General features: G+C 34.9%; 4 protein-coding genes across 5 annotated transcripts in view; 3 read left to right on the top strand and 1 right to left on the bottom strand.

The window, feature by feature from the left end:
• LOC140768285 (zinc finger CCCH domain-containing protein ZFN-like) overlaps positions 1–1,625 on the top strand; it is a 15,459-nt gene extending 13,834 nt beyond the window's left edge. The window contains exons 6-7 of the mRNA XM_073108517.1: positions 32–358; positions 1,146–1,625. Coding sequence (XP_072964618.1) covers positions 32–358; positions 1,146–1,430 — 612 coding nt within the window. The 3' untranslated portion in view covers positions 1,431–1,625. The remainder of the gene's footprint in view (positions 1–31; positions 359–1,145) is intronic.
• A 5,290-nt stretch (positions 1,626–6,915) lies between these two features.
• On the top strand, positions 6,916–7,354 carry LOC140768375 (uncharacterized). Its single transcript, XM_073108630.1, has 2 exons — positions 6,916–6,993; positions 7,100–7,354. The coding sequence occupies exons 1-2, from the start codon at positions 6,916–6,918 to the stop codon at positions 7,352–7,354; spliced, it is 333 nt and encodes a 110-aa protein (XP_072964731.1).
• Positions 7,355–18,034: 10,680 nt separating this feature from the next.
• LOC140768879 (probable V-type proton ATPase subunit H) lies at positions 18,035–32,026 on the bottom strand. 2 transcript variants are annotated; one of them, XM_073109327.1, is made up of 12 exons: positions 31,659–32,026; positions 26,146–26,221; positions 24,855–24,980; positions 24,175–24,277; positions 24,035–24,104; positions 23,534–23,599; positions 23,333–23,450; positions 22,856–23,017; positions 21,048–21,173; positions 20,833–20,958; positions 18,916–19,095; positions 18,035–18,544 (listed from the first exon to the last, which is right to left on the bottom strand). In XM_073109327.1, the coding sequence occupies exons 2-12, from the start codon at positions 26,173–26,175 to the stop codon at positions 18,296–18,298; spliced, it is 1,356 nt and encodes a 451-aa protein (XP_072965428.1). In that variant the 5' UTR covers positions 26,176–26,221; positions 31,659–32,026; the 3' UTR covers positions 18,035–18,295. The 2 variants fall into 2 exon arrangements, with proteins under 2 accessions (XP_072965428.1, XP_072965430.1); XM_073109329.1 differs by lacking the exon at positions 26,146–26,221.
• Positions 32,027–47,850: 15,824 nt separating this feature from the next.
• LOC140768376 (nuclear transport factor 2-like) lies at positions 47,851–52,784 on the top strand. The gene is made up of 9 exons (XM_073108631.1): positions 47,851–48,063; positions 48,155–48,292; positions 48,391–48,682; positions 48,755–48,996; positions 49,147–49,321; positions 49,415–49,536; positions 49,647–49,712; positions 51,844–51,961; positions 52,182–52,784. Exons 1-9 carry the CDS (start codon positions 48,016–48,018, stop codon positions 52,478–52,480), a joined length of 1,500 nt encoding a protein of 499 aa, XP_072964732.1. The 5' UTR covers positions 47,851–48,015; the 3' UTR covers positions 52,481–52,784.
• The last annotated feature ends 19,305 nt before the right edge of the window (positions 52,785–72,089 follow it).

Here is a 72,089-nt window from a genome sequence, read left to right on the forward strand (position 1 = left end):
GCATAATACTTATTATTTGTATTACCTCAAGGGGCAATTTGGTTCTGTTTCATCTTCTGAGAACCGGCAACAAACAGCAGGGGCTGTTCAACTATATGGAACTTCTCACCAGAGTGAAGCCAGTGCAGGAGTTCAAGGGACAATATCTTCCTATGGTTCCAGTTCAGTTTCTATGGCTCAGTATGCATTGCAGAGAGAGAATATCTTTCCTGAGAGACCTGATCAACCAGAATGTCAGTTTTATATGAAAACTGGAGATTGCAAGTTCGGCGCAGTCTGCAAGTTTCATCATCCCAAGGAGAGACTGGTTCCTGCTCCAAACTGCATACTGAGTCCATTAGGACTACCACTACGCCCAGTACGTTGTGTCAACCTTCGTTTCCATCTAGCACTTCATTTTATCACTCGTCATTTCTTTTTTATTTTATCTTTTTATGGATCACTTTGGGGAGATGCTTTTAGAGTTAGTTTGTATAGTTCAAAATCCTGACTTACCTTTACAAAATACTAGAAGTAGTATGCCCTTCACTAAAGTGAGCAAAATAAAGTTGGCAATTATTTAAAGATCAGAAGGAAGAAAAAGTGAACATGTTCTTGTTGGATGCAAAAAAGGTTTTAGAAATGTTAAGAATAAACAAATAAGTTTAGCAAGTGAGCAACTTTTTATGTGCTTGTCAAATGTCATCAACTAACTAATTTCATATCTTGTAAAGCAATTAGCAACTGCAGATTCTGGATTAGTTTATAGCTCTATATTATTTGATCATTACTAGAGTCTGCTCTTAATAGGAATTATTGGCATATAATGATTTTCAAATATGTTCCAAATTTTTTTGGACTAGGGTACATGCTTATGTTATGAATCATACATCTAAGTTTATTTTGTCTTCTATGTTTCTCTATTGCTTTTATTCTGTAAATGCAGGTGATATTTGACTCTTTATAGTTTGTGCATCATTATTTCTTTTTCTTCTTTTTTTTGTAATAATCTGTATGATAGAATTATCTTAATCTTCAATTTTGTTATCCTCTTGTACAGTCTTTGTAGAAATTCTACTAGATAGTCCAACTACTTTGTGGAACTCCATTGGTATATTAGTGCTCATTTCTTTTTTTTCTTATCCTTTTGGTTGGTTTTATTGCAGGGGGAAGTGTTGTGCAAATTCTATTCTCGTTATGGTATCTGCAAATTTGGCCCAAATTGCAAATTTGACCATCCAATGGCAACACCTATGGGAATCTATGCATACAGTGTTTTGACACCCACATCACCTGGTGTACCAGTAGTTCGGCGTCTGCTGGAATCTTCATCTGGACCTCCTTCATTAACACTATCAGAATCTCGGCAAGTGGCTTCTGATGATGAAAATATTGTGGCCGATGGATCACATGCCACATCGAGTATTGGGCAATTTTCTTCTTTCTCCTAACTCCATGACACCAATCTATGTAAATTGAGTTCTGTGCTGGAGATGTACAGTTCTTCATGAAGATTTGGAACTGTTCATCTGAATCATGGTTTCATTTGACAGCAGTCGTGTTCTTAGAACTGCATTTCCACGTGTTTTCATTTTTGGGATGAGAAAGATCCAAAATAAAAAGAACAAAAAAGTTGTTTGTTACAAGCTCAAAATCTTTATTTCTCGGCAAAATATTTTGGGGTCTTTTGAAAACGAAATACTAGTTGCTAACCATGGTTCCAATTTCCAGAGCCTAAATTCGTGCAGACAATGCTCTGATGTTCTCACTTGATTTCTTAAATTCTCACTGCTATACTCTTTTTCCAATACTTACATTTTGGATGACGAAGTAATTTTTCCTTATATTAATGCAGTTATCTCTGATTCCATGTAAAATTGGATAAATACTGCTGTAAGTAATTTCTGCTTCTTGATGCTCGAGTTCACAAGCTTCTGATGCTGATAGAGACTGGCTTATTGCAGCAGGTTTGAAATGTTGATAGAAGAAGAACCAGCTGCAAATAATCAGTGTATGCATCATATGTTTCTTACAAACTACAATGGCAGGTACCACAAGAAGAATATAACTCCAGTTGCTTGAGGATTATAGTTTATTTTCGCTTGTGGTTTGCCTCGATGAGATCGGTGGATTGGCTAAACTTGCATGTCAATTGGAAACTTAGTTTAGACTGAAGCAACTCTACGAGTAATTGCAAACTTATCTCCAGTTCTTTCAAGTAGCTCTTCAAGTTTTAAATGTGCAAGTTTGCTTTAAAGATCTGAGGGCTTGGTTTCAAATTTGAAGTGATTCGTGTGGTGAAATCAGCAGATGTTCTGTAGATGAAAATGTTCTCTTCAGAATGGTCAGGAGTAAAAGGTACAAATTTAGTACCTCAGTGGTTGAGACATTTTGTCCCCACTGAGGGGTTTCGACTATTATTTATAATTAAATCGGGACACTATAAAATTGCCAATCTCTCTCTCAACTTAAAAAAGCATGGTAATGCTCTTCTATGTTGCATGTTTACAAAAGATAAAGGCAAAATATACCTATATGTTAAACTCCTGTCATTAATCTATATTTCCCTTTATCGATCACACCGGATAAGAATTATATAATATATAATTCCATATAAATCTGATAGCTTTGAACAGGTTTCACTTTAATATAATTAAATTAGATTATAAATAAGTTGACTCGTATAATCTAATCATTAAATGAATCGTATTTATGTTTACTACTTGAACGAACTTAACCAACTTATGACTCGATCTACCAACCTGTTTACGACATGATTACTTTTTATATTATGATAACCTAAATTATAATTTGAATAATTTATTTATAATATGAAAAAACTTTTTTATAATAAGAAAGAAATCTAAATTTCTTTATAATCTGAATAGCTATTTTTATATAAATATAATGTGAATAACTTGTATGATGCATATTATGGTAGGTAAATTTGCACAAGAAACACACAGTAAGTTTTTGTTTTTGTTACTCTGGCTCGATTTTTGTTTTCTTGATGCATTTTTCCTCCTTTCTTTCAAATTTGCCCTGCTCATTAAATTAAATGTTGATTGGATAATTTAAGAATAGAGAGAAATATTTGTTTTTTTTTTTTGGGGTGGTGCTGCTTCTTTATCTCTTAGTCCTTTTTTTAATTAAAGTTTCTTTAATCACTCTTTAATTAATAAAATAAAAGACTAATTGAATATATTTGTGAGATAATTAGAATTAATGAAATAACCAAAAGATTTATAATCAATGTTAAAAAAAAAATTGCTTAATTCAAATTATTTGGTTTCCTCTAAAAAGAATTTAATTTGTGTTGCGAATAACTTACGGTATCTAATTATGGATACTGCAAAATTAGCAAGGTTTTAGTATTATAAATGTCTCTAAAAGTTTCAAATAAGATATTATCTATCTCACTCTCATTGTCTTTTTTTTTCTAATCGTATTCATAATTAATTTATAAATTTTGTAAAAAGATTGAGATATTGGCCAAATAGTGGCCAAATGTCAGATAAACCCTAGTCTGATAGCCCTTCAATGGCTCAATAAGTGCTAGATTAATTCGTTGGTGTGAAGGGAGAGAAGTTGTTGTAGAAGAGGGGAATTAGGAGTTAAGAAGCCAACCAAAGACTTGGGCAGTAGATGGAAGGAGCTGGGAAAGGGTGCCAATGGCTAGAGCAAGTAAAGAATGAGATAAAGACACAATGTCGTTTTCAATTGTCAGATTAACTCCAATTAGGGTTTCCTTCATATATTTATAGAGGCTCACCCTAGTGGTCTATCAACTAAGTTAGAAAACCCTAACAAACCAATAATTTTCGCTGCGATGCGTTCGAACGCACCCGATCACGTTCGAATACGGAATTACAGTTCTCTGTCATTGCGAACGTGTGCAGGCGTTCAAACGATCGCATTCGAACGGCTCGATTCTATTCGAACGTATAAGTTGCGTTCTCTATTTTTCTGGATGCTTGCAGGCATTCGTATAAACCCGTTCGAACGCCCCTCGGCAAAAATTCTTTTATTTTTTCAAACAAAAATCAACTAGATAAATATGCTCATCCCAATGAACCTAATATTGTGAGTAGAGCCAATATAGACCGAGTCATATCAAAATGTTGATTATAATATTTGATTCTTCTAACTTTTTTAATTGGAAAAAAAAAACTCATGTACACTTAAAAAATTGTGTTAGATAAATGAAAGTACTTATGTACACATAATGAAATGTCTCCGAAAATTTAAATATAGTAGCATCTCTCTTACTTCTCCTCATCCACCTTTTTATGATTACAGAATTCATAGTTAACTTACTTACTCTGCTCTTTTTCTACTTATTATTTTTTATCTCACTCCACTACCTTATTTTCCTTATACAAGAGGCTTGTATGGAATTGGTTCGAGTGACAACGTAAATAACAATAATTCTGTTAGCTCTTTCAATTGGAAACCAATATAAAAGAAGGTTGGTGCTAGGAGTAGTTAAAACAAAAAAAATTGAAAGAGCTAAAAGAATCAGTTGTTATAATCCATCTTTGGTGCTATGAGTAGGTTAAAGAAAGGGACAAATATTTATTTTATTATATGATTTCATATTAGGTACATAGAAAATTTAAGAATTTTGCAGTTATGTTACAAATTTTATAGTTATATTTACTAATATTCTTTGTTTTTTTATTACTAAAAATAATTTTATATAAGCTTCTCATACAAGAAAAATAAGGTGATAAAAAGTGAGATATATAAGTTAAAGAAGTGTAGAGTGAAATTTTTTGTAATTTAACTAAAAAATTTGTAAATAAACTATAGGATAAGGAAAACTAAGAGAAATACTACTTTAAAAAAAAACCATGAAGACATTTCATAATTACCAATGCCTTTCTAATTCTATATAAGCCTCTACAAGCTTGTCTTATATAGTATAATTCACAATTGTCATATAAAGTGTTTACAATTTACAAGCTAAAAGAAGTGTGTATATCCATAGGTAGGTTACTGATGGTAAATGAAACATTGAAGTTGCTTATGTCAATGAATGTAAATGAGCTGCAACATTTTTTTTGTATATTTATTTAGCTTAGTAGTTAATTTACTTCCATCTTATCATCTATTTGAAAAAAGATATGTAATTATAGACATGTGGTGTAAGTATCTTTGGAATTGTTCTAGCCAAATTACAAGCATAGAATAAAGATCTTATGCATCAAATATGTGAAAATAATATTCTCTATCTAAATATATGCACTTTCTATATTAACTGGTAGCATTACTCTCATGTCCAGGTTTGCAACAAAACTTGGTATCTTCTACAAACTATATATTCTTCTATATCTTATTTATCCACCACCTTATTTCTATTGTATGAGGGGTTATATATAATTATATTCAGTGAAAAAAGAAGATGAAAACAAAGAAGATTAGTAAATATAACTATAAAATTGATAAATTAACTATGAAATTCGTAAATTAACTACAAAATTCTGACTGTAATTCATAGTTTTTTTTTACAAAATTCCTAATTAATTTATAAAATTTATAAATTAACTATAAAATACAGTCAGAAAAAGAAGGAGAATAAGAATGGTGAGAAATATACTACGACATTCAAACTTTTAAAGATATTTATAATACTAATATTATGCTCATTTGCAATATCTATAACTAGATACTCTAGCTTATTTGCAACATAGATTAAGTTTTTTTTAGAGGAAACAAACAATTTAAATTAAGCAATTCTCTTTTTGAAAGATTAATTATAGATTTTTGAGTTATTTAACTAATCTTAATTATCTCAAAATTTCTAGCAATTCGGATCCGGAAAGCCTTGCACGCTTAAAGTGTGACGAAGTTCTTGCTTTGTTTAACTTCCAAAACTGGAATGGGAAAAGTTCTCTTCTCGACCACCTGTTTGTCTTTTTATTTTTGATGGTGAGAATTGATATCGGTGCTACGATCCTTTTGCTTAGTATCTTCAAGTCTCCCACTATGTCATCTTTTGAGAGAGAATTCTTTTTTACGACTTCTTACCACTATTTCCGTTTAGTCTCTTACTTTATTAATTAAAGAACGATTAGAGAGACTTGTGTAAGTAAGAAAGAGGAGAATTAAGAGATAGAAGAAAGAACAACAGCAAAAGAAGAACAAGAAAAAGAAGAGGAAAAAGAAGAAGTAATAGCAGAAAAGAAGAAAACGAAGAGGAAAAAAAAGTAACAGCAAAAAAGAAGCAGCAACAGCAGCGATAGAAAAGAAGAAGAAGAAAAAAAGAATACGTGTCACTTCCTTCTATATTAGAGTGCCCCATCGGTATTTAATGAGGCTTTAAATGAGAGAATAACAAACTTGAAAAAAGAATTAGGAAATACCTCATTTGCAAAGGAAACAAAAAATAGGCTTAAGTGATAAAATAAAAAACTAACTATGTTTTGTGCAAATTTCCTATATAATAAAGTGGCTACATTCAACTACCGTTAAGATTCAATTTGTCTCTATTCAACACTACTTTAGACAGGCTAATCGGGCTGTCGACTGGTTAGCCAACTTAGACGGAGAACAAGATTTTTCGACTTTTGGGGTTAACTGTATCCTGAGTTCTTTAAATAGAATTTATATTGGGATATTGAGGGTGTAATACCTAAAGTTGTTTTGCACCTGCCCCCTCTATCAGAAAATAATATTACCTTTCTAAACAAAAAAAAAGAAAAAAAGAAAAAGAAAGAAAAACCCTAAAAAACACCCACTCAGTCCTTAGGTATACTCTTTCTCCGACACCTCCTCCAACTCACCTCTTCCATCTGAATCCTACCTCTGCCTTCGATCCCTCGGTCCCTCCCTCCTCCTCTCTGCTCCCCCTCCCCCTCCCTCCCCCGAAACCCACAACCTTTTCCCATATAAACCCTCTCTATGTGAAGGCTTTCCCTTCATAAAAGGAGAGTCATGGCCTCTAAACCTCACTCTCTCCTCCTCCTCTTCCTCTTTGCCGCTCCCATCTTCACTACGGTCATCTCATTCCAAGTGGGTCTCTCCATTTCCATCCCACTCATTGCAATTTGCCCCAATTGAGCTATCCCGTGAGATCAATCTTGCTCAAATTTTAACGGGTTTGTTGCATTTTGTCCAGGGATCAAGTGGGTTGGCAGCAATGGTGATGAAGCCAGCCGGGGCGCCGTTTCCCGGGATAATGGTGTTCAATGAGACGAGGAGGAAGCTTGGGAGCTTCCGGATTTGTGCTCCTTGTACTTGCTGTGGAGGCCCCAAAGGCCTTTGCCTCCTCTCCCCTTGCTGCTATGCCATCAATTGCAACATACCCAATAGACCCTTTGGCTTCTGCTCCTTTACTCCCAAGGCCTGCGACTGCCTCGGGTGCAATCTGTGATCCCTCTTCCTCTTTAATGATTTCTACTTGCTTAATCCTTTGGTCATTGTGAATTTGAAAGTAGTATTTGTTCTTGCTAGTGTTAATTGTTTTAATTTTGGAAATTGCTAATATAGCTTCTGTTCTGGTTTGCTCATTATATGTACCAAACCCCAAGATTGGGGCTTTGCAATCGCTCTCGATCAATGGGTCATAACTTTTGAATGCAGTAGAAGCTTATTAATCTTCCAAACCTTGCATGTATAAATTGTCTAGACTTGTTCCAGATTTGACTTAGACGAATTTGTTTGCAGTTTGGTGGTTGTAAGCTTGTAGGCATATAGACTTTGTTGCATGAGTGGTGGTCAATCTATCTTTTTCTCCCATATTAATGCACATTATGATTGGAATAATGTGAATTCATGAAATTTTCGTCTGTGAGAGAGCCATAAGCAGCACTTGTCGGGTTGACAAAGTTGAGCCATCACTAGTCTCTAGATTTTTCTTCCAGACTTACCTCAAGAAAAAGAATTAGTTAAAAGTTGAATAGTTGTAAACCTGTAGAAAGTTGATTTGATGAGTGTTTATAATCTTTTTTCTGCCATTCTTGTGCAATTAATGATTGGAATAATGTGAATGCATGAGTTTATCATGTGTGAGGTCAAGCCATAAAAAGTGTTTGTCGAGAGTTGTCATGGTAAAAAAGAGTTATAAATGAAAGCTAATAGATTGTGTTTGATTGACGGTATATTTGGTTGCTAAAAAATGGAGTTCAATAAACGCCTCATTTTAGTGAAGTGATTTTTTTCTCTTAAGAAAGGAAGTTAAGAAGAGAAAGTGAAACTATTTCTGGTAGGTAAGAAAGTCACTTTTTTATATTTATTTCTGCAACCAAATGTTTGAAGTAAAGAAAATTTTAAAAGTGAGTACTTTTTTTTTTCCTATATTTTAAAAAGTGGTGGAAGTTTTTAGTGAAGTTAGCAAGTAGTTATGAGTTATTAGTGATAATTAATAATGATATGCAATATATAAAAAAGTTGGAAAGTATCACTATCTCTCTTCTACAGTGAATGTGCTAAAATTAGAGATGGATGATTTTAGAAAAGTGGAAATTCACTTTCTACTTTACTTCATCTAAATATGATAAAGTGGTTTACTTTATTGGACTTTTAAATAGTTTCAGTTTTATTTCCTAATTAATTTATTTCTCAACTCAGAGAAGAAGCACACACACGTGGGATGTAAAATGAGGCAGAATATCTTTGTGGTCACAGATAAAGATACTTTGTTTGGCATAATGATGGGCTATTTGCATAAAAAAGTCATAGTTTTTGAATTGGCAGAAAGAGGCTGCTTTATTTTTGAATTGAATTTTAAATTTTACTGATTTAGTCTTAACAAATCTTAAAAAGACTATCGTGTTCTAAAATAGTAGAACTAGTACCTGCTAAATTATATTATTTATTTTATTTACTAATTTAGCTGTAATAAACTGAAAAAGACTGACATGTCCTAGTAATAATTGCCAAATAACCTATTTTCTTCTTCTTAACATGATTTTTTAAATACCTACTTCCTTCCATCTTCTTTCTCTAATTCTTCGGCCATCTTCTTCCTCTCATATTTTTTTGTCATCTTATTCTATTGTTCGTTAATAACAATTCAAATGCTCTTTTCTCTTCTAAAAATGGTCTTATTTATATTAGAAGATAGTTTCTTGATTCAACATTTCTCCCGTCTTTGTTCACTGTTCATTTTCCCCATCTTGATTTTCTTTGATTGAAGTATTCTGAAAGACAATCTATAGGTGATACGGGTCATACGCAATGTAAGCACACAGATTTTGGGCTACACTTTGTGTTTTTACATTAAAAGATTCATATAGTGAATCTAGAAAATATGTACTTTAATGTTGCAAAGGTTATTATGCACAAAGGTTATATAAAATGTGTGTTTTTATTGAGAATAGTAAAAAAGTTACATATATAAATTATACTTAAATACTATACAAAATATGCGTTTTCATATTAGCTAAGATACGCATTAAAAGTAATTGTGTGCACCTATGTAAATTATGTGTAGAGATTATATAAAATATGTGCTTTATTTTTTAACAAGCTGTTACACATTGAAATCTAATAAAAAGATGATTTGTATTAACTATGTAAATTATATGCAAAGATTATGTAAAATGTATGCTTTAGTTTTTGATAAGGTATACATCAAGACTTAGTAAGAAACGACAAGAATTACCTATATAAATTATATGAAAAAATTATGCAAAATGTATACTTTAATATTTGACAATGTACACATCAAGACCTAGTAATAAACGACATGTATTACCTACGTTAATTATATGCAAATATTATGTAAAATATATACATTAGTTTTTATTAATATAACTTCCCTATGTAAATTCAATGCAAGGGTTATGCACAAAAGTTTTTAATAGTTTAAACTAAATGATATGCCAATATTCATTTACAGATATCATCTTCAATTCATATCCATATTTGCATAGACTATTCAGATACTAATACAAATTCATATATCAAGAAAAAACTCTATACAAATTATGAATCATTCCTAACCAACCATGTGGCTCCCAACATAAGATTGCCCTCACATGAGGTAGGTTGGTGTGGGGTTACAGGAGGCTAACAACATACAATCAATATCGGATAAAGTCAAAATAGCAAAAATGAAAGAGGGACCTATAGGTCACAATAAATCCATCCATAATATAACAATATGGGTAGAGTTCTTGAATAAAAGTATCTGAAATAAAGATACAATAAGGGCAAAAATATAAACCCCTCACAAAATATTATAATATAAGAAAAATAAAGGAAAGTAAGCCTAATGCGTTACTAAGTGAAATTGTTATGAGTTCCTACCATGATAACCTAGGCCAATTCACAAAAGAAAAAAAAAAGACTTATACGTAATACCTATATGAATTATATATAAAGAAAATGCAAAGTATATGTTTTTTATTTGGTAAGGTATGCATCAATATCTAGTAAAAATTGATATGCATTATTTATATAAATTATATGCAAAGGCTAAATAAAATGTATGTTTTCTATTTAGCCAAGGTACACATTCAAATCTAGTAAAAAAAAACGGCATGCATTACATATGTAAATTATATGCAAAAGCTATGCAAAATGTACAGTTTAGTTTTGGTAAAGCATGCATCAAGACCTAATGAGAAATGACACGTATTACTTATATAAATTATATATAAAGACAATACAAAATGTACGCTTTAGTTTTTAGCAAGGTATATATCAAAATCTAATTAAAAACGGCACGCATTACTTATGTAAATTATACACAAAGATAATGTAAAATGCACACTTTAGTTTTTGGCAAGGTACGCATCAAGGCCTCGTAAAAAATGACATACATTATCTATGTAAATTATACGTAAATATAATACAAAATATACATTTGAGTTTTTAGCAAGATATGCATCAAAACCTAGTAAAAAATTACACGTATTACCTATGTAAATTATATGAAGAAAATGTAAAATGTACATTTTAGTTTTTAGTAAGGTACGCATCGGAACTTAGTAAAAAAATGACAAGCATTAATTATATAAATTATATGCAAAGACTACGTAAAATGTACGTATTAGTTTTTATCAATGTATGCATTGAAACCTATTAAAAGATAATAGAGATCGATCTCCTATATAAATTTTGTGCAAATGTTATATAAAATATACACTCTTCATATGCAAAGAAGATATGCATCGCTTGTAAAAAGCTATGCATCGATTGCATAAAATAAATTAAAAGATGTGCATCTGCTATTGAAAATGAATGCACTAAAATTACACGAATTAGTTTGTAGAAATTGGCATCCATTTTCTAAATAAGAAAATATTAAAGAACAACAAAATATCAGTAAACAATAACTAACATAAGGCCCAAATATCATTGTATAATACAATAGATATCTATAGGAATTAAAAGATCTATATTTGCTTAATAAAATGAATACACTCAGATTATAAAAATTTACATCCATTTTCTGAACAAAGATATCATATCACAACAAGTAACAGAAAAATAACAAATTATCACTAAGAACAACATAACAACACAATCTAACTAAGTATGCCTTACATCTAATTTACACCATAAATATTATAATCACACCAAATGATTAGAATCACAATTACACAATATAATTTTATAACTTCTCACTACTACCACATAGGCAATCTCATTAACTATATTTTCCTTTCTTTTTATAATATCTCACTATTGAAAGTCACATTGCAAACATCATTATATCAAATCTTCATATTGTAAAAAAATTACGCCGCAATCTTGTATGGCCATATAAGGTGATATAACTAATGAGTTCATAATAAAAAATAATAAGAACTTGGATAGAATAAGATAAAAAATAGATAAAATACATACATTTATCATTGTTGTGGAATACTTTTAATAGAAATCATATTCTAATTATCTTTTCCATCAATTTTATTTCGGCTGTATATCTCTTTCTGCCAATTAGAAAGATCATTTATAATATGTACCTGTACAAATAAATATAATTATCAAATTCTAACAGCCATAAATAATTTTATGTACTAATTACTTAATAAGTTATCGTGTTGTTAGCCTTTCTTGTATAGTTATCATTACATAGAGAAAATATTTAATACTTTTTTTATACATATTTTGGACTTGTTTGCACTCCTACTGTTGAATTGCCTCTATTTGACACATGTCACACTAGATCCCATCAGCCAATACTCTAACGAAGATATTGAGTTATTTGATATAACGTGCCTTAAAATGACTAACTTGAAAAAGTATATAAAACCACCAAATATCTAGTTATCATTTTTTAGCCTCAATTATAAAGGCAGTGTGATTCTTAGCCATGTTTCTACTCATATTTTTTTCAGATCAATATAAGTCTATGATGATGATGCAATGATTATAAAGTTATAGACAAAAATAAATAGTTTATACTAATCATAATACTAATTACCTAAAACCATTAAAGGACTTGTTGTACGCTATTACCAAGGAGTCATAAGATCAAACAAAAATGGTAAAAAATTGATGAAAAAGTGGAGAAGAGAAGAAGAGAACAAGTACTGAACAAGAAAGAGTTGAATGTATATGTTTGGGTTTGATGCATGAGAATAGAAGGATAATGTTAAGGAAGAAGAGAAAGAAGAGAAAGAAGAGGAAGAAGAGAAAGAAAAGCTAGATGTGTGAGAGATGAAATTGAGGATGCTGAGGAGAGAAAAAACTGAAAGAAGAAGAAGAAGAAGAAGAAGAAGAAGAAGAAGAAGAAAGGGGTTTTGAGCAGGTAGAGATTTAATTAAATTGTTGGGTTGGGTTAGGGAAAGTGTAAATTAGGTATTATGAGTAAAATATGCATAAAAATATAATTAAAAAATAGAGGAGCTCATATATGCCAACATGAAAATTGAGGGGCTTTTTGATACAAATTGCCCTATAAAGATTGAGTAGTCCATAGCACCTTTCCTTAATCGAGAGAACTCTATATTTATTAATATTTTAGGTATATTTATTCTTTAAACATAGTTAGGTGCTCTATATTCATAAGGATAATTTATAATTTTAACCTGTATAATTTAAGCTTGATTTCAACTTAGCTCTCTTGCGGTCCATACTAAGTTGTAACTGTTTAATAAGATGCAAAAATGCTTAATTACCCCACAAAAAATAATTTAATTTAAAATTGTAGTAGTTTAGTCATTTAATAATTTGCTTATGGTTGAAAATATTGGCGCCAATAAACTTCATTAATTCTAACAATTGCATTGTTAGCTTTTCATGAACAATCTAACGGTTGTAACTTAGTGTGAATTATAGTTTACATGCTTAATATTTTAATAGTTACATCTTTGATGTCTTACAAATCAACTTTGGAAGAGAATTTGTTCTAGTCTTGATGTCTGATTATTTAACATAAATCAACAAAAGAAAATACCAAAATATTCCAGTGAAGTAATTAAGGTAATTAATATAGCTGTGGTGGTTAATTAATATAATTTTCTTTTCTCTTCAAAGGGAAGAGTTATTAAGGCATCAGGCCACATCATTTTCAAGGAAACCACTTCAAGATCCATAACTTCAGGCAATAATAACTGTATACCTCCCTATACTCGTAGGGCCAGCCTCTCCTTCTCCCTTTTCCCCTCTCATTTCTCTAAGCTACCATTATCATCCTCATCACTATCCTCCCTCTGTCCATGTTCACTATCAACACTACTATCCATCCACCTACCAAAACCCATCTTAACCGAGGACATAATAATTGGTATCAGAGCCATCATCGACACATTGGTGGCGACGAAAGCGGCTACCTTTGAGAAGATGAATCCGATCACTACTCCACCAATAGGTGCACCTCCAACTACATTGTTATAATAATGGGATCTCATAGGGTCACATTAAAATAAAATATATTAATAAAACATATATGATATACATATAATATGTGACGTGTTAATTATAAGAAGTTATAATTAATTTGTACAAATTATATGTTATTAATACATGAACAATTTTATGACATGGAGATGTTGCAAAATAATACTAGTAATATTTAAAGTATGTGACGTATTTTAAATGGTTTTTGACACATGAGAGGGGCATATAAATTAATATATGATATTAATTTATATGTTGGCCTTTTAATATATGGGATTATGAATTTAATTAAATATTAATATGATTAATATGTTTAAGCTCAAAGCCTAAATATAGGCTATTAAAATTTTGGTAGAAAGAGGAACCAAAATTGGAGAGAGAATTATGGAGGTTTAGAGTATTCAATACACCAATTAATCTCTAAAGCATCCCAAACCCACCATGTGCCTCTCACATGAAAAGCTAAAAGAACTGACAATATACAACCATCATTAGATATGACAAAAATAGCAAAAGCAACAGATAGTATAAAAGCGGGTAAAGTCTCCGAACACAAGAGTATATGCTGAATATAAGATACAACAATGAAAAAAAATGCTCGTTGTAATATTAATACACTAAATATTAAAAAAGGCATGCTAGGTATAATACTACAAAAAGAGGCCTACTAAAAGAGATATAATACTCAACAAGAGACAATTATCTCTAACAAGATAAAAATATATATAAGTACATAATAAGTGTATAAATATATTGTAACCAATCATCATTATTGTAATAAGATAAGCGTACAAATATATTAGTTAGCACGATTTTACTTTAGCGCATGCTATTTCTTTCTACCCTCAACACGACCGGTCATCACATCTGACACTAGGCCTATCAACCATCACCTATACTCGTTAATTATAAATGCCTCCAATTGATAGAATCGGTTGCCATCACCTGACAAACAATTAAGTGATTGTTCAACAATGCAGACTAATGATCTCAATCTTGGCCCGTATCTCATCTTCATCACACCGCCATCGTGAGATCACCGCATATATTAAAAATCACAAACCACCGCTTAAGGATGCTCCCACCCTATGTTATCGGATATCACTAGGTCTATATTATCATACCCTTCGACCTCCAACTTAAATATTCTAAAGGTTTGACTCTTGTCAATCAACAGTATAATTGTCCATTAAAACCTAATAAATGATGTACTTGATTGTCTGGGATCACAAACTCGGACTTCAATATAGGCCTCTATTATATAACATATTTTTCACGTCCCCTATCCTAGCTCGGGAGATGTCGGATTTTGTTAAGGCATAGCGGTTACACGCCTTATGGTAGTGCACGTGTGATAATGACATGATATTATGTAGGCATAACATTAACATGATGATTAATAAATATAATTGAAAACACCATCATCATATAACTATATATTATTTTACATAAACACGCTAATCAAGATACACAATCATTATGATGAATACAACCATGTCAACTATTATATAGAGTCAAATGCGCAACTATGTAAGCTAACTCTACCATGCCATATGTGAAGTGTTCTAATATACAATATAGTATAATATATAAATTAATAATAATAAAGGATGATACTTACTTGCATGCAATTGCTAATTCCCTAGTGATGATCCCATTTTAAGCTTGCTTCTACATTTGCATTGTCCCAGGGAGGTCTACAACAAAATACTGAGTTACCACTATATTCATAATATTTAATAAATAAAATAAGAAAAAACTAAACTCATTCATGATGGGCTCTAGTTAAGGACCAACCTAAATGGGCTTAGGTTAGGGCTCAGCCTAGCCTACATAGGCTTTGGCTAGCACAACCCATAGCCCAAATAGGTTCGAACTGACATAGCCCACAACCACCAAATGAGCTTAGCTTGGGGGGGTGTCTTTCCCCACCTCCCTTGCTCGTGGCCACACACTATATAGGTAGAGGAGGGGAACAACGCCGACGACCACTTATTGTTGGCTGGCCATAAGTAACAATGAGGAAGGAGCTTCGTGTCTGCAAACACCTAATGGTAGCCTTGGGCTGAAGGATGAGTAGAAGGCTCACACGGCTTAGATGTCGAGGAAAGGGGAGGTGACATGACAAAGTACTAAGCATAGGCTAGGGCAGTCGGGGAATGCATTAGGAGTATTGTTGCTCTTCGGGGGAGGATGTCAGCGGGAGAAAACAACGCCCAAGACCGTGCTAAACTGAGTGACAAGGATGGGCTCACCTAAGCTTTACTAGTGGCTAAGAGAGATCAAAGTCGAAGCCCAAAGCTTAATAAACTCTACGACTATGAAGGTCACCAGAGCTTATCGATCGGCCAATTTACAATACAAATTCGATAGCAACAAATGGACAAGAATACGCACACGCACACATACACCAAAACAACTTATTTAACTAAAAGGAGAGGAAGAGTGCTCACTAGGGAGCTTGAGAGAGAGAGGGCTCAAGAAGAAGGTGAATACATTGCATCAGAGTCACTCAACAAACAAGCTTAGGTCCTCTCATACAATTCTAATCAGCCCGCTCTTATAATTTATCCTTTTTAACTAAGCATATTTAAGAGTTGGGCTTCTTCAAATGCTTGCAATCTTCAAAGTCAAGTTAGAGTTGTAGAACATGACATGATACAATCAAGCCCTAAGAGGACTCCTATAGCTGAGCTGTTGAAATGTCCTCTGTGATAAGCATGGGGAACTACTCAAACCTAAAATTTACTGGCATTAGCATTCTTGATGTAAGTGGTTATCTTGGGGTGACTGTAATAGTGGTTTCTTTTACTCTTTTGGTATTTCTTGCAAGAGGAAATGCATCTCCTCCATCATGTTGAGTAGCTGTGCTACTATTATGAAGAGTCTACTATCATGAATGAGTTCTTTACTTTTATAATCTCTTGAATTCCTCTAACCCAATTTCTCTAGCTTCCTAAGATCCATTCAGATCGCATTGGCTCTCTTGCTTCCCACCTCCGGATGAGAAGATAACTAGTACCCTAAACTCTCTTGGGCTTGATCTTGCGCTTGGTTTGAACAGCCTCATGGGTCGCCTTTCTTTTTATGCTCTTGGTCTATTCTCAAGCCCAATGTCATGAGGCCATCCACAGGTTTTTCATCACTAGAAAGATGGACATCGATACTATAGAACTATCATTGTTTTCATTGCCAAAAAGTTCAGCACTATCTCTGTTGGACTACATATTAATCGGTCTTTGTAACACTATATACAAACTCATCGACAAAATTCTTGCTGGTAGAATGAAACCTCTTCTTAATGGCATCATTTTCAACTGCCAAAATGCCTTTGTTCTCGATCACCAAATCATTTATAATCATGTGCCGGCTCAAAAGATTAAGAGGTTCCTAAAGACCTCTAAAAAATAAAACTGGTTCTTTCTTACTCAAAGAGGATATTTCTAAGGTCTTCCACACAATTGAATGGAATGAAAATTTCTTATTGATTCCTTGTCTCTTTAAAGTTTCCTGACTAAATTCATCAACTTGATCTCGGAATACATTTCCACTACCAATTTATCTATTGAGATTGTAACACCAAAAAGAATAAAATAAAGAGGAAACCATAGGTTATCGAAGCAGGAACATTGAGGGGAGGACTTGATAGAAGGGTTGGTGACGAGCAACAAGGGGCTGTGGTCACTAGAGACCATGGGCAGGTGAAGCACCTTCGCATGGAGGAATCCTATGCACCAAGTGTCAATCTCCTATTCAACTGAGTGTACGCTTGACTAACAAAACCCAAAGCTAAGAGCTTGGCACGGCTTATGTTTAGGGAGAAAGATGTCAACCTGGAGCTAGAGGCAAGGCCACCACCTTTCTCAGAGGAACTGCAAATAGCATTAAAATCACCCACATAGGGTAAGAGCTGTTGGAGTGATAGAAGATGCGGGGACCAAAGAAAGGCATTATCAGATTGGTGAAACACCACAGACTCCCACCAAGGATCCAGCTTCTATCAGGATTGACATCAAGGATGAGAGTATAAATGAAGCTTAGATAAGCTTCCAACATGGATGTGAATTTATGCTGCATGTTTTTCCTCTATTTATTTATTATTATTATTTTTTAACTTTTTTCCCTCTATTTATGCTGCGGATTCTACAAGTATCCGTAGCAGATCACCAGATCATCAGTTCACAGTTTGCAAGCCCAAATTTGATCGCGATTGCTTGCTTGTTGAATCCTACGAAAATCCCGCGAAAGAAAATAACAGTGGTAGAAGTTGCCCAAACATCAGGCAACATGACAATAACATTATTGAAATTAAAAAACAAGCAGTAAGATTTATTACATATAGAAAGAACGAATCATGGAAAAAGAAAAGAAAAAAAAAACCTCATAGGATGACAATTTAGAAGTCCCTCTTTCCCAGTTGTAATCCAGGATTACAACTCAAATAACCAAGGCTTTATTTTTCAGGTGAAAGCATGGGCATTTTAGGGATTCAGAATGAACATACATACAAGCAACAAGCTTAAGACTGCAAAAGGCTGGCATACTTGGTCCCAAGGAAAAGCCTCTGGACGCATAGAAGAGCATTCTTTCTCACTTCTGCATTTTCGTGATTCATTAGCTTCATAACCCGCTCCTTTGCCTTGAGGTCTGAAACAACAATCCTCCCAGCAGGGTGGTACTGAATGAATTGGGAGATATCATAACAGGCAACGGCCAGTGCTGTTGGGTCACTCGATGCATCAAGAATTGTCATAAGGACAAGCAGAATCTGCAATTAACTTTTCATAAGTCTTGCATATTCAGAGAAAAAATCTGATGTAAACTAGAAGCTAGTAAATCATATGCACTTGGGAACCTGAAGTTACTATAGACAAAACAAGAAAATCACATAGTAGACTGGTTATTAAGTACTATACAGCAGTGTTCTGGAAGGTACTCCAGCCACTTAAAATAAAGCTAACAGTTAAATCATCAGTAAAAACGATAGAAACCACCGCAGTGCTTCCAAGAGCACATGTGCTAAGAGCCTAGGATGCAACCTGACTTCAAATATTCACAAGCATTCGAGGTCATTGCCATGGTTCTACATTACTCAAAGTGGTCATAATTAAGATAACGGTCAGAGTTGTAGGGCAATACCTGGAAATCATTTTCTTCATAGTTTGTGATGTTCTCACGCCAGAATCCGGGATCCTTGTGCATGGGGGACCAGTCAAGATGACCCAGAAGAACTTCTTGCTTGTATTTCTCAAAGGAGCTCAACCTTTTAATGTTCTCTTTCAGCCGTCCTTCTAGCTGATTCAACGCATCCAACAAATCCTATATATCATCAAAAGAACAATCAGAACAAATGAGGAGCAGTTCTGATTAAAAGAAAAAGCAATAATAATAGATAACAACAACAACAACAATAATAATAATAAATAAATAAAGGATATGCCAGTTCTTTTATCAGCAGAAAAACATGGAAGATTTGAAGTTTGAAAACTAATACCACTTTTTGATTGTTTGAGCTGGATTCAAATCAGATACAGAATGACATGACTGAGACTGACTATATCAAATCTAGCAATATTCAACAGTATGGCCCATACTAGTGTTCATGTCAACAGTATGGCCCATACAGACATGCAAATTAGATGTATTATAAAAGTACTTCTAAGTTAGCATAGCAACGAATTGATAGGGAAACTGACGCATAACAGTTCGCATTGGCTATAGTGCAGATAAGCCAAAGAGTTGGTAGAGATAACATTTATGGTTACAAATGTGCTTGCTGTCCTTGAGAAGATTTAGTGCAATGATTTCCAACTTACTCTGGAAGTAGGTCTTTTATATGTATCTGTAATTTTTCTCCGAGATAAAAATTAAATCAAAAGATTCTATGCACAAACTTTATATCTTATCAGAACATCAACAGAAAATTTGCCAATGAAGAACAAATACTTGAAGTCAGAAGGAAATACAAGTAAAGAGGAAACAATAGAACAATAGAGGTTTGACCTGAACGATATGAGATAAAAAAGGAGGGATATAGACAGTTCAATTTGGATCTCTTTTTCTTTTACAAGTAGATTGGCTGCTTGCAACAAATTTGCAGGCAGACAACGAAATCAGGAGTAAATAGAAGGTAGAGCTTGTCACTTGCTGCATTGGCCTACCTATTAGTTAATCCATCATGAAGTCCCTCCCAAGACCAACAGAGACACATACACACTTTTTTTTTAATGCACATACCAATTTGCGCATCATTCTTTCTCCAAACACATGGTAAGATACATAAAGATCAGGTGCATGTGAGCTGCACGTGAAATGGCAAAAAGAAGAATTGGTGTTGCACTCCAGTTAGATCACTATATCCATAAATGCAGCCAACCAAGCAGAGCCATTATTCCTTTTGTAAACAAGTCCTCATACATAAATAGGATAAAGAACCTATTCTTCTTATAAGCCTAGAAATGCAGTACACCTTTCTCAACTAACATTTTTGGAATCCCTTCAGCTGGGTGCTAATTATCAACTCACCCTTCAGTGCTTGAAACACAAGAAAGTGTCACCAAATATGTTTGTACGTATACCAGGTGCTAAATACCCAAAATAACCCTCAATATCCTAAAAGTAACACAAGACATAGTTACAAACTAAACTAATTAGAGCACGATCAAGGTTCCAAGTATTGGTTTCAGGATAGGGATCAGATGCTTGAAAAAATAATATGTATCAACCATATTAACTGTATCGGTCTTTCATTTCGGCGATATGAATCGGGATTGGCCAGTACTTCAATCCATGAGCATGATATTGCTAAACATGAAATAAATATATCACAGAATGCACATTATAGGCTCTCATGTAATTTTCTTGCAGAAGACAAAGAGGACAAGCTGCATGCTTTGCAAAGGATAAGTTATACAGTTTACGTCATTAATATTTTGGTGAAAAGATTCCCACTCAATAAGAAAAGCTAGGATTTTATCCATAATCAAATAAGAAAAATATTTTCATGCCCAAAATTTAAATAACTATATATAAGGTGAAAAGATGCCAAAACATCACCTCATCACTCCATGCCTGAGCTTTTAAATTCTGGACTATCTGTGGCAATCCAAGATCTATCATTTGAGCTGCAAATGCCCCTTTAGGTAGCAAATTTCGGAAGGTCAATACAGCAACTCTCACAACCTTCAATATATGCAATGCAATAGCAAAGTTAAATATCATTAAATTTAGAATATAAGGTACAGACAAGAAAATATAAATACAAATTTCACCTTCTCTTTAGTAGATCCTTTTACAACCTCTATAAGTCTTGGCATGACCCTAGTAGTGGCCAAGTAGTCAACTGCAGCATCATAATATGACAAGAGCCAAACACAGAGGCAAGTTTCATACAGAAGCTGCAAACAGAAAAGGGAAAACATGAATATTGAAAGTGTAGCAGATAATTTAGGAACTCTATAGTTATCATCAATAAAAGCATACTAAGTTATGCCAAATCTACGTATTTGTGACACCTCAACATTTAAAAACTTATGGAGCAAGCTTAAAAGCAAAAGCAACCATATAGCTAGGATTCAATTTCTTCCTCAGTCATCATAGAAGACATCTCCATCAGCACTCATGCGGTTCAGATTTGACTTCCTACTAATCATATAACGTCAATGTGACTAATATCTAATCATAAGTAAATTCTAGATTGCCATATAACTTCTGTATGTAAATGCTTCCTCCCAGAATGTGATGTTGTTTCAGTACAAATTAGAACGAGTTTTCCTAAGCATCAAAGAAAAGCCTTAACTAACTTTCCGAAAATAGATTGCCTTTTAAAATCTTTGAAACCTCAAAGGCTGAAACTAAAAGTCCATTAAACACTACTAAGTTAACATTTTAGACATAACCAAGAGAATTTGCAAATTAGACCAAAAAATTGTTGTTATTCAAGATTCATTCAACTGCCAAGCTGATACTCCAATCACAAAACATTGGTACTACGAATTTCATGTTGTTGTTCAGTTTTCCTTTGAGTGTGTTTAGTTGATGATAAGTGAGGGAAGAAATTGGTGGAAATTTCTAGTAAAATTGCTTCTAGTAAGTAATCATGATTTAGTGGTGTTTGATTAAAAAAATAGAAATGTTTGGCGAAAAGGAGTAATATTATATTATAATTAATAATACCATGTAGTGCAATTTTTCGAATAGAAAGTAAAATTACGGAAGTTGGGTGATTTTAGGGAAGTGAAGAACTCATTTCCCACTCTACTTCATCCAAATACCATAAAGTGATAGATTTTCTAGAAAGTTATCACTTTTTTCTCTATTTTTCATCAACCAAACACACCCTTTGCAGCAAGTGTGTTGGGAATTAATTCAGGATTTGTAGGGTGGTGTAAGTTACATAGAATGTAGCTATGATGCGGCACAATTTATAGAGCCCATTTGGGTCGTGTATCAAGGGAACATTCTAGTTTCTTGATAATGTAGTTTCAACTTGATAATGATACAATGGTGATATTTGAAATTCCTAAATACTTGATTGAACTACATAGTAGAACAAAAGCAAGCCACATTATTAGAAGAAATCTGCAATTGGAATCATTTAGTTCTAAATGATATGAAAAAAAATTAAGTATAGAAAAATAGGATAGATAGACATTTGTTATGGTGGAAAACAAATGGATTATCAATATTATTTAGAATATCACTATGGAATTCTCCCTTTGCTAACAGTACAAAGTACCAACCAAGTCAACATCAAACTAAATGAAGATTGACACATCAGAAGAACAATTATGCTTCAAGCTGAATCCTCATAAGCTGCTGGTTTCACAATTACAAAAGAAAATTGCCCAACTGTAAGAAGGTGTACTGCAAGAAAATAATTTTCTTGCTTGTCTGGCTATGTCTTACTATGCTGTGAGCTGAAAAAGAAAGGTTAACTATTAATGAACATAGGCACAAGAGAGAAGTAGCATGATTTACAAATATGAGAAGTTAATCACTTATTTGGACCAGCATATTAATATCATTAACCATATAGAAATGTGATAAAATTAAGCTTCATAAGGAACGAAATTCTCACCTGAATGGATTGCTGGGTGGATGCAGGGGATATTAAAGGAATTAGCAATTTTACACCATCTGCTTGAACAAACGAAGATCTAACAGATAATTCTCTTAGCACAGTTGCCAGACAATTTATAGCTGTTGGGACAGAACGACTGGGATGAGATGGATTTTTCAACTGCAAAATAATGTGATTTTGTTAAAAGAAGAACAAAATTCAAAGTAATGTCCATATCTTCTCATTTAACTGCAAATTCAACAGTTGCTAACAATATTGTTGAAAGCTCTCTATCCATATTGTCGTCAACTTTACTAACAATTATCAAACTGTTGATTGCAGAGCATGTAAAAGCATAAACAAGAACAAAAGACCAGCAAAGGTATAAACTACAAGTCTACAAACTAGTTCATACATTGAAAGATTTAGTTGTCTATGGCTACAACCCTGGAAAAGTAAGCACCAGTTTGTATATCAACTTGCATCTATTCGAACCTGAGAACATAGCCACTCAACAAGGCTTTTTAGCACATCATCAATGCTTGTAGACTTGCTCTTTGAATATGAAGATTCTCCATTCAGAGTCATACCATTCTGAACATTAGGCCGCACACTATAAACATCAAGCAGTACAGGTCAGATATTCTGTTAATCAAATAAATCTGGCATATCAATGTGAGAGAGACTAAAAAGCACCTCACTATGAGAGACAAAATTTTACAGCTTTTTTCTTGTATGAACCAGTTGCCTTTCCAAAGCAATCTGAAAATGGATATTTTACTGTCAGTTACTCGAAATAAATGGCAAGATATATCTGACTACACTGAAGTACCACAAAACAAAATAGTAAGCTTGGATGAAGTGTAGAATGCTAAATGAACTCTTGAATAACCATAACCATTTATTGGATACTAGATGCTAGATCATTAAAATGGCATCAGAAGGAGGTGGTCGGAGACATGCCCTTTTAGGTTCTTCAGATTTTATCTTTCTACTCCATTTTAGAAGAGAAACCAAGCCATTAATCTAAGTTATATAAAAGGTAATTTAGTTATTCAAGAAATATCAATAAGAGTGTAAAAAAAATGTTATAATGGCTCAAAAGTATAAGCAATAAATATCTTTCCTATGACCAAGCTATACAACAACCTACTTTAAAAATGATAACACAAGGAAGCAAAAGGAATAAAAGCTTAACTTAAGAAAGGCTCATAAGTATCTTCACCCAAAGATTTGTCATGAAAGATTCTAGCCCGTTTGGGATTTGCTGCAAAATAGAACGTTCAATTTTGTTTGTAGTACATTACTTGTAATCAACTTTCTGTACCATTTCTCACCTGTCAGCAATTGATCAATAAGTGCAAGCACATATTCTACTGTATCCTCCTTAGAAATGTCCCGTAAGATGTTCACAAAAACCCGAACATATGCTGGCCCGTCCTGTAATATATGAACTTGAAGTAACCACCATATCCAAGAGGCTGATAATGGCCTGGGTTTATGCAACTCAAAAGCACAATTTACATATCAATATGCTCAAAATCTAAGTAAACTAACTTTGCTACTCTGACTTGGACATTAACAAATTCTAATCATTTTGCAGATCAACAGTTAACCTTCTCAACTTGTAATAGTTCATGCACAGAAAAGATGAATTCACAAGATGGTCTACAGTCTAGATAGTAGAGAATAAACAATTTAAGAAGCATTTACATTATAGAATTTCATGTAGTAGGTCAGAACCAACTATGATAAATTAAAGTATGAGCTTACAATAAATTAAGCTATTGATAATTTCATTACTTCAGAAAGTAACTTAACAAGATACATTACCTCCACAGGTTCACACGAAAACAAACAGAAGAAAGAAAAGGGCATACAATTAACATAAAATAATTGCAGAGTTACAGAAATAGGGGGAGTAAAAAAATACATAGAAAATAACAAACAGATATAAATACAGAAAATTCACATCTTTCTTCAGAAATCACGATGCAAATAATTAACCAATACTCACATCATCAAGCAAAGCAGCTCTCTGGATTTCAGTTCTGTTGTCGTAGCGCTTTAACAGCTGGAGACATGTTCCAGTGATGATCTTAGTTGACATATAAGTCTCCCATGGTATGTCACACTTGAGGACCTAGAAACATGTACCACAAGGCATTAAAACCAAAGATATAATTACAGGTGGCAAAAGTTGACCCAACCCGATAACCCGATATGGTAACCCAACTTTTAAATAGGTTTAGGTTTAGTTTAATCGAATTTAGACCATAAATGGGTTAACCCATCTATTCCAATAATTAAATGGGTCATTTTTGTGTTTATTACCTCAAACATTTTAATTCATTTATGACATGACCAGCCAACTCATTTATAACTCGCTTAAACCGTTCATAACATGAAAGAACTTATTTATACCCTGAAAAAATTTATTTATAATCCGAATAACCTATATAAATTTCAAAATTTTGTGCCACTCGAAAACCTGCTTATGATCCGTCTAGCTCATTTAATAGACAGGCCATGTTCAGATAAAAACTATGACCCATTTATTAAACAAATCGTGTCCGTGTTTGCAATATTATGACCCAATCCAATTGCCACCCCTAGATATAATATGTTTCATTACCTTATACTCCAAATCTTCTAGCTCTCTTCATCAAGTAGAACAAAGGAACTAAGCATGTGAAAATGATGCACCTTAATTTGATTAAAAATTAGATGAATGCCTTCTAGGCACCATATATCAAGAGTTCTACGTTTCTTTTTCATGATGCTATCTCGAACTATTAACTCTTTTTGATACTTTAGCCCCAGGACAAGACTAAGAGATGGCCCTACGTGCAAACAGCTGCAGCACCGGCTCTACATCTATATTCTTTTATAGTTTTATCTCTCCTGGCTTTTTGTTTTTTTTAATTTTGTCATTTGCTTGAATTTGATGTGACATTACTAACTACATAGTTGTGATTTAGTCTAACAGATGCAAAGGAAATTTGCTTTAAGACCCACTATGGGTTCATTGCGCACCCAATCCACAAGTTCCAATGAAACCTTTTGGCTTGTCATGCACATGCATGCACTTTTGAGAAAGATTCCATGGATAAACTGCAAACATGTCCAATAAAGGTCACAAGTATGTTTGCCATCACCTACTAACTACTATAATATTCCAGAATCAAACATTTGATGATGCCAAAACTCTACCTTAAACCGATAATCACAAAATAAGATGCAATATAAAAAGAACTAGGCATTACAACCAAATAAAACAATAACAACAATTCGATTGAATTATCAACCTGTTCCGTCGTGAGCTCGGTGTGATCCATCAAGGTCAAATCCTTTGAATGCCTTCAGAATCAAACACCTTGAGATCTAAAAACCATCAAATAACCCACTCAAAGTTTGATTTTACAATACACAAGCATCAAGAAGATGATGACCCAAGAATCCAGAAACAATATCCAAACAAAGATAGAAATAAACAAAAAAGAGTACGATCTTTCTCGATCAAGTTCTCATCTCAAATTAGGGCTCATTGCTTACCTAGGATTTAGAAAACAGAAGGGGTGGAATTGTGGAAAGAGATCTATCAAGGAGAGGGAGAAAATTTTAATGGGTTAAGATATGAGGGAAGAGGGGGAAGTAGGGTGAAAACAGATTGTATAATGCTCAACATACATCCGGGACCATATTTTTGCTCTGAATACGGATTCGAATATGGATATTAGACAGATAGAAAAATTTTAAACCATATCCTAACTAAAAGGATATAAATATAGATCGGATACGAATCTAATCTTAAACGGATATGAATACGAATTGGATACGGACCAGATCTTATTTGGATATGAATATGAACCAAATCTTTCAATGATATAAGCATCCGATAATGATGCATTCATTAGTAGCCACAATTTGGTTGTTGATGGAGTTACCAACACCGGTCATAGGATGAATCCTTTGAACTAGAGAGGTATATTCTCTGGTTTGAATAATAGTTTCATCTTTGTTATGACATTTAGATTCCATCAAGTTTGTAAAACAAAATTTTCAATAAACAAGTTCATGGTCAAATTCGATCCCTAGTCATGTCATCAAATCAAGGGTTCAACCTTATCCATCAACATTGATAAAGGATATGATCAAAATGACTAAATTCAAAGTTCATTGGAAACATTAAGATTATAGGTAGGGGTAAAAACGGTTCGAATACGGATCAGATGATGTTCAATCTATATCGGGATCTATATTTTTTGTCCGAATATAGATATTGGACAGATAGCAAAATTTAAAACCATATCCTAACAAAATGGATACAAATAATTTTTGGATATAGATCGAATAATTTTCGGAAATGAATTAGATTTTTTTTTAGATTAGGATAAGATCTTTTTTATTAAACTAATGCACTTGTAGATGTTATTAACTCCTAAACATGCACATTAAAACCAAGGTTTCCAATTCCGACCAATCCCGAGTAGGATCGGTCGAAACGAGCAGCGATGGTTGGATTTGACTCGGGGGACCATCAATAATTGATGTCCCCCCACAAGCCCTCTTTCTCTCTTTTTTTCTCTTTCTCTCTCTCTCTCTCTCTCTCTCTCTTTCTCTTATCCTCACCTCTTCCACCAGCGAGTAGATCTCCGACGATATTCTCCGACAAAGATTCGATGATCTCGACCTCCAGTAACCTTGGGTGAGTTTTTTTTTTTTTAAATTTCAGTCTCATTCCCTCTCTTTCTTTTCGTGCTACTTAACTGTGATGAAGCTACTAGGGGAGGTGTTAAAAGGGAGAGAGAGAGAAGGGAAGAAGTAACAAAGAAAAAAAATTAGAAAAAAAAAATTGAAAGGGTTATATTTTCTTATATTTTAAATTATTTTATATTTTATTTTGATTTTTTGCTTATGTTTACTTACAGAGATACAATGAAAAACTAAAAATATCAATGACTTCAAAGGAGAAGTCATATGATATTGACATTGAGTGGTAACATTGCAACACTATTGGACAAGATAAAAGACATGTTAAATATAACTGGTGTGAAGAAAAAAAAAAGTGGTGGTGTCAGCTTTTTGAAAAAACATTTGGATAGAAGGCAAAAAAATATAGCAATTTATACTTAGATGGCCGTAGAAGTTAAAAAATAGATGTTGACTTATCTAATTAGCAAAACAAAGGACAACCAATCTACAAAACAAAAAGCTAATAATTCGTGAAGAATTAATGCATAATCTTGTACACATTGATAATGATAGTAGTAAAAAGAGTGGTGAGGATAATGAGGAAACAGATTAGGAGAATAATAAAATAGAGCAAAAATAAGTATAGAGAAAAGGAAAAGATAAGAAATTGTGGTGATAACTTTTAGAGACCTAAATCAATTCATATATTGGAAAAAAGAGAATATAGGGGCAGCAGTTCTACCCATAAGACTACTAATATTACAGCAAAGTTTGAAAATATTAAATCAATAGATACATATCTTTAAAAAAAAAAATGGGTTATACACAGACCTCTATCAAGACAGCTCTCAAAGGAATTAAAAATGCAAAGAAGCACATTGTTAAAGCTATCTTTAAATTTTTCTTCTACAACTATATTCCTTTCAATGCAACTGATAATCATTATTATCATACTTTAGTGGATGCTATACAATCAGTAGGACCTAGTGTTCCACCTCTTAGTTCAAATGATATTGCTACTAAATATCTTGATTCAAAAGTAGATGAACTTCGCACTTATATTGAGATATTTAAACGATATTAGAATGAATTTAGTTGTACACTAATGTGTGATGAATAAAGTATACAAAACAGAAGAAATATAATTAATTTCTTGGTATACTCGGGCATGGAAACAATATTTCTGAAGTATGTGAATGCTAATGCTCATTTCAAAAGTGTAGATTATATTTGTCAATTGATTGATAAAGTGGTACATAAAAAAGATGAAAAAAATAGTAGTCCAAGTGGTTATTAATAATGGGGCTAATTATAAATTTGTTGAAAATTTACTTATGATAAAGAGATTTTATATATATTAAACGTCATGTGCTGCATATTGTATTGATCTTAAATTAAAAAATATTGTAAAAGAGGCTAAAATTGACATGATCATATATGAAGGTCAGAGGTTGATAAATTTTTATATACAGCCATAGTTGGGTTCTAAATTTGCTTAGGCAGGTGACTGATAGTATGAAGATCATTAAACTCGGCCTCACTAGATTTATCACTCATTTTTTAGTATTGAAGAACATCATGCGCTACAAAGATGATATTCTGCAGATTTTTATATCACAGTAGTCTATACAAATTAAAAATATGAAACTTAAAAATAAAACTATAGATAAAACTTTGAAAAATATTGCTCTTGGAAATATATTTTGAGATAACATTACAATTATCACCACAGTATTTGAGCCTCTTGTTAAAGTATTACGATTTGTAGACAATGATGACAAGTCTAAGATGGATTTTTTATATGGGACAATAGATATAAAAAAAAAACCAACCAAAAAAAAAATGTGAACTAAAGTTATAAGAAGTGATGGAAGATGATTTATTCCAGATAAAGCAAACAACTACATAGAGATATACACGCTATTGATAGACATGCTTTTAAGTTTTAATTTACTAAGTTACTTTTATTTATAAATATTTGAAAATTTGAATGCTTACAAATGTAAATTTTTATAGGATATTTTCTTAATCCAAAATTTTAATTCTTTATAAATGTCAATAATGATATTGAAGTTTTATTAGGAGTTAGAAATGTAATCAACAGGCTTGAGCCCAATATTCATAAACAAATCCTTTACGATAAAAAAGTGAGTTATGATTCAATTAAATAATTTTATTATTATTTGTTTTAAGTTTTAACTTTCAATATAATCAATTTCTTATTAAATATATGTAATAATTTATTTTTGATTTTAGATGGAGAGATATAAAGTTGTTGTAGCTATATTTCATAATACTCTAGCTGAATGATGATCTTTTTATGAATGAAAAAAAAGCACTAAATTTGACACCAATAGCAAAAAAAATTTTAAGTCAAACTGTATCTTCATCACAGTGTGAAAGGAATTAAACTACTTTCTCCTTAATCCACACCAAAATATGCAATCAATTGATAATAAAAAGATTTGAGAAGTTAGTTTTTTGTCGTTATAATATGAGATTAAGGGAGAGAAATTTAAGAAGAAAGATAAAAAAGAAAATAGTTGATTGATTTAAATTATGTTTTTGATGAAAAAGACCCCTTAACTTTATAGATTAAAGAAGTAGAGGATAGATTATTAGATGACAGAGATAACGCATGGTTAAATAAGATATTAGGGGAGACCACAAAGAGGGCATAGACTAGTACGAGTCGTTCGACAACGAGAGATAGTACACCTACTAGTACTAGTCATAGTCTTGATTATACACCTAGTGAGATCATTTCATCTGCATTTGCTGAGGAAAGTTACGAAGAAATAAGAATTGAAGATATAGAAAGAGAAACTGAGGATGTATATACATATTAACGACATCGTCATGAGAATGTTGCTCCCTATGATTATGGTGCATCGAACATTTATTAGTTTAGAACCATCACAAGATCCATATGCTGGTTATTATCCTTAGTATCCTTAAACACAAGTTTTATATAATGATTATTATCTTCCTCAAACACAAGTCACATAATAAAATTCCATACAATATGACTAATATGATGGAATTACATTTTAGAGCACCAAGTCTTCAGTAACATCATTTACGAACTTATGGTGATTATGATGATGAAGATCACAAAAATTTACAAAAGCTAGCTCGGTATTTATCAAAATTTTGAATTTTGAGTAAGTTAATACATTTTTTAAGTTTTTAGGCCTCATATATGAGTAATTTTTATTTTATTATTTTTTTATCATTTTTTCTAAATTTTTCTACATTTTAAAATAATAATTAGAATTTTACATAACTAAAACATAGTCCAATCCAATATGAGCAACTGATATAGTCGATATATATCGTTTTTCTAGACGGCTGATACCAATCTCAATACTGGGAACTTGATTAAAACTAATTACTTTTCTAGTCTAGCATTCTTACTAGTCTAGCAATTTTTGAAGGTATTTTACCGGTCTAGCAATTTTTTAAAATTAATTAGTCTTCCAAGTTGTGAAAATATCACACAAGAGGAGGATAGAAAAACTAGCTGCAAAATATGCTGAACAAAATTAAGATGGATCATCAGTTCAACACATGCCAAAAAAAGTTACTTAACTTGGTAACTTATCGGAAAAACTATATGCTCCATTCTAATTCTATAAACTAACTGATTGAAAAAACATTTTAAATTACCTAACCTAACAAACATATGACTAATTAAGATATGGATACGCACCATTCTATAACTATTCTGTCAGTGTACAAAAACTCGAAAAATATATGATTATTCTGTATCACTATATGCTCCATTATATTACTCTCAAGCATAAAAAAGATCAAAATTAATAGATTTGCTAAATACAGTATAAAAATACATTCATTAATGTGTTGTGTGCTGCTATCAATATGGTTAAGAAGATGCTTCACAAGAATTTTCAAAAGAAAGCGATCTGAGAAACATGGTAATATCACATCTGAGAATTTGATCTTTGAAATTCTCACAAAGCTCCACAAACAAAACCGGCCCTTGAACAAAGATCAAATTCTCGGATACTCCCAAGATGTCTGAGATGGTACTATCACATCTGAGCTTTGTGAGAATTTAATTTGAGAGTCATGGTAATGTCACATCTAAGAAACAAAAGTTGACCTTGGCACAGCGGAGCCAACCGCGAAGGGAGGGGGCTCTCAAAGTGGAAGGCGAGCTCGAGGTAGAGAGGCGGAGGCAGATCTTGGCGACGGCGGAGAGACGGTGGCTTGGCGACGGCGGAGAGGTGGAGCTTGGTGACGAAGTAAGAGGGATTGTAAAACGGAGCTTGGCGGAGAAGCGAAGGCAAAGCTTTGTGGAGAAGCGGAGGCGGATCTTGGCGAAGTGGAAAAGGGAGGCGGAGCTTGGTGAAGAGTTAATGGCTTGGCGACGGAGGAGATGAAGAGGGTGTAGCTCGTGGCAGCTAGGGCCAGAGATGAAAGATGAATAGATGTCGGGATGAAGAAAGACCGAGACCAAGAGTTAGGGGTGAAAATGGGAGCTGAAGCCCCGGCCCGACCCATTAGGCAAGAGTTAGGGGTGAAAATGGGAGCTGAAGTCCCAACCCGATCCATTAGCTTAATGGGTCGGGTTCTAGCAGTAGCCGGATAGGACATGTAAATATATAATAAAATAAGTTCCCGTTCACTTGTAGAATAGGGATAAACTTATTCTAGAGTAAGTCTCATTATTTTAGTATAGTAACTAAACAATATCTTACCTTTTCTAGAATACTAATTCAGCATTCTCTCTCATCTTATTTCATACAACTTTTTAAAAACTATTTATTAATAACCTAAGATTACCATTTTACCTTTGAGATGACAACACATATTTACTAGTTATATCCGCTATAGTTGCTATCTCCTCTCCAAAGGCAACCCTGCATACCCACACAGTGGGGGATATTATCTCGCACACCATAGTGCGTGGTTATAACCTCGTATACCCGTGTAGTGGGGGTATTACTCCGCATACTCGAGTGCGAGGTTCTAACCCACATACCTGCACAATGCAGGGTTCTAACCCACATACCCACGCAATGCCAGTTTCTAATCCCGTATACCCACATAATGTGGAAATTTTTTTGAAAAGCTAATTGGTTAGACCAAGGGTCTAACCAGTATTTTAGATTGGGCACGAAACTAAAAGATCCTGATCAAGACCGAACCAGACTTACACTCTCGCACCAAGCTAAGGAGAACCAATTCAAGTGTAGATAAGGGAAGCCAACTTTCACGTATCCTCCAAAGTTGATTCAGCCCCACCACTATGAAACCGAACCCGATCAAATCGAACCAAACGCATCGTGCCAAACTAAGAGCACCACATTGGCAAACAAGGTGTCGCGAATCGAACTGGAGTGACATCCAAGGGGTAGCAACGGGACGAAGTCAAGTTTGGAGAACCAAGGTGCCGACGCAGGCTAGACATCGACGTGACCCAACCCGGTCAAGGCACGCGAGGAGGCGCACCAGACTACGATTATTGGAGACGGGAAAAGGACTCTAGCTTGCGAGAGAAGAAATCCCTCTATAAGAGGGGAAACCTTGCTCACCAGATCCATGGAAAAATTGAGAGGTCGACGATGGAGATCGAGTCTTTATCCCAATTTGAGTTGCCTGCTCCTTGAAAGTCGGCGACTCAAAATGGACTAAGGATCCGATTTATAGCAGGAAGCCACCATGGCCGATGGCCTATAAGGGCAACCACTCATCGGAGAAGCTTGACAAAAGACAAGTGTGGGGGGTCAAAGGTTTCTCACAACTTGAATTACTTACTACACCCACTTGGAAGTCGGTAGTCAAGTTGGGAAGAACTCTCGATCGCCAACGTCCAGCTGATGAGCAGCAATGAGGAAACCGAGAAGGATAACACACTTGAGATCGACCATTTGTCCCAACTTGAATTACCAGCTACACTTGTCGAAAAGCTGGTCGTTCAAGTTGGGCAAACTATTGGTCACTCGTGTCCAAATCAAAGAACAGCGAGGTGAAGGGGCACTAACTAGCGACTTCCTTTTAGCGACACCTTGAGAGTAAGGTGAAGAAAGTGTGGTGGACTATTACTATTCGACCAGGCCAAGCTAGAGGAAGGAGCACGAGAACATTGGGTTGGAAGGAGCACGAGAACATTGGGTTCAAAGTTGCGGCTTACAATAAGAACCTTGCATGTTTATTTATTTAGATTTTTTTTTAGTGGTAAGCTATGTCAATCGTAACCAGCTAGATCCAAGAGTCTAATTAGTATTTTGTATTTGGTTGATTAGGAGTGAGTCAAACCCGAGCTCATCAAATAAAGGGGCTTGAGTCTAATAATCGAGTCGAGTCGAGTTGATATGGACTGAGTGCCGCTACCCAATCAAGCTTGGATGTAAGAAAATAGTCCGCACAGTCGGAGGAAAATAATCACAAAATTCTCTATCGTAGATAAAAAATTACGAAACTAGCGTTGGTTGATCCATAACTTCCTGATCTACGGTTTTGATATTTATATCCTTTGCAGATTTTGGCTGTAACTAGGACAAAAATATGCAAAAGTGGGGGTGAAGGTGAAGGTGACGGGTAATGGTGATGATGGGGTGAGGGATGATAATGGTGATGGGATGGATAGCTCATGGTGTTGAGGGGATAAGGATGATGGGTGAAAAGTGGTTGAGATCCCAAGAATGAGGGAGGACTCAACAGTCGAGGAGGATTAGAGGACACTGGCATCGAGATGGCGCACAGCTAAGGTTATAGTCCTTTATGTTGCCATCCATATCTTAAGAGGGTAGACTCTCAAACTCCCATCGAGTGTGTCCATGCTAAAGACGACTTGGTGTGGTTCAAATCACATCACAAGTTAGTTAATTGAGTTTATAATTCATCAAGATAGCCGCCTATAAGAGCAGTGGCGTGCACCCTATTGGATTAACCATGGAATGAATGAAGTTATTTTCTTGCAATTAAAAGTAGTTGTTAACATAGCTTCCACCAACCCTAGCTCAATCCGATCGCTGATCATCACCACCACCTTCCCAGCTCTATCCTGGCCGCCCTCTCGAGCCTTTGAGAGTCATCCCTGTGCAAGTATTCGTAACGATTGCAATATTTGAATCAGATATTACATAAGATATGAGAGAGGACTGAGAATGGCATGGGAATTAATGTACATCTCTTACCACACCCTATGAAACTTTGTGGTCATCCACATTCACAGCTTCTATGATTTCCTATGCCATAACTAAACTTGTTTTGGTTGTCATGGAGATCTTTGATTAGTTGAGAAGGACCGTTAAGTTCTGAGGAATACAAATTTTATGCTTATCTTTTTTTAACTTTTTTTTTATCATTTAAGACCCAAAAGGCTAGATATGTATGTATTGGGACAAATGGCCAACCCTCTCTTGATACAAAGGTATTTATGTCTCACTAAGCTTTTAGCAAATAGATATAGCCATTCAATCTAAGCTCTAAGCCATTGTACCATCGAGCTATTACTCCTAGTTGCTGCACCATCGAGCTGTTCCTCTAAGCCAACACACCTCTTAGTAATTAAATTGAATCGAGTCGAGCCGTGAAGCCAAGCTAAGTCACTAACATCCAAATAATTTGCCCCTAATAAATTTGTTTGGAGGTGGACTTGAACTTGTGACTTCCTAGGTCACAAGTAGGTACCCTCCCATCTTCCTAAAATTAAGTGGCATATTTTTCAACTCTTAAAACTAGAGTTTTTGACCAATATAGACTTGCACATCAAAGATTGTACCTGAAATAAGGACTTATAAACTTATTTACGTAAGTGACTTCTAGTTCACATGAACATCACAGAGATAAATGAATATGTTAAAAGTTTCTTTGTTAAGGCCTAGCTTTTTGCGTTGTCCTTGTCTTTTAGCCTAGTATTTCATTTTTGCTTAATCTTTTGTGGATCTAGTCCTATTCCCATGTTAGTTATTATTAGTGCAAGCTCTATATAAAGAGCTCACTAAGTGTAAGCCTAATTTTGAACAACAAAAACCAATATCAAGAATTAAGTCTATTTTTCATCTCCTCCTTTGTTTACTTTTATTTTTTGCTAAGTTTTTCTAATAGTGGTATCAGAGCCAGTAACAAAACGATGTCAAGTGATACTTTTGTTCAATTAGCTAGCTATTCGCTGCTTTGATCATATTATGACCATTTATGCTGATGGAGAATTTTCTCAGATTCAAGGAGTACTAGAGTCATCTCCAAAGGAATTGCAAAACCTGCAAATGACATGGCAATGATGGATACATTGAAAATGGAGCAAGAAGGGCAATGTTTGAAAGACCTCAAAGCAAAGAATTATTTTTTCCGAGCGATCAATCGTTTAATCTTGGAAACCATTCTTTGCAAGGACACCTCCAAACATATATGGGATTCCATGAAGAAGAAGTGCTAAGGTTCCACAAGAGCAAAGAGGCAGCAACTTCAAGCACTTTGTGTAGAGTATGAAACACTTCAAATGAAGTTGGGAGAATCAGTTATATACTATTTTTCTTGTACAATAGCAATTGTGAATAAGATGTAGATCTACGATGACAAGACGACAGACGTCGCCATAGTAGAGAAGATTCTTCGATCCATGAAATCAAACTTTAATTCTATTATTTTCTTTATAGAAGAATCTAACAGTATTGATAATCTAGCAATTGATGAATTACACAGTTCTTTGTTGATTCATGAATGCAAAGTTAATTAGCAGGAGAAAAAGGGATAAGCTTTGAAGCCTCATCAAAATATCACTCTACTCCAAATAGATGTGATAGAGGATAAGAAAAAGGTAGAGGTCAAGGTTGAGGAGGTTGAGAAAACAATGATAGTGCAAGTTAACAACACCACTATCAAGAGAATCAATCTCAAGGAAGAGGAGGACGTGGAGGCCGTTATTCAACCTCTGATAGACCAAAGTCAGCAGACAGGTCTAATCCTGAATGTTACAAATGTTATAGGTATGACCATTATCAGGCAGAATGTCGAACTAATTTGTATATGCAAAGTGGATAAAAAACTAATTTTGCATAAAAAGAAGAGGTTTCTCTTTTGAGGGTGTGCCATGTGAAGGAAGAAACTTTGCCAAATTCGTGGTATTTGGATACTGGTTGTAGCAACCACATGTGTGGAGATAAGAAGGCATTCTCTGATTTGGATGAATCTTTTCACAACACTGTCAAGTTTGGTGACAATTCCAAAGTTTCTATCATGGGAAAAGGAAGAGTAACTATCCTGACCAAAGGAAACTCCATTCACAGTATTTCTAGTGTTCTTTTGTGATAAATTTGAAAACCAACTTGCTTAGTGTGGGTTAGCTGCAAGAAAAAATATATGAGATTGCTATCAAAGATGCAAAGTTAGGCTTAATTGCTCAAGTTAAGATGACAGTGAATTTTATGTTCCCGCTTTATCTCCATAATACCACTTATTTATGCTTCTCAGCAAAATTGAAAGATGTTACGTGGCTATGGCATTTTTGCTATGGTCACCTAACTTTGTTGGATTGAAGACTCTCCGGCTAAAAAAAAAAATGGTGATTGGTCTTCCTCAAATCACAGCTCCCTCTGAAGTTTGTGAAGAATGTGTTGTTAGCAAACAACATCGACATCAATTTTCGCAAAGATGAGCGAAAAATGTGTTGGAAATAGTTCATTCTGACATTTGTGGACCAATTAATCCCTTTTCTAATGGAGGTAAAAAAAATACATAATCACCTTCATTGATGATTATAGTCGAAATATATGTGTCTATCTTTTGTATGAGAAGAAGCTTTTGCAGCTTTTAAATGTTACAAAGCACTTTTGTTGAGAAAGAAGCTAGCAATTCTATAAAAATTCTTCGCATTGATTGTGGTAGAGAATACAACTCACATGAATTCACAAATTTTTGTGAGACTATGAAATCGGAAGGCAACTTATTGCGGCATATACACCTCAACAAAATAGAGTTTGTAAGAGAAAAAATCACACTATTATGAATATGGTGTGAAGTCTTTTATTAAGAAGTGAAATTTCAAAAGCTTTTGGCCTAATGCAATTAATTGGAGTGTTCATATTTCGAATAGAAGTCTCACTCTTGTTGTTCAAAATGTGATACCAAAGGAAGCCTGGAGCGGACAAAGGCCAAGTGTGGATCATTTCAGAATTTTTGGGTGTAATACCCATGTTCATATTCTAGACCAAAAGAGGAGAAAGTTGTATGATAAGGGAGAAAATGTATTTTCATTAATGTTAGTGATCAATCAAATGTATACAAGCTTTATAATCCTAACACCAAGAAAATCATAATCAGTCGTGATGTTGTTTTTGATGAAGAGAAGTTTTGGTCATGGGAGAACAATAGAGTTAAACAACAAATCTTAGCATATTTTGATGGAGAACATGAAGAAGAAAGGCAGTTGCCAATTGTGAATGAATAACATTTAGTTCCAATAGCTACACAAGAAGTGGAACGACCTCAACATGCTAGAAGAAGACCTACATGGATGATTGATTATGAAGTATTTGAAACTGACCCTTCTGAGGACCCACTTACACATTTTGTTTTGGTTTTAGATTGTTATCTTACCACTTTTGAAGGGGCTGTCAAAGAACTAAAATGGAGAAAAGCAATGGACGAAGAAATTGCAATGATTGGAAGAAATAATACTTCGGAGTTAACTGAGCTTCCAAAATGGCACAAGACAATTGGCATCAAGTGCGTGTAGAAAACAAAACTGAACAAAAATGACAAAGTTGATAAATATAAGGCACGGTTAGTAGGAAAAGGCTACAAAAAGGGTTTGGTGTGGACTATGGAGAAGTCTTTTCTCTTGTCACATGGCTTGATACAATCAGGTTGGTGATTACATTGGCAGCTCAAAATTCATGGCCTATCTTCCAATTGGACATGAAATCGTCTTTCTTACATTGAGATTTGGATGAGCAGGTACTTATTGATCAACCTCCTCATTATGTTAAGATTGGAAAAAAGCATAAGATGTATAAATTAAATAAGCCACTATATGGATTAAAGCAAGCTCCTAGAGCTTGGAATAGTCATATAGATGCTTATTTTTCTAAGGAAGGTTTTAAGAAATTACATATGAGCACACATTTTTTACAAAAAATGAAGTAAAATGATTATGGTCTATTTATATGTGGATGACTTAATTTACACCGGAAATATTTCTATGGCTATGATCTACGCCTATAAGGATTGAAGGCACTCCTCCTCGATCGAAGGAGGGGTTTTGGTCCACGGTTGGGTCTCCTTTCCACCTCCCTCATAGTTTGAAGTTGATGGTCGTAGTTGGGCTATTTCCATCATGGCCGATGATGCTGATGGCGCAAGGTGATAAGGCTACAGAACGATTCCTTCAAGATCTAGATTTATTATAGGAAACAGTTCGTACAATCGAAGAAAAATATTCACAAAATATTCTTCTGTAGTTAGAAAATTACGAAATAAGTGGAAACGATCCGTAACTCCCTGATCTATGTTCTTCGTATTTACACCATTCATAGATTCGAATTGCAATTAAGACGAAAATATGATATATTACAGATGATGGTGGTAGTGACAGGTGAAGTGGATGCTAGGATTATAGATGATAATGGAGATGAGGGTGGATGGTTAATATTATTTAAGGGATAAAGACGAAGGGGAAGAAGTGGTCGTGATCACAAAGAAAAGGGAGGATCGACAAACGAGGAAGATTAGAAGTTAGAAGAGACCTTGCCAACGGTAGAGGTAGTAGGTTGGTGAAGAGGGAGAAGGGAGATTAGAGTAGAGAGAATAAAGAGAAAATAAGAGGCAAGAAATTAATAATCTAATAGCATAATAATTTTGGCTACCATCCACACCTTTATAGAGGCTAGTCAACAAACCAAAATATAATTATTAACTCTAATTCTAGAAGATCACGTTCAAACGCTTCCAATCATGTTCGAACGCGCAAAAAACGTTTTCTATATGTGTGAACCTGAAAAAAAAAACAAAAAAAAAAAAAACTACTACTAGTACTCACTCCACACATAGAGAATAATAATGTATATACGGATGCATGCATTGTAGACGTAAAGAATAATACTATAATATTTATTTTATGGTGGTTTAGTCAATCTATCCTATCAATACACTTTCTATCACATGCATTAATAAATTCATTAAAAGCATAAATAAAAGTTTTCTTATTTATCTCAACTTTATATCACGTAAAAGATTGAATGAGTTGAAATGATAGAATTGTACATGTCGTTCTTATTATTGGCGACATCAATCTAATTAATTTTAAGTAATAACATTTGTTACTGCACGTCCATTTATTAGAAATTCTAAATTTTCTTTAATAATGGTATCTTTTTGTTAGACAAGATCTATATTTATTTGAAAGAGAATGGATATAGAAAATTTTGATATGTGCATTTATGTTGCATGTTTTCCTCTATTTTCTTTTATTTCTTTTCAGGCTCCATTCAATTGTGAAATAAGGCCAATTCTAAAAGAACTATTTTATTTTATTATACTAAAAACAGAGGTAATATTAATACAAGCTATTCGGATATTTAGTTAATACCAATATAAAAAATAATAATTATATTTAATATAATATAAAATTGATATTAAAGTAATAGAGAATTAGTGAAATTTTATTAAGAATTAGTGATGTTTTATATAAAAAATACTATTGATTGGATTTAAAGAACTCATATTTTAACAAATATGTACTTGTGATCATTTTTTTATTAATAAAAATGTGTAATATATGCATAATATATCTGCACTATATATAAAATCTATATTTTCCTCCGCACTATCAAAATATCCCCACATTATTTTAGCACAAAGAAACAACCACACAGTGCAAGTAAGAATGCTGCTCTGTGTTAAAATAACCCTATTTTTTCTAACCATGGGTCACTATTTTTTATTTACTTAAATTTGATGTGACATATTACTAATTACATATATGTGATTTAGTTTACCGGATGCAAATTGGAAAAAATATTTGCTTTAAGACCCACTACGGGTTCATTGCCCACACAACCCACAGGTTCTAATGAAACATTTTGGCTATCATATACATGGATGCACATTTTAGAAAGATTTCATAGATAACTGCAAGCATGTCCAATAAAAGTCCTGAGTGTGTTTGCCATCACCTACTAACTGCTATCTTTCTTATTATTGCTTCAAATGTCAGATCTCGAGAGCTGGAGGCATGTTTGCTTGTTTGTCCTAATTTCTTTTCTAAAATCACTGTCCCAGTTTCCAAACTATGGAAATGGAAGTAGAACTAATTATTCAACCTTTCAAAACTTTCTAAATTACTTGCCCATCTATTCTCATAGATCATCTTACAGTCCTATCACGCTAATGCAACATGCTTCAACTCTCCTTTATTTTAATTGCTGATCTCCAAATTCGCAGATGTACCTAATTCCCCAATTTTAGAAAACATTAGATGACGCTACGATTCTACCTTAAAACCGACAACCACAAAATAAAATTTAAGATAAAAAGAACTAGAAATTACAATCAAATAAAATAATAACAACAATTTGATTGGATCACCAACCTATTCCACTGTGAGCTCCGCGGGATCCATCAAGGTCAAACCCTTCAAATCCTTTCAAAGTTCAAACCCTACAAATCTAAAAACCATCAAATAGCCCACTCAAAGTTCGATTTTACAACAAGCATCAAGAAGACTACGTTCCAACAAACAACAAAATCCAAACAAAGAAGAGTACAATATTTTTCGATCAAGTGCTTGTCGCGAATCAGGGACCATTTTAGGAACTCACAGGGGTGGAATTGTGAAAAGAACTAGCTATCTAGGAGAGGGAGAAATATATTAATTACATAAGATTTGAGAGAAGAGGGGAGGTAGAGTGAAAACAAATTATATAGTGCTTGCATGTATACAAATCCTCAAAAACCTAGCAACCTCCAGATTTTTTTCCTTTTCTTCTCTTTCACGATAGTCTAGATTTGTTTAGAGAGCAATGATCCGTTGATAAATTAAGGGTATATAAAACAATTTACATATGTGACTAGATTTACTAGTAAGTAAACTAGAATTTAAGTATCTTTTATTGTTTATCCTTATAACTGTTTCTTCTAATTTAGAAAAAATAATAAAGAGAGAAGTTTAAAATAAAGAGAGAAGTTTATTGTTTAAATAAAGAGAGAAGTTTATTGTCTAAATAATACTATATTAGTGAGGATTTTGTAGTTTGACTCCTTATTTTTCTTATAATATTTTAGTGGTACTTTGACTAACTTATTTTCAAAAAAAGAAAATTGGTACATGACTTCGATTATTTTTATATAATATTTTATTTTAAAATTATTTCTATCAAACCCTAATGCACGCATCCAAATCTTTTTTGTTCAATTCTTACTCTCTTTTCTCTTCTCCACTATTTTTCACTATTTTTTGTTAATCTTATGACCCCTTGGCAAAGGTGCAAGATAAATTCTGAGGTTGTTTCAAGTAATTAGTATTTTGATCGGTATGAAATATTTATTTTTCTCTGTACTTCTTGACATAGCAAAAGTATAAACACTAGGAGAGGGTTTTGACATTATACTTCTAAAACTGCCTTATGTGATTATTGATTGCTTTAATAAATGATGGTACGAAAAAAGCTGAAGGATGAATGTTGTATAGGTCCTTACATAGATGCTAAACAACAAACAGATTACAAATTCATATATGTGATATATGTAGAAAGTATCTAGCACTTTAAAAGTCTATTATGGATATCAATTGATAAATCATACTCCATAAATATAATATATCAGCAGTCTCTTAATCAGATACTTAAAGCAAGTAAATGATATTCATGAAGTATCATATAAGTATCATATTTAATATTTAATTTATTTCGGGCATCACAAGTTTTATATTCAGCTTCTACTTACTCAATTTGAAAACATGTATTCATACATAATAAACAAGAGAAAAATACAGTAGAATAGGAAGTGACAGTAAAAACTAAAATATCAAATAATTATATTCTTGGTATGAGAACTTAGAAAGTATAATAGCAAATGGTCTTACTCAGTTATTTGCAAGCTAATGTCCCACATTAGCTTAACAAATTGTATAAGGATTCAAGACAATCATAAATTTGAAAGTTTAGGGAGTTAAATAATTAGAAATAACACCCTGTATCAACTCTCAAATATAAATCTTTAAAACTTTTCATGTGTTTCTATGCAAGTGTAGGTGAAAAACAGACTCTTAGTAGGCTTAGATTAACAACTTAGGAAAATGAACACCTTGATGAGAAAAGGATAAATTAGGTAGAAACAAAGATTAGAAGAATAGGAATATTTCCTTTTTTAAAAGACATAGATTTGATAGTTATTAACTAAAAATACTTGATATATAATATTCAGTATATTGAACAATAATTTAAAAAATGTGTGATATGAAATATGACGGTAATTAAGAGTTAAGGAGTTCTAAATGAAATTACAGCTCCCACTTCTGTTGGGAGAAGATCACAATTCTTTCTCGAGGAATGGAAGGCACTACAAGAAAGATAGACTACTTTTCAAATCGCCCCGCGGTGGACCATATACTGCTTTGCCTCCTTTCACTTCTGGGCTTAGAGCTTATGGTCTTCGGCTCCCTGCGAATCTATAAATCAGAGAGCATGTCGCAAAAAAAAAGGATGGTCCCCTATGCATTTCATTCTTTCCAAAATAAAAGGAATGAAAGTATGCCGAATCATGATCACTCCGGGCAAACCCTGCCTGGATAACCACTGTGCTGAACGTCTAAAACCGAATATGATTTATGATCAAGAGTTCTTGAAAAGCCAACCCAAGAGCGACCCGCTGCCCAACTACATTTATACCAATAAGTATGCTAAAATATATACAATTTCAAAGCTCATTCCATAAATCATGTGCACCTAGCTATGGATATCCCTAAATTTTATCACGACAAGTTTTATAACTTTATAGTCATTGCATCATTATCATATATGTATATTCATCTGAAAATATAGCTAGAAATCATATAGCTTTTATAATTGAGGCTAAAATGATTTGGTGGTTAGCTAATTTAGGAGCCTACTATGTAACTAATATTTTTAAATGTACTAGATAGATAGATATAATACAATTGTACTTGCCATAGAAATATCTTTGGCATAGTACTTATCTAAAACATTTGGTGGTTCTATACACTTTTTTTAATTAGTCATCTTTAAAGATATATTATCTTAAATAACTCAATCTCTCAATTAGAGTATTAATTTATATAATCTAATGTGGTATGTGTCAAATGGAGGCAATTCAAAATAGGAGTGCAAATAAGTTCAATCAATATGTATCAAGTAGTATTAAATACTTTACCTTATACATAAATTATTTGATTGACTATTTTTAAAGTCTTAGACCCATCTTATTTATCTATTTTATGTTGTTTTTTTTTATAGGATAGATAGTAATTTGTTAAATGAATGTCTTGTTCTAAAATAAAATGTCATTTCAATAATATAAGATGTATTTTTCTTACATAATGCGCAAGAAATTTTCACTATTTTTAATGCTTACTTTGTTTAATATTAAAGATCACATTTTTTATATTTTTTACGCATAAGTGATGCATGATATCTTTTTCATTAATTTCAGTCATCATCTTGTATAATATTAAAGTGTACATTTTGTATAGTTTTTACGCATAATATATAAGTGATAATTAAAACTTTTTCACTGTTTTCATTGCCTACCTTACTTAGTATCAAAGCGCACATTTTATACACTCCATGCATACGTGTAATTTGCATAAGTGATACATAATAATATTTTACAAAATCAGAGACACTTTATAAAATTAGAATAAAAATATTGACAAAATAATATGTAAGCATTGAAAACATTTACGTAGGTGATACACCTTTTTTGAGCAAGATTAGATAGTCACAAAACATTGACGTAATTACACAAAATAATATAGATGAAGACAATTCATATATATCATATACTTTAAATATTTCTTTCTTTACAATATATTGATAAAATATTAAAGTGTGACTATATCAATCCTTGAATGGGCATAGTTTTAGTGCAACTTCTTCTATTATATCTATTTTTATAACAAATTAAGGATCATTGATTATAGTTTGGGTGCAACTTCTTCTATAATAAGACATTTATCATAATAATCATATCATGAAAGTAACTTAAATCCGATAGCGACAAGTATATGCTTGCATAGAGAACCAAGTAGCTTCCATATATTACATGTGTATTCTTTTTTTTTTTCTAGATTTACTATGTAAGCCTTTTCAATATTTGTGACATAAATTTCAAATATGTTGGACAACTCTACTATATATTGCCTTTCCCTTTCTCTTGCATTCATAATTATTTTCTTTGCTCATGTTGTCAGGGTAGTATTCATCTTTGTTGTAATATTATAGCGGTTCTAGAAATATTTTGCTACTTTCTTAGTTCTTTTAATCATATATTGTATAGGGAAATATATTACCTCTTTAACACTGTAATATTAGTTGAAATAATGTTATCTACGCTTAGGAAAACAATGATTTGCCTACCTTTCCTTTGGAATCCTTTCAATATATTTATAACGCTCTACATAAAACTCTTTTACATATCCATATAACTTTTATTAGATAGTGTAAAAGCACGAGCAATACTATAAAATTGATTGTAATGTACATAATTTTTTAGAGTATTTAAAGGATTTTCTAAAAGATGGACCATACAAAAACCATATACTACATTTGGGAAGATATTTTGTAATGCATTGATTAGCCCTTTTTGTCAGTCGAACATAATTATAATTCCTGAAATTAGTGAAATGCAATCACGAAGGTATATAAAAAAAATAAATCCAAGAATTCTCCTTCAACTACAACAAAACCAATAGAAAGCATATGGTTATCGTCATCCACTATTGTTGCAATTAACAATGATCATGTATATTTGCCTATGAGGAATATGTCATCAATAGTAAAAAATTGATGTATGTTAGCTCTGAATGTGCCCATCTAATTTATATTTTAGTGCGTTTATGTTCATTGGGTCTCTTAATGTTAACTCCCGCTTGTATAAAATTAGTAAATTGTATGGCTTGTTAAAGTTTTCTCGGACTTCCTTGGTTACTTTTACCCATTAACGATATGCTTTTCAATATGATACATATATGCCATACTTCGTTTATATAAATATTTGTATTAACTTCACCCTAAATTATTTGTTTATAACAACTTGCTCTCGAACTTTATTCAAAATGAAATCAGTTGTTACCCAACTATGACCTTGTCCAACTATTGGTTAATTGCATGTGTGCTTATTAATAAACTTGTTTTTCATCTCAAAAGCTGCAACTCAATTTAATTCATTGCTATTATCATTCATTAGCAGTCTAGGGAGCTATATCGAGCCTTTACTTTATAGTGCTTAAATCGATGAGTGACTACATATAATTTGGGAGCATGTTTCAAATTAGTTATTCCATGAAACCGTTGTCTAATATGTAAATCTAAAACAGGCATATAAGTATCACCCTCTTCTTCAAGAGTGTAAGATTAATAATAAATTCATTAAGAAAATCCTCAAATGTTTTATTCAATAATGTATTTGCTTCAGCCGTAGATATCCAATTTTTAAAGCCTATGATCAACTCAATAGGTGTTGAAATAAGTGGTCCATCTTCACAAACAAAGTCATCTAGTATTCTGTAATTATCAATTTTGTCATCTATAGAAGGAATGCCTTACTGCTCCATAATTAAATTATCAATTTTCTCATCTATAAGAACATACACATTTGTAAGAGATAATTAGCATCTTTTGTTTCCTATAAACTTTGTTTTAGAATATCGAACATGAAATAGTATGGTATCATTACTTGCTTAAAAAGAATATATTAGTTTTGACGACAAAATATACAAATCATATTGTCCTTTGCTAATTATTTATATTAATTTGATGCACATATTTTGTATAGTCAATGTGAATATATCTTGCATAATAGGTGATATATGCATCCCGTTGGGTTTAAGTTATATTAGATTCTGTCTAGGGGTCATTGCAAAAAGAAATGCCTTTGGTTTTAAAAATATCATGATTGAGTTTTTGAAACTAAATATATTCATTTTTTTTACTAGATAAGCACATTTTTATAAAAAAATATACACCACTTACATAAGCAATGCGCACAAATTGACGGGTCATTTGCACAACAACTCTTTAATTTTCTAAATATTAATAATGAACCATTATACACATCTCTTATGTAATTTATGTGTATTTAATTATAAAAAGATATGTATCTAGTATATAAAATAAACACATTCAATTTTAAGACCAAAAACTTTCTATTACTAAAAATAATGGTGTTTTTCTACAAATTAATAGTCTCACGTAAATATAACATAGTATGCATTATATATGTGCATCGTTTATCTTTATAATATACACATATTTTCATTAAATATACATCAAAGACTTTTAGAATCTATATGCTTACATTGCATATGATCTCTAGATTATCTTTCAGAATACTTTAATGAGAGAAGAACAAGACGAGGAAGATGAACAGTGAAAAAGATGAGAGAGATGTTGAATTAAGAAACTATCTTATAAAATTGCTAAATGAGACTATTTTAGATGAGAAAGAGTATTTGAATTGTAATTGATGAGCAACAGAAGAATGTGGAAGAAGAACGAGAGAAAGATGGAAAAAGAATGAGAGAGAAAAATGAAAGAAGTATATATCTAAAAAAATCTTGCTAAAGTGAAAGACACAAAAATGGGAGAGCCCATTTCTGCCAATTGAAAAATTGTGGGGGCTTGATAGCAAGAATCGCCACCTTTATATTTTAGAGAAAAGAAAATAAAGAAATTTTTATTTACCAAAATACCCCGAAGCCCTCGCGCCATGCCACGTTGTTGTTTGACGTACCTCTACTATTCTCACGTGCTCTTCCCGTATCGCGTCAGAATGGTTACGACGTAAGGCACCCACTTTTTTATAACACCCAATCGAATTGCGGGTCCCACTCTTATCCACCAATCTACGTCAGGGTTTTGTTTCAAGTGTCAGTTTCATCGTGTGCCAATAGTTATTTTTAACAGCAAAAAATTTAAACATCCCTAAGATGTCTCATAATAATCTTATGCGTATATAAGAATCTGCCATTACTCTCATCTTGTCATCAGTATCCAACGGCAAGATACGCCTCCGCCTATGTATAATTCTGCGGTCTATAACAATGTTCACTTTCTTGTCCTAAAATCCTAATTAGCCTATCATTACCAATTAACAGAATAATTCCAAAAATAAACAGAAAAATAGCAAAAAGTGCAGCTCCTCTCTTCTCTCTTCTCCTCGCTCTCAGATCCGAAGCGCCAAACCCTAAGAGAGAGAAAGTAGAGAGAGAGAGGTCCCTCCTCTTAGTCTTCCTCACCGGTACAGGGTTTTTTCCCCCCTCTTCTCGAGCACCAAAAATGGCTTCCGAGCACGCATCCGCCGCGTCTCCTCCCTCCGCTCAAGTGGTAATCTCCTTTCTCGATCCGATCACTCTGCTCTCTTCTCGCCATTCTTGATCCGGTTACCAATGATTCCCGTCTGGGCGATTTGTGTTAGGTTGGAAACGCCTTCGTCCACCAATACTACCACATCCTCCACGGGTCGCCGGAGCTCGTCCACCGCTTCTACCAAGAGGGAAGCAAGCTCGGCCGCCCCGAATCCCAGGGCATAATGTCCTCCGTCACCACTATGCAAGTAAGTGTGCAGTACTCTACCCTATTTAGCTTTGATTTGTTAGAGAGATTTGAACTTGGAATGATTGATGCAACTTTTTGGTGTATTTTGATGTGAAGTCGATCAATGAGAAGATTTTATCCATGGATTATAGCGATGTGAATGCGGAGATCAGCACGGTGGACGCCCAGGAGTCGCTTGATGGCGGGGTGCTTGTTCTTGTGACCGGGTGTCTCACTAGGAGTGACAATGTTAAGAGGCACTTCACGCAGTCGTTCTTCCTTGCGACGCAGGATAAGGGCTACTATGTCTTGAACGACATGTTTAGGTACGTGAAAGACGGCACGGAGTCGCAGGAGGGGAACTGTGGATCAGTGAATTGTAGCGATGCAGCTCCCACACCTGAGCTGGGTATGGTTCGGAAGCTCCTTAAAGCTTTTCTTTTCAAATTTGTAGTAATCTTCGTTCCTCTTTATATTATAGCAGAGGCTCCTCCACGGGAGCAACAGGAAATTGAAAGAACGGTTTCACAACCGGTGGAAGAGGAAGCAAACGAGGAGGAAGTGTATAACCCTCCGGAGAATGAGAATGGCTTGGTTGTGGAGGAGGAAGTTCCAATGGACGAGGTGATTGATGCGGCCCCAAACAATTCTCAGGCAGTAGTAGCTAATGTGAGTCATAGTACTATACAGGAAGAGGCTCCTAAGAAGTCATATGCGTCAATAGTAAGTATTCATTTGAGCATTTCCAATTTGCACCTGAAACTTATTGGTTTGCTCATCTATAGCATCATATGTTATAGTACTATATATATCCTTCTAAAGTATTTTGTGGTCCAATCTGTCCACTGGTTTGAAATGTATCAATTGATGTAGGTTAAAGACAGGAAAGAGAATGCAACACCTGTATCAGCTCCCACACCTACTCCTGCTAGGCCTGTAATTCTTAACGTAGAGAGGCAGGCAACCCCTTCTCCTACACCTGTTTCACAGGAGAACTCTGCTGCCAATTCCAGTGCTGCCGAAGCCAACGAGATCCAAGAGGCAGAAGGTTGTGCAGATCCCTTTCTAAGAAGTTCTCCCTTTTTTACAATTCACATACACTAGGTCTTGCAACTATTAAACTTGTTTCCTTTTTTGTCAGCTGAGGGGTATTCGGTTTACATTAAAAACCTTCCATTAAATGCTACTCCTGCACAACTTGAGGAGGAGTTCAAGAGGTTTGGACCTATTAAGCCTGGGGGCATACAAGTTAGAAGCCATAAGGTATCTTTTTGTTGAACTTTCTCTACATTTACTAACCTGTAGGTTATTTTTATGTTATGTATTGTATTCTTTCTTTTCCTCTAATAAGTGGCATTTTTAATGAAATGCAGCAACAAGGGTTCTGCTTTGGTTTTGTGGAGTTTGAGGTGGCTACTTCTGTCCAAACTGCAATAGAGGTGCTGTTCATGAGCCAACTGATTTGTAACTTTTCTAGTAAAGTATACCTTATTCATTGCTAGAAGCTGTTTCATTTTACTTATACTTATGAGTTCCTTATTAGGATGTAGTATATTATTATTTGGGAAATATATCTCTTATGACTAAGTTTTCAGACTATATATGGTTTCATAGGCCACTGATTTTTCATACTTTGGTAGCTTTTCTGTATTATACTTTAGTCCTGTAGTATACTCTTTAGGTCCTTTTGTTCTTGTACTTTAAGGTTGTTTCTTTTTGTGTTATGTTACATGAGTGTTGATCTCACAAGGTATAGCATCAAATATTTTCTTTACACTCTATTAAGGGGTGTAAACAAGTCGATCTTGAGCGAGCTGGCTTCAGCTTAGGTTTGCTCAAAATTAATTTCGAGCATACACTCTATTAAGGGGTGTAAATAAGTCGATCTCGAGCGAGCCGGCTCTTGTTCAAGCTTGCTCAAAAGTAATTTCAAGCATAGCTTGGGATTCAAGCTTGGCTTAGCTCAAATCAAGCCGAGCCCAAACTTGGAACTAAGCTATTTTCAAACCAAGTTGAACCAAGTCTATTATTCAAGCCAAGCCAGATAGAGCCCAAGCTGTCAAGTCTTAAAATGAGCCAAAAAACTATTCAAACTATGCCAAAAACTATTTAATATATAGATATACATATTATATTTGAGCCAAGCCTGAGGGAATTGACTCTAACTCTGACTTGGCTCGAAATTCAAACTAAACCAAAAACAAAGCTCTGGATTGGCTCAACTCAAGCCGAGCTTGAGATGCTCGTTTATTTTGACACCCCTACACTCTATCTGTCGTTTTGTCCATCTTTCCAATTCTAAGAAGTGTTTGTTTCTTTTGTTTGTGATTTCATATTACATAATGAGTACATTGGTTTCTAGCTTTTATTTTTTGGATATTAATCAAAAACACCTTGCCTTTTGTTTTTATCATCATTTACACTGTACAATATAGATATTTATCATTTGATCTTTACAATTTGCCTAAATATCATTTACACCCGACATTTTTTCAAGTTAGGCGCTATCTTGCTAAAAGCTACTAAGAAGCATAGACAAGGGCACAAATATGACACAGTCATGAGGATACAAAATATCTTTACAGTCCATTTGGATCGAGTTTAGCTCCAAAATTAGAGTAGTTAACTCTCATTTTTCAAACTAGAAGGTACCTTAAATTTGTTTAGGAAAATTGGGTGTTTAGTTCTAAACTAGAAAGTGGTGTTATTATTATATTTAATGTGACATGAAAAAATAGTGGATTTATGAGATATTTTGTCAAAGAAATATCTTGTTGCTTCTGTTTTCGTAAACTTACAAAGAAATCATATGCAAAAAGTTTTTTAAATGGAAACTACAGTTGCCGCCTTGTAGTAGGATTTTCTTTTTCTTTATTTGCAAAGAATAAATAATTCTTTGTCCGAAGTGCCTGGAGGTTTCTTTAAGCCATACAAAGCCTTCTTAAATTTTAGAACTTTATTCTTCATGGTTCTTTTAAGTATTATCCAAGATTTAGTAGAATAAGCCAGAAAGGAAGATGAACCAAAAGAAACTAGAAGGTGCCTTTTGGGAAACGGGAGACTAATCAGAGAAGGCAATATTTGGACAGGACAGGTATTTAGGTTTTTCTCCGACTAAATATTGGGTTAGTAAATGGACACCCAATAAATGAGTGGAAGATCCTACCTTAAGGTGAAAAAGGCACTTGTCCTAGTAGACATGCCCCTCCAGATACAAGGAACCAAACAGCCTCAAATATGTTTCTCTTCAACCCGAGCTAGCAAAAAAAATATTTGGGAGTATTAGCCCTTCATTCTGTCTAATCTTTTTTTAGGTTTAGGAGAGTAACACACCAATGTAAGAGATACACATTATAAATACATAAAATTGTGGACATCTTGTGTTGATTGCAAAAATGCAAATACAAGGATAATAAGTTTAACACTAGAATACAGGCTTTATTCATGTGGTGTCAGAATAAGATGACATGGATGGTGATGAACTAAATCTTGAGAATTAAGTTTACAGGCTGGTCTAATTTGTTGCAATTTTTGAAGTATAATATGGAGGCCTGATTCATCTTTTTACAGGCTTCACCCATTTTGATTGGTGGTCGGCAAGCATATGTCGAGGAAAAGCGGCCCGCAGGTTCACGAGGCAAGTGGAACATTATTTTCAGGTTTTGTCTTAGTGTGCTTTTGATCTTGAGCCATATCTAGCTCCTTCCATTCAAGTTTACCCAACATCATTCTTGATGCATAAATTGCCTAGTCTTTTTTGTCATCTGGTAGCACAAAGATCTTACATGTCTTAATTTTTAAGTCTTACAAATATTGCTAATATGATAGAATATTGATCTTTTTGTTCCAAAGTTTCATTACACTAATGCCCTATATCATTGTATTGTACAATCACATTGTATGAGCAGCTAGCAGCAGAGGAAGGTTTCTTTCTGGTAGAGGAGGCATTTTCAGGAATGATGGTGGTAGAGGACGTGGAGGCTATGGTGGTGGGAGAGGTTATGGGAGGGGAGATTATAATAGCAGGTCTGATTTTGGCAACAGAAGTGGCAGTCGTGGAGGATCTTCATACCGTGCTGGAGGTGATGGTGGATATCAGAGAGTTGACCATAGTGGATCTAATTTTGATCATGGGAACCGCCCTGGGTCATCGACTGGCAATGCATCTCCCAGAAATGTTGCATCTCAGGTGCCAGCTCCAGCTTAAGGCTTTGAATCAGGAAGCTGCCTTTAATGGTTTCTGATTCAAAGTACACATTCATCAGACATTCAGATGTTAATCATCCATGGCTACCACTCTGCTAATATTTCCAAGTGGATTGCTAGGTTTCTGTTGGTCTATCATTCTCTTTTATTTGCGTAGCACGGCGTAAGAAAACTCTCTTTCAAAATATTTAGGATAACTACATTATCTTTTGGTAGGTGGCTCTAATATGTCATATTTAGGAGTTAACCCATGTTATCTTGTATTCTTTCTTTCCTCCATGATGGAAAGCTTCGGTTCTTTATTCCCTCTTCTTTATTCGTCTTGTATTTGGAATTTTTAGTTTTTCTCTCTCTGGAATTACTCCACCAAGAGCATAACCTTTTCTAATGATGATGCTAAATGTTGTGTTTGACTATCGGGCCTCCTAGTTCTGACCTATAACACTATCATATATATATATATATATTACGTTGATACTAACTCTTGTTTAGCTGTTGTACTTCGTATTGTTTATGTAGATTGGTTGAGCCTATGCTGTAAGAGGAATTCATTAATAGTTTGTTATTATGTGCATATTTGCCTAATATATACCACACGCTACCTTTTTTTCGTTTTCTTCCAATGAGTCAGAAACTTAACAGATTTGCAACTCTTGTATATGATTCTTTCGGCCAAACTAGATGATGCTAGAAATTTTAGCCCCCATCCACTTGTAGGATAAGGATAAGCTTATTCTAAAATAAATCTCTTTATTTTAGTGTTGTAATTAAACAATATTTTATCTTATCTTGGTATAGTTTTTTCTCTTTTTTTCTCATCTTATTCCATACAATTTTTAAAAATTAATTTAATAATAATTTATAATTATTATTTTTCCTCTAAATTAGATAATATTTAATTACATATCATTTCAGGTATAGTTGATTTTTTTTTCTCCATTATCTCTTCTATTAAATAATAGTCATCTCAGCTACAATTTAGGTTTTCTCTCTTATTTATCTCTTCTTTTAAATATTAGTCATCTCATCTATAGTTAAAATTTATTTTTTTCAAACTAGTAAATTCTTAAAAAATAAAAATAAAAAATATTTAAGTTCACACATTTTTTTTACAATGCGGGTTCATAACCTCATAATACACCATAGTGATGGTTTATAACTCTACATTACATCGTAGTGCGGACTTATAACATTGTATTAACCCGCAATATCTAGTGCATGTTTATTTTTTATAGAGAGTGCGTAGTTATTTTTTCATAATATGGATTTATATTCCTGTATTATCTTACAGTGCATAGTTATTAGGTATATATAGTATTTTAGATTCACAATTTTAATAAAAATAACATTATTTCAAAAAAATTCTATTTACTACTACTACTACTTTAACATATACTCAAGGGTATTTTCATGATTTGGTATAAAGCATCATCAATTCCCAATACAAATTTATTATTCTTCAATACTTTAATATCAACTTTATGTCATATCAAATATAATTATTACTTTTTATACTAATATTGAACTAAATATTACAATAGCTTATATTAGTATTAGCTATCTTCTTTTGGTATTAAAAATTAAAATACTGTTACGAACCGGACTAAGAAGCGATTTAGATTGAGTATTCAGATTGAAGGAAGTTCTTTGATGGTGATGGAAGGGATAAAAGTGGGATGAATATAGGGATACTTGCGATTAGAGAAGAGATTGGACGAGGGGAAAGAAGGGGTTTCTCCTAGAAAGTAGTGCAGCGACAGACTAGGGAAAGGATCTAACCAATGTTGGCTAAGGGTCGATGTGAAGTTAAGGCATGAAAAGGAAGAGAGAAGAAGGGAGATAGAGAAAAAGAAGATTCATTCATAACATGACCCCACTAGGGTGCACTCTAGATTACTTAGAGGCTATCCTTTTGATTCAAACAATAAAAATAAATCCCTAAAACTCAAGCATTCCTACCTCGACGGGTTCAAATGGGCTCGAGGCCATTCGAACACGTAAATCCCATTCATTGTCTTTGCAAACGAGTGCAGGCATTCGAATGGGTGCGTTTGAACGGGCTCGAACGCACAAGTCCCATTTTCTGTTTTTGTGAACGCATGCAGGCGTTTGAATGGTGCATTCAAACGCAGTCCGTAGCATTCGAACGCCCTCCAGCAAAAAGTCTTATTTTCCCAAGCAAATTTATTTCTTCCGATGCAACTTGATCCAACTCTAGTTATATCAATCCACCATGCTTCCATCACCCTAACCTCAAAGTGAGAAGTTTAGAAAGTGTTCCACAATATCCTCCTCCAACTCCCACGTCACCTCATTAGAATGCCGTTCGAGCCACTCCATTAATATCTCTGTCTCTAGTAGCCCTTCCTAACATTGCCTCCATCTCGCCAGCATACGCACTGGCTTATTTACATGTATCTCCTCCACTGGATCGGGTATATATGTGCCCACGTCCTAATTTGCCCCTACTCTCGTTCATAGTAGCAATACATGTAACACAGGATGAACTTAAGATCCCTTCGGTAACTCTAATATGTACGCTACTGGTCTCGCTCACTCGAATACATGAAACGGTCCAAAATATCGATACACTAACTTAGGATTGTGTATTGAACGTAAGGTAACTTGCCGATATGGCTGAACTCACACGAATACAAGATCTTCGGCCTCAAACTCCAACTCTCGATGTCGGCGGTCATATACTTGTTTCATGCGATTCTAGGCCGCTTTCATGTGCTCTCGTAACCTCTGTAGAACTACATCCCAATCTGCCAGCTCTATCTCTATCTCCGTCCTCATTGCTGATGCCTCGGGGTTGTATGTTCTCATGGTAGGTGGTGGTCTACCATACACTGCCTCGAATGGTATCATCTCGTTGGTGCTGTAAAATGCAGTATTATAGAACCACTCTGTCCACAATAAGTAGTCGAGCCATCTCCTTGGTTTCTCGCCCATAAAGCACTGGAGGTACTGCTTTATGCCCTGGTTCACTATCTCAGTTTGGCTATCTATCTATGGATAATAGGCTGAACTGAGGTTCAACTGGGTACCTTGGAGTGCAAAGTACTCGATCCAAAAGCCACTAATGAAGACTCGGTCTCGATTGGATACAATCGAATGCAGCATGCCGTGAAGCTTGGCAATGTTACGCACGAACACCTCTGGCATCATCCTCGCTGAATATGGGTGCACCAGGGCTGAGAAGTGAGCATACATACTTAGCATGTCTATCACGATAAATATGACTGAGTACCCTTTCACAGAAGGTAAGCCCTTAATAAAATCCATGGAGATGTCCTCCCAAATCCTCTCCGGTACTGGAAAGGACTGGGGTAGTCCGGCTAGCCTCAGTGAGTTGATCTTTGCTCGTTGGCATGCCTCACAAGCATGCACTAATGCCCTTAGCTCTTATCGTACTCTAGGCCATGTACAACTCTATAATAGTCTCTTGTGAGCCCATAGGAGCCCCTCATGTCCTGCCTTAGAGATGGAATGAAAATGCTCCATTACTCTTTGTCACAAGCCTACATTTGCAGGTATCTGAATGTGCCCATGGTCCAATAGCAATCCGCCTCTACTCACAATCCTAGGATGACTCGTAGAGTCAACCACCATCTCCTACAAGATTTTTGAGAAATCTGGATTAGTAGCACGTGTGGTTCGTATGTCATCTAAGAAGGGAAAAACAAGCTCGGTCAAGGCCGCCAGTTTGATTGGTTCAGGCTGTCGGGATAGCGCATCCGGTGCCTTATTCTTCGCTCTTTTATTGTATTGCAGCTTGTAGTCATATCCCAATAGTTTGGTGACCCACCTTTGCTACGCGGGCGTGTGAATCCGCTACCCCATAAAATAAGGTAAGCTTCTCTAATCTGTCTGAATCATAAATCGCCTCCCGATCAAATATGGTCTCCACCTTGTCACGGCATGCAAGATAGCAAGCATCTCTTACTTGGAGGTGGATAGATGATGTTACCTCCCTCTCGGTCAAGGCTTTGCTAAGGTAAGCAATGGGCCTCCCGGTTTGCATCAATATAGCCCCTAGCCTGCTCCTAATGCATCACACTCGATCACAAATTGCTTGGTGAAGTTAGGTAGTGCCAATACCAATGCGGTTGCATTGCTATCTTTAGCTCCTCGAATGCCTTTGTCGCTGCATCACTCCATTCAAAGGCATCCTTCTTCAGCAAGGCTGTCAGTGGTGCTATGGTCTTCCCATAGTTTGTCACAAATCTACGATAATAACCTGTTAAATCAAGCAAACTGCATAGCTCCCGTACCGATGTCGGTTGTGTCCAACTGAGCATGCACGCCACCTTGCTCGGGCTGGTCGCGACTCACTTTGCTGAAATGTTGTGCCCCAAGTACTCCACTCGTCGCTCGCCCCATAGGCATTTACTCCGCTTCACCTTAAGAGAGTGGTCCATCAAAAGTGCCAACACGGACCATAGATGAACCAAGTGCTCCTCCCAAGTCTTGCTATACACCAGAATGTCATTGAAGAATACTAACACATACCGTCATAGAAGTGGACGAAATATGTCGTTCATTAGCCCTTGGAAGGTCGCCGGTGCATTCGTCAACCCAAACGGCATCACCCGAATCTCATAGTGCCCGTCATGAGTTCCGAATACCGTTTTGTGGACATTATCAACACACACTTGGATCTGGTGATACCTTGCACGAAGGTTAAGCTTGCTGAAGTATGATGCTCTCGTCAACTCATCCAGCAACTCCTCTATGACTGGCATCGGATATTTGTCCTTGACGATTATGGCGTTCAATGCGCGGTAATCTACACAAAAAAGCCAGCTATCGTCCTTTTTTCTCATTAATTGTAACGCCCTCGCCCGGCACAGGCACGTGCACAACCACGCGCTCACACGGCACGCGCGAGGCACGCGACAAGTTAGGCGGGGCTTGTCACACACAGATACACTCCTATGCTCATATAATTATGACATGATCAAATAAAACCTACTAACATATCCATACTTATATAATCAATCACCAAATAAATCATACTATTAATCAAATAAACCTGTTAATATATGAATATCCAAGTCCACAATAATATACACTAGATCACTACACAATTTGGTAAGGCCCACACAGGCCACGACAAACCATCAAGATATAACTAAAACAACCGATAGATGAGTACAATATAATCTAATATGTATTATACAAATTATTATCTAATATAATAAAGTATAAATATAACAAACAACGATACAACTCAATTTCTATACAAATTATCATCTATACTATCTCGCACCTATAGCCCACTTCATAATTTTAAAATATCTTCTAAGGATATCTCAAGTCGCTATTACGTACTATATATCTGAGGAGGTTAGAAAAGAAATAAAGAGAGTCAAGAGTAAAAGGCTCAGTGAATAGATCTTATCCCGAATTAGCAATGCCAAACAAAAAGTAAATCATGTACTAGATAATATGAATAAGAAAAAAGCATGATGTCATGTATGAGTATGTATATATGTATCTTTAACAACATATATATAAATGTAATCAATATTATCTCATGAATGAGCATATTATGTCCTCAAATAAAATATATCTCACGATGAAATTATAATATGATATCACCTAATATAACAACATATGAAGTATAACAATCATGATCTAGCGATAATAGTCATATCAGTATCGATGCATGATGCATGCCAACTACTAAATAACTATATAAGTCAGAGTAAAATACAATCCACATATTTCTCACTATCACAGTCATTTGTCTCAACTCTGAATATTATTCACCATACTGAACTATAGTATCTAGCCCCAAACTCGATACCCATCACGCCACAAGCTCAAAGCATATTCTATCATATGCTAAGGGTATCTCAGAAGATAAATCATACCCTATCATACACTAAGGGTATCTCAGGAAATAATCATACCCTACCATATGCGAAGGACATTTCAGTAAATAATCATACCCTATCATATGTTAAGGGTATATCAATGATAGTTGTACCATGTCATACTTTAAGAGTATAACTATTAGCCATTACCATACTCTGTCATACGCTTAGAGTATGTCCAATACCAGTCTGGACCAGATACTATTTCAGCTGTTACATCATATATATATATATATTTTCATGATTTTCTATACATGATAGATCATATGCATATATCTAGTACTACAACAGATCATCAAACTTAAGAATTTATGTGGTAAAGAAACCAAGAGGGAAAGATGCAATGCAGTCTCCAACTATATATCTAAAACATATACATACTCATGCTAGAGATCATTTTGACATAAAGTCTCAATAGTATAGTCATCTTCAATCATCTCTATATATCACCAGCATACTTATATCCCAGACCAGTCTAATGAAATGCATGATAATATACTCAACTAAAATCATCTCTAAATAATATCATATAATCATACTGAAGGCTAAAATATGCATATATATATATATATATATAATATCCTAATTTGAGAAAGGCGTCTAGGGAATGAAACTATTCACATCTGATCAAAAGACAAAAACCACGTATCCCTCACATTCGGCAACCAAGTGTCAATTCATCATTAACAGAGTTCACAGAGTCTCACATAAGGGGTTTGAGATCTGAAAATGTTTAAGTAATATAAAATTAGCCATTTATCTAATTAAAATATATTTGTGTATAATATGATAATTTATTAAGTTTTAGAGTTTCTACTTATCTTTTAAACTTTTAATGTTAAGATTATACTATTATTACAAAAGGTCAGTTATAAAATGAGAATAAAATGGTTGCTCCTTTTTAGAAAAAAAATAGTTTAAGTATGACATTATAAAATAAAATAAAAGGCTAAATATATGAATATATATATATATATATATAATTATAATTATAAGTAAATATATAAATATAGATAAAAATCTAATTATAAATAAATTGTGGTTCTCACTCTATTTTGATTAATTAGGGACTATGTAGTCGTTACTTTATAAAAATAAATAAATAAATAAGCTTAGTATCTCATTTGTTACAAAATAATATATAATAAATTATTAGAATTGTTTAAAATGTATATCATATGAATATTAGTATACATCTATAAATCTAATGATTATAATTTACGAATCTATATATTAATCTAATAGAAACATAAATAAATAAATAATAAATATAAGTATTACCTATATTTATGTGTAATAACTTTTAACATAATTAATCATTAATTAATTATAATTAATAATAATCATAATGATGAATATATATTATTATTAAAATAATTAATGTCTAAATCTATTTGTATTAATTAAGAAAGAAATACCTAAATAAATAAATAATGTAGAAAGATGAGGAGAAGAAGCTAAGGAAGAAGAAGAAGAAGAAGAAGAAGAAGAAGAAGAAGAAGAAGAAGAAGAAGAGGGGAGGAGGAGCCGAGCTAGAAGGGAGGGGCTTGGTTGCTGCTGGCCAACCAGCGGCCGAAGGCTCGGTTCCAACGAACCTGAGAGGGAAAGAGAAAGAAAGGGAAAGAAAGAGAGAGAGGGGGGGGGGGGGGGGGGGGGGGGGCAAGAGAGGATGAGGGAAGAGGTTCACCGACGGCAGTGGTGGTAGTAGAGAGAGAGAGAATGTTTGAGAGGTGCCCTCAACGCGCGCCCACAAACTACATGGCATGAGCTTGTGCCACTCTTTCTTTTTGTCTCCTTTTCTTAATTTAATTTTATATTATTATTATCATTATTATTTTTTATGTTATTTTATTTTTTTAGATTTGGGTTATTACACTAACGAAACCGATAAGGAATAGGAACTCCGACTTAACTGAATAATGCTCTGCTCCAACATTTCCACAACCAGCCTCAGGATCTCTTCTTTTTGGAAGTGTGGATATCGATAGGGCCGCACATTTGCTAATTCGGCCCCTGGTACAATCTTGATCCTGTGATTAGCGTGCTTGGCAGGTGGCAGCTCTCGTGGAGCCTCAAAAAGTCTAGAAAAGTCAGCTAATGAGCAATCCAAATCAAAACGAGTACCTAAGTCAGAGACGATCCTAGGCTTCGTGGGCCCTAGCTGAAAGAAGTAGGAACTTCGCCTATTTGTGGAGCTCCTACCAACAGTCGTAAGGAGGGGCACATTTGCATGCGAACTCCCTTGAGTCGTACCACACTTTCATCTCTCCGAAATGTGAGTCTCATCTGTGAAAAATCAAATGTGGCAGGACTGATACTCTATAGCCACTAGGTGCCTAGCATGATGTCAGCTCCTTGAAGTGCTAGCAGGTACAAGTCCCGAGTGAAGCTATGTCCTTGTACCCGTATCACCACTCCTCGACAAACGATGTCGGCTCAAAGGCAGGTGCCATCGCTGATAGTCACATCGAATTCGATAGTGGGTTCGGCCTCGAGCCCTATACTCCGTAACAATCTCTCATCCAAAAAGTTATGTGTGCTCCCCGTATTGATGAGGATGTATACACACTACTTTTGGACGAGCCCATCCACCCGTAAGGTCTTTGGGGTGCTAGTACCGGAGTATGCATGCATCGAGATCTCGGCGCATATCCTCCTCCACTATCTCCTAAAGCTCCTCTCCGACTACCTCCTCTGTGACATCCCGATCAGCCTCTTCGTCACAGCCGTCGATCAACATGACACTGCCTGTAGCTTTGGCACATCAATGCCCCGGAATGTAGTGCTCGTGGCACCAAAAACACAAGCCCTTGGCTCGTTTTTCATCCACCTACGCTTGGAACAAGGATCAGCCTTTGGGTTGCATGCCTTCTCCTCTGAACCCAATCGTCGATCTCAGGGTACCCCGCTGTCCCAAAGAGGGCACTAATGGTTTCGTCATGGAACTAAGACCTCTAGTTAGGGGCGATGTCCATGGCATATATCGATTGTCTTTCAACGTCCAAGTCATTCTCATAGCCTCTTTTAAAGCAGTATACTTTTATTCCATCCTTGTGGTAATTTCAAAAGCCTCCATCAAAGTCCGCAGTTGCATGGAATAGATGTCGGCTTTTATCTCCTTGCGTAGCCTTGCCAAAAATGTGCTCTTCAATGGTTCTTGTGGCCATCTTGGAAAGCAACGATAGCTAAGGCATATGCTGCCATAGTGGTTTTTTATGTCAATTTGGAGAGTGTAGCACTTCTTCATATCCAAAAGTCTCAAACCGTCGAGCTAATGCGAAGGTGAATGTCGTCTAATTATCGAACGGTTGGCGAGCATGCATTGATTGGTACCAATGTAAGGTCGCATCTTCCAAATGAAAGCTCGCAATAGGTACCTTAGATGCTTTCGGTGTGTCATGACATAAAAAGTACTGTTCGGCACCAAGAAATCCAATCAATAGGATTGCCTTCGTTAAACTTTAGAAATTCCAACCGAGCGGATCACTTGTAGATGCCATAATTGCATTCATTGTCTATTAGGAGATCCATCATCACTGCTGGCGGATGAAGGCTGTGAATCTCCGAACCACGATGCCTCATTTCCTCTTCCTCATGCGCAGCCACATATTTATCACCATATGGCCATACTGCTCCCATAGTTCGCCCCTGCCTTGGTGGTGATCGATTCTTCCCTTATCCATGCTATGGTTCACTCTCGGTGGGGCCGGGTATGGCATCCTTGGCCTAGGAAAACTCTTATCGTTGGTGGAGTTTGGTTGGTCGCTGGTGTAATCGCGGTGGGTTCCTCCGGTGTTAGTCCTCCCCGCGATATCATACGGATCTCCTCGCGTAGGGATTGCACAAAGGCTTCTTGCATTCGCTGTTGATGGTCCATCATCTTTTGTTTTTGGTCCATGATTTGTTGGATAATCGCTGCAACATTAGGATCGGGTGGCATGGAAAGAGGTGCACTTGGCATGGCACTGGTGCTAGCATCGTTGGTGCCGCCTATGGTTGCTGGTGCGCTTGGGCCTGGGTCTGAGTTGGCATCCATCATCCCACACTTCACCATCGACCTTGTGTTAGTCATAGTTCGAGAATCGGTGGCTCTGGTACCATTATTACGAATCGGACTAAGGAGCAATTTAGATTGAGTATTTGGATTGAAGGAAGTTCTTTGATGGTGATGGAAGGGATAAAAGTGGGATGAGTATAAAGATAGTGATACTTGCGATTAGAGAAGAGATTAGACGAGGGGAAAGAAGGGGTTGCTCCTGGAAGAAGTAGGGCTGCAATAGACAAGGGGAAGGATTTAACCAATGTTGGCTAGGGGTCGATGTGAAGTTAAGGCATGAAAAGGAAGAGAGAAGAAATGAGATAGAGAGAAAAAAGATTCATTTATAACATGACCCCACTAGGGTGCACTCCATAGTACTTAGAGACTACCATTTTGACTTAAACAACAAAAATAATCTCTAAAAATTAAACGTCGCAAATTCTGTTCGCTGTCTTTGCGAACGTGTGTAGATGTTCAAATGGTGCATTCGAACGTGGTCCATGGCATTCGAACGCCCCCCTACGAAAAGCCTTATTTTCCCAAGCAAATTTATTTCTTTTGATACAACTTGATCCAGCTCTAGTTGTATCAAATACTTATGCCTATACCACCTTTATTCTACAAGCTCTATTCACATCTAGAATAGGGAGGAATCGGAGTAGCAAAACATAATTTGTAATTCCTAAAATGATGGTTGTATTCTAGGAATAACTATTCCTATATTTACATGTATTTTAGAATAAGGGTGTAATTATTATTTTTGATGTGATATAACATTAATGAAATGATGTGAAAAATTACTATAATACCCTTTGATTTGATTTAAAATAGATTGATGGGATAGAGGAAGAGAAGCTTATAATATTTTAAGTATGCATTGCATGCATGAAATATTGCATTATCGTGCTTTACGCACCTACTAGCGTGTATTACTATAGTGGCAGCGTACATATACATTATCTGCTGGTAATGCATTATCTTTTGATAAATAATATTAATTATTATTATGCTTTACTTATCTATCAACCCCTATTACTATGTTAGGAGTATACATATGTATTGTATGCTGGTACATATATAATGTATTACCTTTTTGCAAGCAATATTGAAAAACCCCTAGACACACATATGTATCTAACCTCTAGGCAATGATACTTCTTGTTCACTTAAGTAAAAGTCGGAAGAAATATTAAAAATGAAAGTAGAGATGAACGCCAAGATTTTAACGTGGAAAACCCAAACGGGAAAAAACCACGGATCCAAACTCGGATCAAAACCAATCACTATGATAGTAGCAGTTACAAGACTGACTCACAAAACAACCCGTCGATCCAAACGACTTTGTTCCTCTCAGTCTTGATCGCTAGAACCCACGATTCACTGCTTCTTGTGATTGAAGTCCAATCTCAGTAACCCTCGAGATTGATCTTTCGTCTAGATAGCCCTTAAGACGAAAGATTAAGATTTGTAGATGCGAAGGGCCTTGTTTGTTGAAGAACCAATGTAGCCTCCAAAAAGTCTCCTTGAATAATCTTCTTCAACCACCCTAGGTTAGGGCAACACTATCCTTATATATGATCTCCAAGATAGAGCCAAATCCAAGTCATATTCGTACTCACGAAAATCCAATAAATTGCAAACTTCATATGTGCGTTCGAACGCGGCCCGAGTGCGTTCGAACGGCCTAACTTAATCTCAGGTGCGTTCGAACGGGCCCAAGTGCGTTCGAACGCGACAGCTTGAATTCTTCAGGTTGCGTTCGAACGCGTTTGTGAACGCTGCTCTCGGTCTGTGTGAATGCAGTACCCGCGTTCGAACGCGTTTGTGAACGCGGCTCTCTATCTGTGTGAACGCAGTGCCCGCGTTCGAATGCGTTTGTGAACGCGGCTCTTTGTCAGTGTGAACGCAGATTTCGCATTCGAACGCGTTTGTGAACGCGGTGAGAACGCGAGGCTTTTCTCCAATGATCTTGCAATTCTTCACACCAGTGATATTCTAAACTTGTGTAAAGCTCAAATACATGAAAGAATACACTTAGAATATTTTGTACAAAATTGCCAATAAATAAAAAACCTAACAATCTCCCCCTTTGGCAATTTGTGACAAAACACTTAGGTTACAAGATATTACAATGACTTCAAACTGAGCAATCAACAAGTCTAGAATATTTTGCACATCAATCCCTGCAAGGAAACATATACCAATCCAAGATCAAGTGAAAATAACTTGAAATAAAAAAAATCAAAACACAAGTTATCACAAGAGCAAAAATTTAAACAGACAAAGATTAAACACACGTTATCACAATTACTTCAAGTTAAGTTTCAAATGCCAAGTTCAACCATCAAGTAAACTCCACTAAACTCCCCCTATGCCCATACTCCCCCTACACACCTAGACACTTAAACACTGAGACACTCTTCCCCTTTTTGGCACAAATGCCAAAGACTAGGAACTCGGAGGAAACTGACGATGAAGAATCGTCAACACGGAATCAAGTACAGTTCCCTGACGGACTTGCTCAGTACGTAGATCATTCACCGCGGAATAGAGATCCTGCACTTGAGTACTAAGTTGATCGAACCGGTCCGAGTACTGTGGTAACTCCCCCTCAGTGGGAGATGAGTCATCGGCAGAGCTATCATCAGAACTGTCGAGATGCAATGACCGACCAGCGACGGAAGAGGACGGTTTGAGAGGAGACGTCTGGTCGTGAGCTTGACTCCACTTCAGAGTAATCCGATCCAATGGTTTCTACGAAGTAAGTGAAGGTTCCGAAGTATCTACTCGCACCCCACTCTGAGTGCTCAAAGTGGTAAGAAAAATGCCAAAAGGTAATCCCTCACGAGGTGCTTCTTTCTGTGCAGCTGAGAGAATGGAATCATAGATCACGGCAGCTAAGTCAATAGAGACTCCCGATAACATGGCATGAAGAAGGAACGCACAATCCAAACTAATGCTAGAATGTCGAGTCTTGGGGGTGACATTGTACAGACAAAATAGGTGAAGCATGCGAGCCACAGATGTCAGCCTTGCATGCAGCATCATGTTACCTTTCCAACGTTCCCCTTCGAACAACTTCCACATAAGCAGTCCCGCTCATCCGACACACTGATAACCATCCACGTTCAGTAAAGATCTGTTCAATCCCCAACTCAGAAAAATCAGATATAACTACGGGTCTTTCACAGATAACAGGACGGGTGTCAAAATTATGCTTGTAACGACCCTCAGCCGTTGTTGAAGAAAACTTGGAAGCGGAGGATGGCGAGGAAGGCGGCCTTGGTTTCTTGGTCACCGTCGTTTTCTTAGGCATTCTTGAAAAGAAAACACGTTTCAATATTCAATACATCTCCGAAAGCAACCAAAAAAAATAGCAAGAAATCCAAAGAAAAATGGTAAAAACCATGAAGCCCCAAAAGGAAAAACATCTTGCACTTGAAAAATGCTAAGATATCACGTTCAATCTCACAAGAACCATCAAGAGTTGAACATTAACGTGATCAAAAGTTGAGAACGCACAAATCACTCAAAATCAAGCAAGTTTATTGAAAAAAAATAATGGATGATCATACCTTGCAAATGTGGGGAGAAACTCAAAATTTTGGTTGAAAGACACTAGATCCGGAGGAGATCGACCCCCAAAAAGGATTTGAAGTGAAAAATTCGATGAAAAACTCCAAGATCTTGAAGATTTGAGAAGGGGAAAATGAAGGGTTTTTAGGGTTTGGAGAATGGAAGATGAAACCCTTGGGTTCGGACGCAATATTTAAAGAACCCACGCGTGCGTTCGAACGCACCAGTCCGCGCGTTCGAACGCGCCGCGTTCGAACTCAACAATCCTCGTTCGAACGCCTTTTTTTTTTTTAACTAAAAACAAGGTAAAAATATTTTTGGAGATGCACTTCTAGAATTCCAAAATATAATCAAGACATAGAATATGACAATCAAATGAAATAAGTCATACAAGATCAATCAAATCATCAAAAGCATATTATAATCAATTCGAATGCATCACTCAAAATTACATTAATCTTGATTGATCATAACGATATACATATGCAAGATGAGTATAGATAACATGAACCAATCTTCTTAAACAAACTTTACTATATAAACAATGATACAACACAGTAGTCAAACCGACTTAGTATAGAAAGTTTGCACTTTTTGACTTATTCTCCATAATACAGCAGGAATTTTTCTTGTAATTTTTTTATTGAACCATATATGTGCAATGATGGCTTTCACACATGAGTAGGTAGCCCTTTTTTTGTAGTACAAATCAAACGATGTGCAAGAAGAAATTCACATATATCAATTTTTTTTTAAAATTTGCAAATAATGTACTGAGTCAAACTGGACTCGAAACAAGACGGCTTTCACACTAACTCATTGTAGCCCTTTTCATTGATCTTTTATAAAAAATATATTTGATAACTAAGCATGAGGTCAAACTGTGCAAATCAAAGTTAATAGAGAGCTATTTTAAAAAAAATATTCATGATATCATGCTCACTCAAGAATACACAGACGTTATGAGGCATTAAAAATTTATTATTATAGAAGTCGAGGGAGTGACAAATTCAAAATTGAAACAATATACTACAAGATGACAAAATTGACTATAATAACTCATAATCAAGAGAAAAATCATATTTTTATGTCAAGAGGATATTATTGAATCTAGGAGTGCATCAATTTTTTTTTTGTTTTTTTTTATTATTTATAACAAAAACTCTCGATAAATCTGAAACTAAAACCAAAGAAAATTTCAGAGTAAATGAAAACCAAAAAAAAAAAAAACGAAACAAAAGAAACTCGCAAACTAAAAAGAACACACATCCCAATAAAATCAGTCCAAAGCACAAATCCCTAAAGAAGTACGAAGATACTCAAATCTCTGTAAATCCAAAGGTTTTGTAAACAAGTCACCAAACTGTTTCTCCGTCTCAACATGTTCTAGTGCTATTGTTTTGTCTTCAACTAACTCGCGTATAAAATGATGTCGGATATCAATATGTTTTGTACGCGAGTGTTGAACATGATTTTTCGATATATTAATAGCACTCATGTTGTCACAATAAAGCACCATAGTATCTTGTTCAATGCCATAATCCTTGACCATCTGTTTCATCCATAGTAACTGAGAACAACAACTTCCTGCTGCAATGTACTCGGCCTCTGCAGTAAATAAAGATATCGAGTTTTGTTTCTTACTGTGCCAAGCAACCAGATTGTTTCCAATATAAAAACATCCACCTGAAGTACTTTTTCTATCATCACATGAACCTGCCCAATCAGAATCCGTGTATGCCGATATGATAGCACCCGAGTCATAAGTAAACCAGATACCTAAATCAACTGTGCCACTGACATATTTTATGATACGTTTCACAGCAAACAAATGTGACTCCTTGGGTTCAGACTGAAACCTAGCACACACACCGACACTAAATGCAATGTCAGGTCTACTAGCCGTTAAGTACAAAAGGCTACCGATCATGCTCCTATACACTGTCTGATCAACACTTTTTCCTGACATGTCCTTACCTAGTTTGGTAGTTGTACTCATAGGAGTTCTAGCATGTTTTGCATTTTCTAAACCAAATTTAGTCACAAGATCCTTAGCATACTTGGTTTGAGCGATAAAAATCCCTCTCTCCAATTGAGTAATTTGAAGCCCTAAAAAGAACTTCAACTCACCCATCATACTCATCTCAAAATGACTGTGCATGAGATCAGCAAACTCTTTAGCTAATAATTGACTCGTCGCCCCGAAGACAATGTCATCCACATATATTTGTGCCACAACTAAACTCTTGTTTTCACGTCTGATGAATAATGTCTTGTCCACTCCCCCTCGAGTGAATCCCGCATCCACTAAAAAGGTGGTCAACTTCTCATACCAAGCTCTTGGAGCTTCTTTTAGCCTGTAAAGAGCCTTTTTCAATTTAAAAACATGAGAAGGAAATTTTTGATCTTCGAAACCCTTAGGTTGTTCCACATAAACATCTTCATTCAGGATACCATTTAAGAAAGCACTTTTAACATCCATTTGAAACAATTTAAATTTTAAATGACAAGCAATGGCAAGCAGTATACGAATAGACTCTAATCTAGCAACATGAGCAAATGTCTCATCAAAATCTATACCCTCAACCTGAGTGTATTCCTGTGCTACTAGTCTGGCTTTATTCCGAACTATATTGCCATGTTCATCACTTTTATTTTTGTAGATCCATTTTGTTCCAATAACGTTCACATTCTTAGGTCTAGGAACTAAATACCAAACATCATTCCTAGAAAATTGCTCTAATTCCTCATGCATAGCATTTACCCAAGAATCGTCTAACAATGCTTCCTTCACATTTTTAGGTTCAAAAGAAGATGTATAACAAGTAAATGATACCTCACTTTGGATTTGTCGTCTTGTTTTAATTGGTCCATTCACGTCTCCGATCACTTGTGACAGTGGATGATTTGATTTCACTCTAGCAGATGGTTCCGGTACGTTGCAGTCATTTTTGTTCATTTCAACTTTGTCCTCGTCCGGATTCTCCATTTCCAGATCAAGCACCTTTCCTATTTCTTCGTAATATGTATCTGCAGAAACAGAAATAGAAGTAGCTTTAGTTAAGTCAGTCGAGGATTCATCTATCATAACATTAGCAGATTCCATAACAGTAGAAGTTTCAAGGTTAAATACTCTGTAGGCTCTACTATTATTCGAGTACCCCAAGAAGATGCCTTCGCTACTTCTAGTGTCAAATTTAGTCAAATATTCTCGATCACGCAAGATATAACATTTACTACCAAAAACTCAAAAATACTTAACACTAGGTTTCTTACCTTTCCAGATTTCATAAGCAGTCATATTTGTACATGGTCTTAGATAAACACGATTTATCACATGTACCGCTGTATTGACCGCCTCTGCCCAAAACCTTTGAGTAACCTTTTAGCGTGAAGCATAACCCTAGCCATTTCCTGCACAACTCGATTTTTTCTTTCAACAATCCCGTTCTGTTGTGGAGTTATAGGAGCTGAAAACTCATGTTGAATACCAAGAGAATCGCAAAATATAGAAAAATTTTCATTTTCAAATTCTCTACCATGATCAGAACAAATCCTAACTAGGGTTGTAGATTTTTCATTCTGCAATTTTAAACATAGTGATTTAAAAACTTCAAAGGTTTCAGACTTCTCACGTAGAAAGGCAACCCAGGTATATCTGGAGTAATCATCGACCATTAAGAATATATAGCGTTTACCTCCAAGACTTTCAGTTTTTGTTGGTCCCATCAAGTCCATGTGAACTAATTGTAGCACACGGTCAGTGGTAGCTGTATTTACTTTCTTGTGTGGGATACGAATTTGTTTTCCAATTTGACATGAACCGCACACTCTTTTTGACATTTCTTTTATCTTAGGTATTCCTCTTACCACTTCATGTTTGGACAGAGTAAATAATTCCTTGTGATTCACATGTCCAAGACGTTGATGCCAAAGATCTGCAATGTCGAAAGACGCACTGTTACATTTCAGTTTATGTGAAGTTCCAACGACATAGCAATTATCAGATGTTCTAGATCCATAACATATAACATTACCATCATGATCTAGAACAGTACAATCATTTTTGGAGAATTTTACCTCATAATCTTCATCACAAAATTGACTGATGCTTAGTAGATTTGCTTTCAAGCCCTTAACATAAAGAACATTTTCGAGACTAGGAATCCCTAGAGTACTTACCTTTCCTTTACCTATTACCTTTGATGAATTACCATCTCCGAATGTCACAACTCCCCCTTCATGTTTTTCAAGATTAGAAAATAACGACTTGTCACCCGACATATGTCTTGAACAGCCACTGTCTAAATACCATAAATCAGAATCTAAAGCTTTCAAGGCTGTATGCACAACATAACATTTCAAATCACTTTTCTTGACCCATATGGTTTTTGTTTTCATCCCATAAATGAAAGCAGTTCTAGGTTTTTGCAAAAATTTACAATGAGGTCGAATATGCCCTAGAATGCCGCAATGATAGCATGTCGGAACAAACCCTTTTCTACTCACCTTTTGTCGAGGAGTGTGACTAAAGTTTACCTTTGGTGCCATCAAAGATTCACCAGTTTGTAAATTCAACTTCAATTTTGAAGGATTCATCCAGGATTGCTTTGAAAATACGATTGATGGCTTCAGGTATTTTTCCTTTTGTTTACCTGCAGAAACAAAAACAGTTTTATTATTATTTGAATTACCAGTATATCCAACACCATACCTGTCTTTTCCAGAGATCTGAGCTTTTAGAATCTCGTCCAGTTTGTTCTTCCCTTTTAGAAAAGTAACTTCCTTATGCAATCGCTCTAGTTCAATTTCATCAGCCTTCATTTTATTTTTCGCATTGTCAAGTTGTTCAGAAAGGTCTTTGACACGTTCAAGCTCCAATTTGTACTTCTCCTCAAATTGAATTCTTTCTGGTTCAATTTCCTTGAGTCGTTGAAGTAGTCTAAGATTGCTTTTCTTGAGTTTAAACGACTCCAGGTACAAGTCATTATATGCCTTTTGAATTTCAGATTCATCTTCCTCAGTCGGTAGCATATCAAGATCATCTGTACTATCAGTATCATCAACAGAGTCAGTATTAAGCAGAGAAGAGGCAAAGGCTACAAAGTTTTCTTCGTCTTTATCAGAATCATCATTAGATTCATCTGAATCATCCCAAGTAACTTTCATAGCTTTGCCCTTTCTCTTAAGACGATTAGGACATTCTTGTGCGATGTGTCCAAAACCAGAACATTCAAAACATTGAACTTTATTTTCAGAATTCTTATTTTTCTGTTTGACATTGTTGTTGCTACCACCTGTATTCGAAGTCACAGTATTCTTCTTTTTCACAAAAGTTTTGTTTTTTTCAAACTTTTCAGTATTCAACTTGTTTGGCTTCCGAAAGAATTTATTGAACTTTTTGACAAACATAGCCAACATCTCAACATCTAAATCACCTTCATCTTCAGACTCCTTTAAATTTTGTTCAATAGTGGATAGAGCTATCCCTTTGGACTTTCTCGGTTTTGAAAGACTGGACTCAAATGTTTGTAGATTTCCTACCAATTGTTCAACTTTCATAGAGTCAATGTCCTTACTTTCCTCAATAGCTGTAACTTTCGCCTGAAACCTTTCTGGAAGAGACCTAAGGATCTTACGGACAATTCTATTTTCAGAAATTTTCTCTCCTAGGTTGAAACTGGAGTTGACTATATCACTTAACTTTGCATAGAACTCATCAAATGTTTCATTCTCCTCCATACGTAGGGTTTCAAAATTAGTAGTCAACCTCTGAAGTTTCGAAAGTTTTACAGCCATAGTACCTTCATGAGTTGTTTCTAAGATCATCCAGGCTTGTTTTGCTATTTCACAAGTAGATATTCTTCTAAATTCTTCCGAGGAAACACAACTAAAAATTGCATTTATTGCTTTGCTATTCCAGCCAACTTTTTCATAATCTGTTTTATCCCATGACTCAATCGGTTTCTCAACTAACTCATCATTCACCATGTACATTGGTGGACTCCAACCGTTCATAATGGCCATCCAAACTCTCTCATCTATAGACTTCAAATAAGCTCTCATCCTAGCTTTCCAATATCCATAATTTGATCCATCTAGAATAGGAG

Source organism: Typha angustifolia, chromosome 10 (assembly GCF_048772165.1).
Source record: "Typha angustifolia cultivar Huaian chromosome 10, ASM4877216v1, whole genome shotgun sequence".
Lineage (NCBI taxonomy): Eukaryota > Viridiplantae > Streptophyta > Magnoliopsida > Poales > Typhaceae > Typha > Typha angustifolia.

Coding starts and splice junctions, on each gene's coding strand:
- LOC140768375 (XM_073108630.1), top strand. CDS start 6,916: ATGGCCTCTAAACCTCACTCTCTCCTCCTCCTCTTCCTCTTTGCCGCT. Junction 6,994..7,099: donor CTACGGTCATCTCATTCCAA/GTGGGTCTCTCC, acceptor CATTTTGTCCAG/GGATCAAGTGGGTTGGCAGC.
- LOC140768879 (XM_073109327.1), bottom strand. CDS start 26,175: ATGGATCACACCGAGCTCACGACGGAACAG. Junction 23,018..23,332: donor TTGAGTGGCTATGTTCTCAG/GTTCGAATAGAT, acceptor ATTATTTTGCAG/TTGAAAAATCCATCTCATCC. Junction 21,174..22,855: donor CCACCCAGCAATCCATTCAG/GTGAGAATTTCG, acceptor TTCTGTTTGCAG/CTTCTGTATGAAACTTGCCT.
- LOC140768376 (XM_073108631.1), top strand. CDS start 48,016: ATGGCTTCCGAGCACGCATCCGCCGCGTCTCCTCCCTCCGCTCAAGTG. Junction 48,064..48,154: donor CTCCTCCCTCCGCTCAAGTG/GTAATCTCCTTT, acceptor GATTTGTGTTAG/GTTGGAAACGCCTTCGTCCA. Junction 49,322..49,414: donor CGAGATCCAAGAGGCAGAAG/GTTGTGCAGATC, acceptor CTTTTTTGTCAG/CTGAGGGGTATTCGGTTTAC.